At 48.8% G+C, this 72,089-nt stretch overlaps 1 protein-coding gene across 1 annotated transcript; it reads left to right on the top strand.

The window, feature by feature from the left end:
- The first annotated feature begins 18,737 nt into the window (after positions 1–18,737).
- On the top strand, positions 18,738–65,738 carry LOC119466107 (probable oxidoreductase PXDNL). The gene is given in 9 exon segments (XM_037726591.1): positions 18,738–18,905; positions 18,907–19,135; positions 36,968–37,138; positions 38,054–38,244; positions 39,438–39,752; positions 41,543–41,755; positions 43,322–43,508; positions 52,497–54,996; positions 61,950–65,738. Coding segments are annotated over 9 exon segments (3,990 nt in total). The 5' UTR covers positions 18,738–18,791; the 3' UTR covers positions 62,020–65,738.
- Positions 65,739–72,089: the final 6,351 nt, after the last annotated feature.

The raw sequence follows: 72,089 nt of genomic DNA, 5'->3' as shown, positions 1-72,089 counted from the left end.
ACAATGATCAAAGAGATATCGAACAGGTTTAAATAACTCTGCACTGTACTCACAAACGGGGCCTCGTTTCGAAGCTCTTCCTCGGCCCCATTATGATAATGCAGATAATGTTTATTGGCATACGCTTTGAAACGAGGTGGCGACAAAAAGTAACGTAGCCTGCTTGATCTAATCAGGTTTTACTACAGATATCGCGGTCTAGCATTTTGCCTATCTCTTCCTGATTTTTTTTTCTTTCTTCGTTATAACCTCTATTTCTATATTGTACAGTATACCTGTAACGACTCCATTCCTATCGATCTCTCCCATGCTTTCTTTCTTTTTTGTTTCTTTTTTTTCACCATTACTCAAACCTATCTTGCTTGTCTCGACAGCTGACCGGTTAATTCTCCCATCCGCTATGAATCCCCAGCACTTCTGGAAGTTGTAACGTTTCCGACGGGTCTTGATGGGTAAATATCTCGGTATTCCATTACGATGTGCCGAGTCATTTCCGGACTTTTGCTGAAGCAGACACATGCCCTTATCCTGTCGCGTGTTTTCTTGCTTCGGTATGTTCTTTTACATTTGAGCCAGCTCGGGACTCAAATAGCAAGGCACAGTCTTTCGTGTTACCGTACAGGTGGGTATTCCACATCCGATTTCTTTCTTTCCACCGAGCAGAACCCAGCGCCACGCATCGGCTGAAGCAGACACTGCGCTCCACTTTTGTCCCTTCACGATTACTCGACGAGCAGTCGCTCGAGACAGATCCCTTAACAGCAATGTAATAAAAAAAAAAGTAAAGACCCGAGAGCACCTGGCTACGACATTTTCGCTCGGGAATCTCCGTGGATCGAGTGTCATTGAAGCACAGTGACCATCTCAAGCCGAGCTTCCACACCAACATGAATGATTCGAATTACGAAATGCCAACTAGAGTTCAGCCTGCCAACTTTTGGGGGCTTTTAGTGTTGCTTACCCCACGAATAGGAGCAGGCGGTGTCAATAACGGCGCCAACCTCTCCTTCAATTACACATCTATAAAAAAAGAAAAAAAAAAGAACACAGATAAAAGAAGAGGACGAAGTCGTCACAGGCACATGTAATTCTTCACGAGACAGGCATAATGCCAGGTTGCAATAGATATTTAGGAACACCAAATTAGCTAACGCAGCCTACGCGACTGTCGCCGCCCCGATTAAACGCGGATGCAATTAGAGATCGTCATCAATCATCGCTGATCCATAGGTAGATTCGAGCGACAAATCGACGCTCGACACGGAGAGACGTATTACTACACTACGAGAGTTTGTGTTGCGCCGTGGAGACAGTAGACGTCAGCGTCCAGGCGTGTGCGTACGTGTGCGCGCTCCGTTGCGCTGAGTCAACGGTGACACAATACACCTCCTCCCAGTACACCGCTCATAATTGGCCCAGCAACGAAGTTGGCTGACGACGAAAACGCGAGGAGTGGGCGACGACGAGCCTAGCTCCGCACGTGCAATATACACGTTAACGCAGCCGCTAATCTCCGCCGCCAATCGTGATCGATTCGCCGATTGATCGCCGCCCGGCAGAATATCAGTGGACTGCTTCCAGAGACGGAACGACTCATCGAGTCATGCATTGCCTAGGCGGCGCCATCAAGGAAGGGGGGGGGGGGGGGGGGGGTTGTAAATTTTCTCCATACGTGAGATGATGCAGTGCGCTTAGCGTCAAGCGTGGTTGCGCTCTGGGAGATTTGTTTTCGTTCGTCGCAAGATGCAGACTGGCTTCGTTGTCTGTATATAACTTCGTATGGTTCGGTGACTAACTAAAAAAATCGCCCCCCTCGAACCACCACTTATCAGTCTTCAGGTGTTAGGGGAGAGATTAGCGACCGTCCTGTCACCGACTCGAACATTCCCAATCCAAAACGATCGTCCTTCGTTTTGATATTGCGTGCAAGCTCCTGCCGCGAGCGACAAGGCCGTCTGTACAGGCTTGCGAAAGAAACCTCCTGCACACGGCGAGAGAGTGTCGCCGAGTGTTTGTGTCTTTTTTTTTATCTTTCTTTTTTTAATCGACATGGCGGCGTTCGAGCGTGTCCGGCTGCGCGCGACATTCCGGCGTGTGTGTGTGCGACCACCCGCCAAGAGCTTGGCAACGCGTTAATGAAAGGCAAGGCTCACTGGCACGTCCCTGGAAATCCGGCAGAACGGTGATAGTCCGGCTAGTTAATATACTGACCTTAACAAATTTAACAGATCCTTGACGAATGTTCCCCGCAACGTCGGCGCATCTGGCAGTGGCCGATTTTTTCTTCCGCCCGCGTCGGCGTGTTCCCATGGCAACAGGCGAACGCGCGCGCACATGCAGGATGCAATGGGAAACTGAAGATGAAATCTGAAACAATGTTGCCATTGATATTTGTCTCTTTGTCTGACTTGTTGTTTTTCTATAAAAAGCTCACTGTTCCCTGTAGTTAGGCAATTTGGCACTGAGCTGCATTGGTAAGCGAAACTGCCAGAATATCTACGCTTCTGGACAAGTGGGAGCGCTTTGCTATATCCCGAGACGCTTCGTCCTTGCTAATTGTGGAGGACGCGTGGGTTATCTTATCATCTTATCAAAAACAGCGGGATGAACCGTACTTTAGGGTGACCATAACGGCCTTGCCGGCGTCCGGACCTCGATGACGTAGGCGTACCAAGTGTCATCTCGAGACGTACCGCATACATATTTTCTATTTATTTAATTTTGCCACTGTAGAGTATAATTATCTCCAAACAGCAGAGGTCTTGTCAGTCACTCTTATGCTTCTTAAGTTACTTTCTTGCTTCAGCTTCTCTTTTATTGCAGGTATTCTACAGCATTTATATGACGTTGACGTATGTATTTTTTCATCTATATTCCCAATTTAATAGTAATAGACAGAGCCGTGTAAATTTAGGACGACCCCCTTCTGGTTACCCCTTCTAAAATTACTTCACATATACCTGCAACCACTGTTTAATCGCTAATGTAAGAAAGTTATTAAATTTGCATCCCAAAGCTAGTGAACACAGTGAAAGTCATTTATCACCATCTGAATGTCTTGAAGGCGCCCGTACAAAAGCTTCGTAAACGAGAGCGTTCTTTTTTTTTTTTCGCATTGTTCCACCATTGAAACCTCTCGGCCGGGGCCAGGAGTCGAGTCGAACCCCCAACCTACCTCATGGTTAGCATAAGGACGATATAACCACTCAGTTGCCACGGCGGCTCAAAGAAAAGAAACAACTTGGCCACTTGCCTGTTCCTAAGCGCATGTTCTACGTGACGCCTGTGGTTAAATTGATGTCCCACATATTCCGCCTTGGCCGTGAGAGGCGCTGGCTAACACTACCAGGCCTAATATTGTACACATACACGAACACCAAGAAAGTTGAATTAAAGATGGCCGCTGCGGTAAATTGATTGGTTAGAACACCGCACGCGTAATGTGGAACATGTGGTACGCGGCTGCTGAACCTGCGGCAAGGTTTCTTTTCGCCCACCTTCTATTTCCCTTTTCCTTGATATTTGCACACTTCAATTAAATACGACAATTAATTTTCCCTATGATTCCTCTGGCTTCATTGTCTGTTGCGTCCATGTATGGTTGCCACTGACTAAAAAAGCAGAACCCCTCGAATCCCCTAGTTCTTTTTTGCTCGTGGACCAAAAAAAAAGGCCGAAGAAACGTGGCGCCTTGCACGCACTCCGAATGAGGTGCGCAGGTGAGTTGATCCATCTATCCTTTTCAACCTATGACAAACGGTGACTCCATACATGGGAGCCGACGTTCCAAGAGTCATTACTCGCGTTCCACAGAGTACGCACGGTGGCCCCTCATTCCTTCCAAAAAGAAAAAAAAAGGTCCTTGCCCGCTTGCGATGAGAAAGTGCAACGTCCTGTGGAGTCCTCCCGATATCACGGCCCCAGGGGCAACGTTAGAGGCGGCACAGATATTACGTTCTCGAATGCCTTCGTGACCGAGTGTATACTTCGGCGGCCGTGCTTGTGTTTATCGGGCCAAATGACCCCCCCCCCCCCTGAAAATCACCTCGCGTGCTTTTGCGCCAGGCAATATACCTTTCGGACACGGCGGGCTCACTAACGACACTCAACCACGCGCGGCATCCGATGTGTCGGGGTACAGTTCAGGAAGCATGCCTGTAATGTAGCCCCGACAAGCGCCAAAGAAAAATAAGTGAGAGCATGAACACTGCGGCAAAACCGAGCTCCCTATAGTGGCTTCGCTCGTAAAGAATGTAGGTATACATGATGAATAAACTTTAGTTTGACGCAGCGCTCGTCCTGTCTGGTGTTCCTTCGTGTGTTCACGTCTTTTGCACTTTAAGTCAAGTATGAATTCTTACAAACACGCTCACATTTCAGCTTTTGTAATGTAGCTATACATCGGAGCCACGAAGCAAAACGCAGAAATTCACAGTTTGAAGCAAATGTATTTGCGCGATTTTTTTTTTAGTTACCTACGGTGGTAATCGTCACATGTTATTGCGATAGCAATTATATGGACACTCAAAAGCAGATTTCTGCCGTCGGCGTCGCCGTCGCCGTCGCCGTGAGGTTCCGTATGACGTCATTTGGAGATGAAATCGTCGCCGCGCGCCGAACGCTGTATGTGCGAGTGAAAGGGCGCGAGGGGCGCGTCTTTCACGGGGAGTGAACGCACGGCGGAGAACAAACGCGCGTTCTGCGCCGTGCTCGCTTAAGGGCTGCAGAAGTAGGCGTCTCTTTTCTCCTTTACAATCACCATATATGTAGAGCAAACGCGCCTTCTTCGGACGCGCGAGAGGCCGTGGGGGAGGGGGAGGGAAGGGAGGCGACGTTTAGCTGCGGCACCAAGTGCCTATTTATATCAGAGGCTCCAGCAACAGTCACCAACGCCGCACGCATTTTGAGCTAACGCGGGCAAAACGCCGATGGCGTCGACAACAGTTCTGCGTGTTGTTGCTACCAAAGCCGCTCACCTTACTTCGTATGACATTGCTGTGTTGCTATCGCATTCATTGCTTCGCCCTTAGGGCGAAACTGTGACATTTTTCGTTAAAGAAATGTTTGACTGGTATATTTATTCAGATGAAATCGGAAATGTTGACAACTCTTCCCGGCTTCTCCACAAACGACAAATTGTCCAACGATAGAAACGCTATTGACGGGCCTAATATTGGCATCAGCTGTTTAACTAAGCGAGATGTAAAGTACCACGCATCGGACGTGATGCCAACCTCTCCTGCACACAGCTATATCAATAAATAAATAAAATATCCATCATAATCTTCAGCTTACAGTCACATTCCACAGCATTGTAGTAACCGTGCACGTACCAGAAAAAGATTTGATGTGTGTTATTGCTGCCTTTTACTTGTAGTGCGCGTCTTTTCCTTCATCCTCTTCCTCTTCGACCTTTATCCGACCCAAGTTTATCCTTGCCGTGTAGTCTCCAAAATACACACGTCCGGGTCTCTCAGCCGTCGGGTAACCCGAGACCTTTGCCACTCGCATTACGCCGCCGGTAAAAGGATGCGCGCTGCATGCATTGTTACGATCCAAATACGAGACGCGGCCCGAAACTGAACCAAGATATCCCGCTCGATGAATGCCGTTTTGTTTACTATCATTACTAGCAAGGACGCGAAGCCGCCACTAATGATAGTAATGCCGCCGAGTCGTGTCTTCCATTTTTTTTTTTTTTTTTTTTTATGCCTTCCTGCATCGAAGAGCTCCGGCGACGTCCTCCTCTCTGGCATCGCCATCGTCTTCTCATGCATTCACTTTCAGTTAGTCAAGAAAGAAAGAAAGAAAGAAAGAAAGAAAGAAAGAAAGAAAGAAAGAAAGAAAGGCGCCGCTTTCCTCGTGGTGGAATTCCCCCTCTTTCCGCGCGCCCTGTCGCATGGCACACAGTCGCTGCAGCTGGCTCGCTCCTTGGGGCGCTCCACAGCGTCGTCCGATTCCCCGCATAATCATCACGAGGACAGCGTTACGCAACGTTGCGCGGGGGGACATCATTAATGGAGGTTTAGAGAGAGAGTACAAAGAGAGGAGGGGGGGGGGGCACCATCTCAAGAACGAGGGTTAGGTTGGGGGGGCAAGACAGGTCGGGCGCGGTGCGTGCGCCCGGAATACACTTTCACCCGCCAGCGACGCACGTGCCCGTGTATTAAGGGCCGACGAGGAAGCGATACGGAGATTGAAAGAGAGAGGGAGCGAGAGGCATTGCACGTACCTACACACGGAACTTGGGAAATGCCCCCGACGGAATGCGGCAGCTGACGCCACAGCGACGGACGGACTCGCGGCGGATTTTGCTGTGCGACTCGCGAGCTAGCTCGCATCGTGCCGTGGGCCGCCCTGCCGACGCTGCTCCAGTGGTCTCCTGGCCCACCCGGATGACGTGGCGTTGCGCAATCCGCACCATTTGCGGCGCCGATAGACGAGGGAGGAGGAAGGAACGCGGGATCTTCTGCGCGCTGTGAGAAGCTTGCCGCGCGGAAGAATTAAGCGGCCCCTGGGGGAGGCCGAAGGGGTCGCGATTATCGCAGTCCCGATTGGGGCGTCGCCGGTGGATCGTCCTGCTCCGATCCGTGGGTATTATACGATCGGCTGCGCTTTTTTTTAAGACGGAGGAATGGAAGGAAGGTTCTGTGGCATGCGGGGTTTCGCAATGCGAGCGAAAGATTATAGCTGAATGCCCCGACAAATCTGTCGACGGGAATCGACGTTATTATTTTTTTTAAGTAAAATAGGCGGAGACGCTGCCTACTGATCGAAAGGGACGACGACCTCCAGCCGACGGTGATGTTGGTATTATCAGTGGCTGTCCGCAACGCCAATAACATAACGCGTAAATAGCTGTTCCGCTGACAATGCAGTGATTTTTTCTTTATCCTGGATAGTTTGTGCACGTCAAGTGGCTTCGACACTGATTATATGATGTAATGACGATGACGACTACATGGATTTAACATATGAGATACAAATACGAACTGTGAGAGGCGCCAGCCCATTGGAGAGCAAATACATCTGTTAACTTCGATGAACTGTTTAGTTGAAAATGAAAAAAACACTATTATTATTATTATTATTATTATTATTATTATTATTATTATTATTATTATTATTATTATTATTATTATTATTATTATTAACCGGCTCCGAAACTTCAACGCCGGTACGTCAGCGCGACGTCACGAATTTAATTATGTTTCCTGCTTTTTTGACAGTGTTAGCGAAGGAAAAGTGCTGCTTATTTGCTATATTGAGCCATTGGTATAGCCTTGAGAAGGCAATATAGTCCGTATTATTCACTGATAAGCAATAAACTTAATTGACAGCAGCAGAGGCTGTCAAAAACAATTACGCCTCGGAGAGGCAGTGCTGGAACTTGAGTGTGGCGTCGGCACATGCTTCTCGGTTTTGCATATTTTCTGGTTTATCAAGCCTCTGGGAACGTCAAGAGTGGACAGTTCGCTGCTACAAGAACGTGATTACTAATACTGTTTAATTTATTATTACTTTACAGTTTTCCTTTAAGCTCTAACCTCTGGACGCAATCGGTGCTTCTTCTAGGAACTGCATCGAAGCGTCAGAATTTTGTATTCAGCTGCGCATAAAGGAAGAATGCTACTAACACTCATAGGATGTCCGAGATTGTGAACCCGAAGTGCAAACTCGCCTTTTAGCACCGCGTCTGAGTGAGGGAAAACGAACAGCAGCAGTCGTGCAACGTACCTGCAAAGAAAAGAAAACAGTAAAACTATCAGTGTTTGTGAAACAAGAACGAACGCAGAACACACTCACACACAAAACAAAATAATAATAATAACGCAGAGGAGGCACTCTGCATACGCGCACCTCAACGCAGGAACGAACACCTGAGACGACGTTTGAAAAACAGAGACGCGGCCGCTCTAACGAAACAATGTCAACTCTGCGAGTGCTTATTTTGTGATGACATACTGCATCGTTTTGAGAGCACTGCTTTCAAATGTGGTATTTTTTTTTTTTTTGTACACAAACATTCGTTTCAAAGTCTAGAGGCTAAAAAAAGAAGAAAAAAAAGCAGATAAGTAATGTGAAAGGTGACAGGTTCGTAATGTTTCAAAATGCCATTTTATATATGGCATGGTCAGTTAGCAGAGTTCACGTGTGGCGCTAGAACGAGAACAGTCCGGCGAGCTCGTACATAAGACGTGCGTTTTGATCGAGCGGCCATGAGACAGATATTCCTGCTTTAAGAGAATAAAACATTCTCATCTCTGGATGTGATCTCAACATTTGGAAAACTAGCATAACGGCGATTTGTTTCCGTTTAGGTTGTCTTCAGGATGATGAAACCTTTCATTAGCATACCGATGATGATGATGATGATTTATTGGCATCCCCTTTGAAACGGGGCGGTGACAAATAGTCACCTAGCCTGCTTGATTTAATCAGGTATACTATATATGTTCTTTATCTAGCATTTTTGTATGCCTATCATTATTTTTCTTTTTCAAAAATTTACCTTGTACCGCTGCCTATGATTTTAAGAGATCAGGTCGCATCCATCTTTTCCCTGCTTTTTTTCCACCAGTACTCTAATCGTCTCTTGCTGATCTCTACGGTTGATCTGTTTATGTTTCCTTCCACTTTAAACCCAAGCGCTTCTGGGAGTTGCACGTTACCTACGGTTCTCGCTGGGTGGATCCCGTCGCATTCCGTCAGGATGTGCTGAGTGGTTTCTGGATCTTTACTGCAGCATACACATGTCTCATCTAGTTCTGAATATTTGTTCCGATATGTTTTCGTCCTTAGGCAACCGGCTCGAGCCTCAAATAGCAAGGCACTGCCTTTTGTCTTATCGTACAGATTTTCCCTTCTAATTTCTTTCTTCTCATTCTTGTAAATCTCCATCGTCATTTTTGTTTCCATTCTTTGCATCCAATTCACGGTCTCTATTTCTCTCACTTTCTTTCTGATGACTCCTGGTTGTCTATTTGCAGTTTCGATTATCCTGTACTTGGTTGCCAACTTCCTTGTCCTCTTCCTCCATTCTGTTTCCATGCTTTTCACGTAGAGATACTTGTGCACTTTAGCCGCCCATTTCTTTTCATCCATGTTCCTGAGCTTTTCTTCAAAACTAATTTTGCTCTGTGCTTCTCTGACTTCAAAAGAGGCCCAACCCATGTCACCATGCACTGCCTCATTTGTCGTATTACCGTGTGCTCCCAAAGCCAACCGGCCTACTGATCTTTGGTTAACTTCCAAACCCGCCAATATATCCGATTTTAAGCATATAATGGCATTTGCGAATGTTAGCGCTGGCACCATTACTCCTTTCCAGATTCCACGCACCACCTCATACTTATTGTGGCCCCATAGTGCTCTGTGTACCAAAGAACGACAGAAGCGCCGCCAAGCGGTCTCTTATTTTGCTCACACCGCTGCACATATATGCAACAGTATACAAGACAAATGAAACACGGCATACCTAAACGGCCCTGTATCGTACAGCAACTGCCTGCCTTTACATTCGCAGTTAATTATACTCATTTTCCAATTACCTGCTTTCTACCGCGTCACTGGAATCAGATAGCCGCCTATCCAGAGAAAATGCTGCAATTCTTATCCTCCCGTTAGCTATAAGCATCTGTAAAGGCGTGCGCATTAGGGCGGTAGCGTGACAGACGACAGCGTCGGTAACTGCGGAGTATACGACGCAGAGAGGCCATATACGCGCGAGGAGTTGGTCACGTTCGCCACACTGGATCATCACGTCGAGCACGCACGAAGTGGCGCAATCGTTACCGACGCGGCACCGTCTGCATATCAAGCGACATTCCCGACTCGATCGGCATCACTAATTCAGCCCGGCTCGGCTGAACGCGCGACTCAGTCACAACAACTATAAGGGCGTACATCACGCTCGGTTCCTAACGTGATGGCGTTGGCCGCTTGTATTGGCATCCTGCCTCTCCTTCCGCACCCCCCCCCCCCTCCTCCCTCCCTCCTAACCCTTCTTCATTTGGAAGGTCTGTTTCTGCCTTCAGATATACGTCGTAGTAGTTTTCATTTCCACGTTGTCTGGTTTGTGTGTCACGAGAAAACCACAGACTTACGGCTTTCATCATACCTAAAGAGAGAGAGAGAGAGAGGTCATAAGGGAAAGGCGGGGAGGTTAAGCAGTCTGAGCAGGCTACCCCGCACTGGGGAAGGGGGGTTGAAAGAGGAGAAAGAAGAGAGAAGTTCACATTTTGCGCAGTTATACAGACAAGCGTTCATCGCTGAGTTAGTCACAGGTAAAGCCTTTGCCGCAAGTGTACACGCTATAGTCTGTGCATTTACTATTATACGGTCGTTTGGCTGTGTGGTGCGCTTAACGAGGAACTGCTGACCTTACATAGTAAAATCCGTAGATAAGTATCTAGGTACATTACTCCAGACCTCTGGATGATGAGTGCTAGAGCTCTTTTCATTCCCCATACAGGGCGTTGGAACTTACGGCATACCGTAACAACTCCTTTTAAACATCCTGTAGTCAGCAGGGCGGTCGCAGTTAACAAACCCGTATACTTCTGACAAAGACTGTACAGTAATAAAGCTCCTAAAGGACACATCAAAAGCTACTGTTCAAACCGACATATTTTGAACGTATCGTTCATCTCATAGGGAAAAAGAGGCTTGATGTGACGCGTTCGGTATGCATATCTTAGTAAAAGAATTCTGATACACAGTATTTCGTGTATTAACTGCATTTGGAACCATTCCTTAAATACTAATTACGGGTTAGTGGTTTGAAAAGCCCGGCGTACAAAACGCGGGCACCAGAGGAACGGATTTTCAGGCGACACGATTCTGATTGGTTCGGTAGTCAAATTTATCGACCCGCTTATAGTCTCTCCTGGTGAGACGTATGGCTTCCATAAACGCAACAACTGCCATCGAAAGAGGACCGAAAGAAAGCTTGGCTTCAAAATGTTAATGATCGAATTTCGACACAGCCCGGTTGCGCCACCTACAATCGAACTCAAGGAGCACTGCATAGGTCGCGGGATCGTGAACGATAGATGATGCATACCGTGACGCTATGCATCATCGTGACATACCACGATGCATACCAAGATAGATGCGTACCGTAATGGCTTATAGGCTACGTAATGGCGCGACACCACGTAAATATTGAATGCGGATGTTATGACTACGACTGCGGCAAACGACTCGAAGTTCGAGATACGTCATGCAAGCGTTGTGACTGCGATAATTTCAATTTATTTTATTTTATTTTTGTCCTTTCTCCAACATCTTGTTCCGGAAACACCAGTGGTCAATAATACGTTTTTACGTCTCTAGCGACATCGATAACGCACCTAATACGCCTGGAAATAAGTGCCCGCTGGACAATTCCTTGCCAAGACTTGTACTTGTTATGCTTCTGGCGTACGCTGTTGGCACGATACACGGATAACTGTCTTTTCTCTTCTTCTGCTTTCTTTTCTTTTTCTGCACGCAACTAGTGCCGGACGTGCAGCATACAGCCCCACATTTCAAAGCGCTGTCAGCGTTAAAAGACGCGATTTTGTTGTTTAGCAGGGTTTATTACTAATTTCTTACGATGGACCGGTTTGATGGACGCGTGATAGCCTACCTCAGTGACACTGTAAGAGACGGTCAGGCGTAGCAATTGCTGACCTCTATCCGCAATCAAAATCCGCCTGTTTTTATGCAATCCACCACCTATACTACCACCACTTGCTTCTCTTTTCTTTTTTACAAACTGTGTGGTTCTTGCGATTAAGACACATTAAGAGCAAGAGCATTAATCATTGCATCAAAACTGAATAAAAACCTCAAATGCGCTTCAGAGTCTGCGGAAATTCGGGCAATTTCAGCTGGAGTGCATGATCGGCCATTAACGTATATAATCGAACGGTCGTTTCAGAGCGCTACAGAGGAGAGGTCGTGGAAAACCGCAACCGGAGCGCTAGGTTCCCTATAGATAAAAGAGCCCGAGAGGTGCGGGGACGCGCGCTATCACGAAGAGCGAACGCACTCAATCTGGAAAACGGAGGGACGGCGGGGGGGGGGGGGGGGGGGGGGGGGCGCACTTCTAGTCTGTCAACCGCGCTCGTCGCTCGCTCGCAGCGCTTACTCCACACGGCTCTGACCTTTATGCGCCGTGCATTCGCCGAGTTTCCGTTGAAGCGATAGACCGCACGTACCTTCGCCCGTTGCTGCGGCGTATGCGCTTGCTGCCAGCGTTTTGACAGTCGTTGTCTGATATAATGTTTGTTTGTGCGCGCTCACACCACGCTTGTTCAATCAGTTAGTACAGTCGGGACACATTTTCCAACGCACGCTACACATCATGCTGCCCGGGTCGGCTGTGCAGCTAGGTGTGTCCCTCGATGCCCACGGGAAGCGCTTCTCATCAACACCACCGTTTCCACGCGTCTTCTCGTGGTCATCAGTCTACGAATCTCGTTGATACGATTCTGAATAATTTGTTTTTGGGGATAATACGTTTTTTTCTTCTTATATATGATATTTTCTTATACACGATTATTATCGGATAATGCGATTTTCGGATGCTACGTTTGATTTTCCGGTTCCCGTGAAGATCGTATCAACGAGATTCCACTGTATATACAGCTGTGAAGCTGTATTTCAGTAAAGATTAGAAGCACTTCCAGAGTGCCCTGAAACGACCAGTCGAATATGCTATATAAAATATCAACTGGTTCGCATGTTCACTCGCTGTGGGAGTACACGATGTTAGCTGTGTATTTACGATTTGGAATAAAATAGCAGCTCAGTCCGTTTTACATCGGAGGAACCGCCTCCAGACTGTACCGCATACGTTGTGAGGCGAAAGCAGCGCCGCAAACAATTGGTTGACTCAGCCCTTAAACGAGGACCTTGATGTTTTCGTAGCAAGGTAGTGCGTTGGGCGAGTTGGTGCATCGCTAAACAAATAAGTTGTGGTGCAAGGAAAGAAGAAGGAAAACCAAGGGGAGACAGGATAGGGCGCCAATTTTAGCAACATTTTTCAAATTGTGGGCGATTTTGTGCATGTAAGGCAAGACCAGTGGTCTCTTCTTCTGCACGGCCTCAGGCCAGACAGCCTGAGGCCGTGCAGAAGAAGAGACCACTGGTCTTGCCTTACATGCACAAAATCGCCCACAATTTGAAAAAAAGTGAAGAAGCAGACAGCCTGAGGCCGTGCAGAAGAAGAGACCACTGGTCTTGCCTTACATGCACAAAATCGCCCACAATTTGAAAAAAGTGAAGAAGCAGACAGCCTGAGGCCGTGCAGAAGAAGAGACCACTGGTCTTGCCTTACATGCACAAAATCGCCCACAATTTGAAAAAAGTGAAGAAGCAGACAGCCTGAGGTCGTGCAGAAGAAGAGACCACTGGTCTTGCCTTACATGCACAAAATCGCCCACAATTTGAAAAAAGTGAAGAAGCAGACAGCCTGAGGTCGTGCAGAAGAAGAGACCACTGGTCTTGCCTTACATGCACAAAATCGCCCACAATTTGAAAAAGTGAAGAAGCAGACAGCCTGAGGTCGTGCAGAAGAAGAGACCACTGGTCTTGCCTTACATGCACAAAATCGCCCACAATTTGAAAAAAGTGAAGAAGCAGACAGCCTGAGGTCGTGCAGAAGAAGAGACCACTGGTCTTGCCTTACATGCACAAAATCGCCCACAATTTGAAAAAAGTGAAGAAGCAGACAGCCTGAGGTCGTGCAGAAGAAGAGACCACTGGTCTTGCCTTACATGCACAAAATCGCCCACAATTTGAAAAAGTGAAGAAGCAGACAGCCTGAGGCCGTGCAGAAGAAGAGACCACTGGTCTTGCCTTACATGCACAAAATCGCCCACAATTTGAAAAAAGTGAAGAAGCAGACAGCCTGAGGCCGTGCAGAAGAAGAGACCACTGGTCTTGCCTTACATGCACAAAATCGCCCACAATTTGAAAAAAGTGAAGAAGCAGACAGCCTGAGGTCGTGCAGAAGAAGAGACCACTGGTCTTGCCTTACATGCACAAAATCGCCCACAATTTGAAAAAAGTGAAGAAGCAGACAGCCTGAGGTCGTGCAGAAGAAGAGACCACTGGTCTTGCCTTACATGCACAAAATCGCCCACAATTGGAAAAAAAGTTGCTAACAGGCATGACGTTCCAGTCGTTTTCTCGGCCCCTAACAGGTTGTCTAAGCTTTGCGCCCGCATTTCATCTCAAAAGGCCAAGCTTTCATGCGGAAAGAAGCACGCCAGTAAGCCGGTACAGCGTTGCATGGTGGGCGTCGTTTACGAAATTCCGTTGAGCTGTGGGAAGTCATATATAGGCCAAACAGGCCGCTGTGTTAATGACCGCCTAAGGGAGCATTTTTTATCAATTAAAAATGGTGTGGGTTCACACCTGCAGTTCGATTGTGCCTCGCATGGCTGTGCTCCACGGTTTGATAACACGCGTGTGATAGGAAGAAGCAGAGAAGTGTTAGCCCGTGAACTGCTCGAGGCGTATCACATAAGGAGGAAAGGTTGTGTCAGCGTGCCTTCTGTTTCCCTCTACAAAAGTGAATGTTTGTTTTTAGATAGCGCAGTGAGGTAGCCTGTGACACGTGCTGCGCCTTGTCTTTGTGCGCATTTTTGGAAATGTATATATTTGGGTGATGTGCTGGGAATAAAACTAGTTAAAAGTTTGGCGCCCTACCCTGTCTCACCTTGGTTTTCCTTCTTCTTTACTTGCGCCACAACTCATTTGTTTAGTAATGTTTTCGTGCTCGAGATGTGGCAGACGTACACGATTTCGCCTTGAGAACTGACCACCGTATAGCATTTCAACGGATTTCGAAGCACCGTGGCCTATGCAGATATGAGCTCGCTGACGAGGAGGCAAATACAGATCACGATAATACCACGCAAGGTGTACACCCCATTTCCTCGACCAAACACTAATGCTTTAGTGTAGGCACTATTGCACGAAAATACTGGGGCATACTGGGCGTGGCCGAGGTACCGTCATCGCGGTCTCCACGGGTTCGACCCAGACATGTGATTGAAGTTACCATCCACCAACAAAAGATGCAACGTAAGCTTGCTGGACAGGATACTACTAAGTGTGGCGTTCACTCGTCGCTATAGACCTACACCTTATCGGCCGTGCAGACAGTCCAGACTGCCAGGAGTACGATATACCCGAGACTACAGCACACGTCTTGTACAGTCTGTTTCACACTTAGGGGAAAATTCGGAGCACCTTGCAAGGCGCTCCGAGTTTTCCCCTAAGTGTGAAACAGACTGTACATCTGCCCCGCAGTAGGCTGTGACAAGGCAATCAGTGATATATCATTTGTCCAAGTTCATCGATCGACCTTTGATTGAAGAGGCTCTACTGGGGCCCTGGCCGGACTCTTGTCGTCCGCATGGCATTCTAAAGACTGTCGTCAAATTCTTCCAAGCGAGTGCTCTGGATTTGGTCTCTGGAGTGGTCTCTGACTCCCATTTTACGTCTCCAAAGACGTGTAATAGGTCAGAACTTTAATTAGGGCCAACCTCTCCGCTTTTCTAACAATAAAAATCTCTCTCTCTCGCGCTCTCAAAATGCAAAGTCAGCGCCATAAAAACGCAATCCTAACTCGGATTCGATCATCAGTCTTCACATCTTGATCGAGAAGCTCGCCACGCTTACTACATACATGCTTGAGTTATCCTTCGTAACGGTGCAATGGAGGGACACTATGGGTGAGCGTATGCATACGCTCCATGCGTTAAGCGAGACCTGTGTATATATACACATGGCTATGCATGCCTAAAGCCGAGGTTTAGTTCGGGCTGGAATTGATGGAGACAGAACACTCGCTTGCTCGATTACTCTGAGACACCGGCGGATCTGTGAATATATCTACACACAGCTCGCCCTGCGCGTCAGCTCAATGCTAACACCATTAATCAGGATCTGTTGAGCCGGCACTCGCAATTGATTATGCGGATACACCTATCATTACACGCGTCGCCCACAGATGGGTTATTATAACCATTCTCGTATAATCTCGTGGTTCGGCTAACCGCCGCGCGACCGTGACATGCGACCCCGGCGTTGGTTCGACGCGCCCTGCCGACTGGCGAGATGAATCAGAAAATGGCGTCCGCAATTAACGTTTCCGCTCACATAGACCAGAGCGCGGTTCCGGAAACGCACCGGCTCTCCGCTGTATCGCCGTCTCTGCTACAGAATGGGGGTCTGCTAGAGAGACGAAAGGTGTTGATCGATGGGGTTTTAAATGCACCGTACCGACACCTCCTCTGTGAGAGACGCCTTAGTAAAGACTCTCACTTAATTCTTGCCACCCGGGGATGCTTTTCATCAAGTGGAGAAAACCTCAGTACAGGAGCGCTCCTCCATAGCAGTCACGTCGGTATGCGATTGAAGGGCCTCTAAAACTTATCGTAAAGACCGCTAGCCGAACGCCGCTGATTTGCGAGCATTCGCGAACGTGTAAATGTGCTACGACTGCACGCGATTATGTATAAGTGGCTACTGTCATTCTGCTGCCGAGTTAAAGGTTGAGGGCTCGATTCCCAGCGGTGGTGTGGCGTAATTAAAAACGCTCGCGTATCGTTCTTAAGGTGCAATTTAAAGAGGTCAAGGTAGGGTCGCCACTAACCCGGAGCCACGATGCAACGGCGGCTCTCGCAAATTCTCGTGTATACCCTGTCACTGGGTTCGCGTTCGAGAACCCCGGGTGGTCGAAATTAACCCGGAAGCCCCGACGTAAAACCCCAGATATCAATTAATTAAATTTTGCGCCACCGCACGTGATGCAACACCCTGGATACGCCGCCTTGCGTGTAGTGACACGTGACAGGCGGTTCGAGGCACCATCAGAGAGCTATATATGCATGTACTCCAAGCGATTACCATGACGGTCTGACGAGGGAAAGAGAGGAAGAAAGAAAAAAGAAGCGCGGATAGGTGAGAGGAAAAACAAAGTGGGAACTAAAGAACATGGACACATAGGTGACAGAAGCGCAAGGAGCTGACAACGAAGGATACACCGCGCGCGCGAGCGCGCGTTGGAAGAAACGTCGCTTTCTGGTTTCCCGCGCGATCGGCGTGTGACACGCATATCCGGCAAGTAAGTTGCCTGGGCACGCAGAGACTTTCCCAAGTGATGCACGACCTTGGACGAGCAGTTTTGCGAGGTTGATTGACTCTCGATTCGCGCGGATACGAGTATTTTCATTTCTGTCCGATTTCGTTTTCTTGCATGTTTTCACCCTTCGCGCAGCTCAGAGAGAAGAAGAAAAAAAGCGAAAAAAAAAACAGTAAAGAAAAACGAAAATGCACGTATGTAGACAGGCAGTTCGCGGGAACACCTGCCAACGACTTCATTCCTCTCTCTCTCTCTCTCTCTGATAACTGTACACGGAGCTGCGTCCCGTAAACAAGCGGTTACAAGTGGGCGTACTGTCCAATCGTGAATAAATTTTCACCTTACTTCCTTCATTTCTTTCTTGTTTTCATTATTACGGAATCGAAACATGGCAGCTGATCGAAATGTCTCCGCTCCGTCCTTTTTCGAAGCCTCTCCGTGCAAGGGCAACCCGTATGCGCTGTCCCTGCGCTTGATACTGTCGGGCAAGGAAAAGGGTTGCGCATGAGATGAAACAGCCTCGTCAAGGTTACGCGAAAACGCCACTGTACACCGAAGGTGTGACGTCCTCGCTCGCTTGCGGAGCGCACGTCACACAGACTAGAAGCTCCCGTTCAGAGACGCTCCTCGGACGTGGCAGGTTGTCCGGCGGGGTCGTCCTACAGCTGCCGACCTTCCGGAGTGCGTAGTGACGACTCACTTCGCAGCGACCAAGGATCGGCGGTTACGCGCTTTCTCGTGGGGCCCGACGTTTCGCTCCAGTTTGACACCGTGCGTAATGTTTTAGCTTTGACCCGCGAGACACACCAAGCGAACAGACTAGACTAACAGCAAATGTGTTTGTTATGTTGGTATTGTTACGCGCGGAGCGACACAAACAAAGGGACTAATTACAATGCATTTACGATAGCGGCGCAGCCAGAGACCAAGATGGGAACCAGCTCGTGCCAAGCCCGTCTTCATCTTCCTTTGCGCCGTGTCTCTTAGGCTTCTGTTGTATCGCAACATTACCATCACCACCACCATCATCATCATTACAGCCGTGGCCATCAGCATAATCACCACCTTATTATGCCAAATGATTGTAATAGTCACGATGACGACTTCCCCCTGCTGCTGGTGACAGAACCAAACTTTTGCTTGTTTGCCGTCTGTGAATCGAGGGTGAACGCCGTGCCCTGGCTGTATTATCATGGTAAACTCGCAGAAGGCTCAACTCCCGTTTCTTTCTCGACTTGAGAATGAACGTCGCTCTATACCTTTATAATATAGTACGTAAGATAGCGTGCTACATCTCTGGAACTCGTAACGTAATCAAGGACGTCCTTGATTTCACTGTGAACAAGGCTCATGCCATGGGAGCCGAAACATCTTTTCTGGATTCTTGTAGTGGTCGGTGTCCTTCTTTTTACCTTTCATCACAATGCCTCCCGACCGGACGAGCTTGCGTCGAAACCACGACTTCTGAATTCGAGTAGCCGTAAATCTTTATATGCTGCAAAATTGTCACGTGACGCTTCCTCCTATACTTCTTTTTTCCCCTTTATTCTAAAGTTCTCCGTGTTCTTTTCTCTCTCTCTCCCACGACAGGCAGCAGCACATCTGGAACATCACCGAGCCGGCGCTGTTCTCGAGCGGCGTCGCCATGCGACCGGGCCAGCCGCCGTGGTTCCTGGGCGCCATGGGCAAGACCAAGGTCGTGTCCAAGAACATTTCGGCGCTGGCGCTCATCACCGAGCAGGCCAGCAAGAACCTGGCCCGGCAAGCTGAACCTGTCTCCGCGAGACGTCACCTTCGGGCTGACCAAGGTGGACGTGCGCGGCACCCTGGCCCAGGCCCTGTGCCCGTACAAGTCCGGCAGGCTGGCGCCCCCGTGCTCGGCGCAGCGGTTCAGGACGTACGACGGCTACTGCAACAACCTGCAGAACCCGTACTGGGGGAGCGCCAACCTGCGCTACCTGAGGTTCCTGCCGCCCAGCTACGCCGACGGTGAGACAGCCTCCCTGAGCGCCTTGGTGCTCGGGCCTTTTCGAGGCGAAAGCCTTACATGTCCCATGAGTCAGTCGACCTTGAGCGAAAACGCGTCGGCGACACGAACGGATACAAAAAGGCTACGAGCCCACGACCTTTGGTGGGAGCCGAAGCCAGCGACCTTTGGTGGTAATTAAGGGGAAATTAATGAAAGTGAAGTGAAGGGGGATGACTAAGCGCATTAAGAGGATGAGTAAGCGAACTTAAGAGGAATGACTAAGCGAAGCAGACGAAGCGAATTAAGGGGGATCTGTACGTCATGTGTCCGTCTTTAATGCATCGGCACTTCGGCTTTCGCCTTCAAGTCGTCTTAGGGATAACATAAGAGACACTGTGAATTCTTTTTCCTTTCTCTTAAGCTTTATTCATTTGCATCAGCATCCTGCGTAAATTGTTCAAACGCTCCTATAGAGGGATACAAGTAAGGCACTGTTGTGTTGTTCAATAAATGAAGAGACTATATGGGAAAAGTAGGCCACGAATGGGCCAGCTATCCAAATCATCAAAACGTAAACCTCAGCGACAAAGGAATGCAGAAAAAAACAAAATAAATAAATAAATAAATAAATAAATAAATAAATAAATAAATAAATAAATAAATAAATAAATAAATAAATAAATAAATAAATAAATAAAGCCATTTAGGCAATACCAGAACAATAGAGCATCACTTAACTCTCCCATATCCTGCTATACAAGATGCATAGTCAGGGCATGCATGCATCGGCAACACAACATGCGACCGTACAGTGACAATGTGTTTTACCAGAACAGCCTCTATAGCTGTACAGGTGTATTCTCGCACCTGTATCTGACATGATAACAGCACTCCATACAGAAGACCGACGAACGCTTGGCAAGTGCGCTCAAAAGAGAAAAGAGCAACGAAAAGTTGTGGTTGATGGTGCTGCGTAATGGCCATGTAATCGCCGCTTAGCATGGGCTAAGCGGCGACCAAAACTATACACACAAAGAGGACTGCGGACATGGCGAGCAAGCTCCGGACACCCACATCATTTCCGGAGTCCTACCTGTGCGTTTCGGTTTCATTCCTGCTTGAAGCGCGATTAGCCAATACTCTATGCAAATTCCTGCGCACTGAGGTGGACGTGCATTCGTCGGAGTTACTGCTAACGTGCGGCCTTCTACTTAAAAATAAAACACAGAAAAAAAACGGTTATAGAAGCCTCGCTATCCTTGACAACGTTACACGTGGCATACAACATGCACGGCCGAGCCTCCACTAAGCAAACGTCTTCTGTAACTAAACGCACTAGGTAACGTTCCAGTTAGGAGGGAACAGGGTCACAGGAGTGATAAGCGTCGGGGACACAATGCAGACGTCTCGCGTTCTTGAGAACGGCAACAGTGCTGACAGCAACCGAGAACCGGTGCACAAGTGCGCCCATTACAATAGAGCGGATGGGAAACTGCCTTGCACTAAAGCTTACTGCCTCCTATAGAGAAAAGCGGCGCCAGCTGTCAAGGTGCCTGGGTGATGCCTCGACAAATCCGTCAGTCAGCGAGCAGTTTCATGTACACAAAGAGACCTGTCTCGCTTTAATTTGTCACCACGGTAGACCGTAGGTCACCATATGCTAAGCGTTACACTCCTTGCTAGACTCCACTACCTCTTAAATATCTACTAGCGTTGACTTCATAATGCGTACAACCGTTCTGCAAATAATCCGAGGTTTATGGCCTTTCTCCATCGTCAACAGGGAAAACTATTGCCCGCTATAATGACTTTCCTAAAATCAATGAAGCTGAGAAGACGCTTATAAACACCGTGCGTCCATTACTAATGCGCACGTGACCTCTCTCTCCCCTTTCGTCTTTTCATTCTTTCCTTCGATCCCTCATCCCCTTTCCCCCGTGAAGGGTAACCGACCGGACCTAGGTCTGGTTAACCTCCCTGCCTTTCGCTTTTCTCTCTCTCTCTCTCTCTAACATCTTTCAATCCTACGCCTCACACACGATACAACTATTCGTAGTGCAACATGCAGGTGCTGCCTCCACAAAGGCCGAGAATATGGGCCGTAACTTTAAGCTCGATACTGCAGTCTAAAGCCTTCAGATTATTCTCTCTTGCGAATGACGGCCGCATTCGCATAAATCATGCTGTACTTTTTGACTGGCAATGTGCTCCACTGGGGTAAGGCGAAACCGGCAGCAAGAAAGTGGTAAAGCTGAAAAGAAGTACAAAACGACAAAAATTGCCTGGAGCGCTGTGTCTTCGAAAGCGTATTGTACACAGTTTAATGAGACACCTCCTGCGGTGCAGAGAAGCCGACGTTGAAGCTATGCAAACAGCCAGAAGTCAGCCGGCCGTATAGCCGAAACTGTGAGCGCACGCTTCCAAACTTTACTCAGGGAATCCCAACGGCTACATAGTATCGTTCATCACTCCGATCGCCATAACCACTTTTTTTTCTCTTTATTTTAATTTACCTAAGCCTTTCTACAACAACACGCTTCTACCGCTTTCACTTTCAACTCGCACCGCCTCCCCGGTTGAGATCGGAAGATAGAACACAGGGGGGAAATACAAATCACCGCATATCTGGAGTACACACCCCCCATTCGCTGTAGTAAGCAACCATGAGCGATGTTCGTCGACGACCGCTTCGTCGTTGTGTAACATCACAATAGGAGGTCAAAGTTCGGCATCTCACTCTCCCGTCGTGCGCGCGGTCTGCATACTGCTGTATGCCGCTAAGTCAAACAAGGTCACTCCGTCGAAGGCGGCGACGATGCTCGCGATTTTTTTGCCTAGCTGTGTTTGCTTTACCAGGCGTTTGAAAACGAAGGAAATATAGCGTGAGCGATAGAAATAGAGGGAGAGAGAAAGAGAGAGAGACCTGGTAATATAGAATCCGTTACACCAAGAAGAGAGAGAGAGAAGGGAAAGGGCTTTAAACGAAGAGGGGCGGCAGCGCCGGGTTATTTTTTTCTCCCCGGTCCGGAGAGAACCAGGTCACGCAGGGCAAGAGCTATGACGAGGGACTGTCAGAACAAAAGCGGCGGCGGCGGCGAGCGCAGGTTACGGCACAAATATGCAAACGAAGAAGAATGGAGAAGAGCGAGGCAAAAAAAAAAAAAAATATCGGTACGAGAGGATACCGCGCCGGGCGTGACTTGTTTGTTCTTTTGTTCGATAAATGGCTTCGGAGATGCAGCCCGACTGTCCTGTGTGCGCGAACGTGGGGCTTAACCAAGCCGCGGGAAGTTGGCCAATCGTTCGCTTAAATCGAGGACTTCGCTACATCGCGATAGTGTGCGCTTGAATAGCTTAGCTGGCACAGAAGAGGGAAAAAAATTAATTAGATGTATCGATATATATATGCAAGCTAGGGGGAAAGACGGGGTTAAAGATTGGTGCTTTTGGAAACAAGTGACCGTATGCTAAACGTGACTGCTCATAAAAAAAATACATCCTACAAGATAAACTCAATGGGAGTCCATATTTTACGAGATAAGTGGAATGAATATTTTTATTTTTATTTTTCTACCACGACAGGGTAACGTGGCTAGCTAACGCCCTTCGGGAACCGAACTCGTGACCTCGGGCTCAGCGGTGAACGCCATATATCAGCCAATTGCTGTACTGCCACTGCAAAAACGGCCGATACCACGCAAACTGTGGCCCGAGCGTTTTCGACCAATGCCGCTGTAAAGACGGACGCTGTACTTGCGCTCGAACGATGCGAAGGGAAGACCAGTGTCATTGTCTCGGAGTGGTATGTACTCGATAAACACTTCATAAATGCACGGGTGAACGCTTACGAGATGATACGCGCCCTTCTGATTGCAGTGTTTACCTAAGCAGTTCTCCAGAAGGTGCACCTCTAATGACAAAACTTCCATGAGAGTTCTGTAGAGTGTACACCGCACTGTGGACACTTGTGCGCAATCGCTGTAAGAACAAAGGTGGTGCTGGTCGCTGGTTTTGCGAGAGTAATTAGTGTCCCGTATGTAACTCGACGCTTGAGACTTATCGTTCTACCCGATGCAGTGTGTTCACTCAGCTCTAGCACAGAGCAAGTGCCCTTCAAAAAAATGAAAGATGGATCATGAACAACACTTTCTATAGGTCGCTTTTGATGTATCTGCAAAAAACTGGACTGCGTGCTTACATTTAAATTCATCCTGAAGTTGTGCCGCGTGGCAGCGCAAGTGAGTAAAAAAAAAAGCAAGCTGTACTTTATTGAAGAACTTTCTAAAAGGGACTCAAATAGATTAGATGCAGCTGTTACTCCTGCAAAAAGCAGTTTCCTGCTCTGCCTTGCTTTCTTGGTTCTCTCCTTGGTAAATTCCTAACCGTCTAAAAGCAGCGGCGTAATGAATGGAAGGGAAGCTCGGACCGCCAATTGTATACGGCAGGCTTCAAGCCATTGGGAAATAAAAGGATACGGGTGGAAAATAAACAAGACTTCGAATTAAAGAAAAGAAACAATATTAAAAAAGGAGAAAACTTGAGGTATCGTGTCGCCAGTTTTCAGTTGAGACGCGTAGCAGATATATTAAAGGATTCAAATGAAGGTGTGACGCAGTTGGCTACAAAAACCTCGTCGTCCGGCTCTCCGCTCATCGGTGGTCGTTATTTGAATACTAAAGGTAAATGCGCGCTTACGGATCTGCACTTGGGTCTCAGGTACTTGACAATGGTTCCATTAAACGGCTGTGCGCTTAAAGACCACAAGAGGGCAGCGGACAACGTAACCAAGGGGAGGGCAGCTAAACGTAATCGTGTAAAAAAAAAAAGTAAAAATGAGAGTTCAATTCAGGATAAACTTTGTATATTTAGTTAGGAAAAAGAGGAAATAATAAAAACGAAAGCTTTTTTTTTTAGCCGCTGGTGGTATCCAAACCCACACCTAACCTCATGACTTGTGCCAGCTATACCATACAGCTACGATCTACTCTATACCACATGCTCTACATACCGGACTGCTACCGCGGTAGCCATCCTCCCGTCCTAGATGTTTACTGTATGTGCCCTAAACGTCGCCCTGGGAGTGTTAACCAGCGCCACCCACGGCCACAGAATCCTTCCAACTGCAGCCGCTCGTGTAGCACGTGGTGTTCAGGGCAGGCAACTGACCAATAAACACTCGTATGCTAACTCAAATCATCAAGAGGCTGCCCTAGTCGAGACTCCCGCCACCGGCGATCTGCGAGCAAAATAACGGCTTCTCGTGCTGTGCACTAAAAGCAAGGTATAGTCTAATGCTCCGACTTCATTTACTGACACACACGCACATGCACGCACGCACATACACACACAAACACCCACACACGCTCGCCATGCAGACGCAATATGCGCACACCCACATCACAAGATACAAACACGTGCAGACACGACAACCATCATCGTTTGCGAGGAGCTTACGCCTTATTTTCTTCTCCGCCCCGCTTTGATTTTGCGCCGGAAACACGTTACACGAATTCAGCAACAGCTACACCCGTGTAACAACGCTATAGTTACTGTCGTGCATATAGCCTCTTACGACGAATGACGATTGAGACGCATCGGGCAGGGTCCCGCGTTTCCGGACGCACTGCACGAAAACAAAGCGTTGCCGCCTTGGTTGGACGCTCGCATATCGGACGTGTTTAGGCCGTCAGTCGGCAGTGGCCAGTTCATAAATAATTCATACCCTGAGATAGCGCCGGCTCACAATGTGCGTCACCGAGAAATGCGGGGTGTATTACCAACGGTATACATTGTTTCGTCGTGGCCTGCGAAAGGGAGAAAGCTTCAGCCGAAAACGTACAGCCTGCAGAAGCGCCTCTCACTCTTCACAATCTCTCTCTCTCTCTCTCTCTCTCTGCAGAAGAGCGGTGACAGGAAAACGTTTGTCCGGTATCAACTCTGAAACATTGTGCCAGTCGAAGCGTCGACGTCCACAGATTATTTTTCTTGCTTCTTCCGGCTTTCGGCGATTTTTTCGTCGACGGGAAGCGAGAATAGTGGCACGAAAGAACGCCGCTCAGTATTTATTAAACGCACCGTAACTGCGTGCAGAAATTAAAAGAAAAATAAATAAAGTAAGCGCGTTTAACTCACGCTTTCGAGATAATATATCGCGAAGAATGTGGAATTTATAAAGCGTCAGTGCTACACCGCCTCGGCGGAGGGCCACATAATACTTTGGCCACCTCGTTTAATGTGCACCGAAAGATATCGATACACGACCGTTCTTACGTTCCACCACCATCGCAATCATTGTATTTAACGGCTACTATAATCATCGTTCCCATGTTGTTATTCTTCATTCACGCTATTCCACACTACAATTACGACATATCTCTTTTTGCCAGCTGTTGCGTGAACGTCGATGCAGAATTTGCAGATTGTGTATGTGAGTGCAACACATCATAACCACCATCATAATACTTCATTTTCGCTGCAGGGCCATTTCTCAGACGCCAAAGGCCATTTCTCAGACGCCAAAGCAGTCGAATGTTCACCACTAAATTATCTTATCGTGTAAAGTATACCTATAGCATCGTCGTACTCTAAGAACACGTAGGATTGCTTATGCCGCATACTGTGCCTTGCATTCAAAGTAACGCATCCTAACGTACACAAGTCATTGTAGTATAGTGCACATATTGTTTGCTCGGTACACTACCCCAGATACACGAACATATGCACAGCCGACAATTCCGGTGCGGATGACATCACATCTCTTTGCGTGCGTTCGCCATCTTCCTGTTGCGTAGGCGGCCGCTTGCTTTTTATCCCGCGAATGACGTTCCTTAGCACACACGGCCAGTGCACTGTTGTGACAAGCACTCGTTCATTTCCTGCATTTACCCCCCCCCCCCCCCCTCCCGCACAGCGCGTTGTTGTGACTAGACCAACACCACACTAGCTATATCGCGATATAAGGCCTTCCGCCCGCGAAGCGCATAACCACATACATTCCGACGGCAAAGCCATAAACCGATGAGAACGGACGGAACCTCCTAATTACTTTTTTTTTCCTCATAGAAGCATGCATACAACAATGCAAATACCAAGAATGCGCACGAACGCCGAGAGACAATGCGAACGCGATTCTTCGAGAAACACAGTCGTATAGCAATGTCGATGAAAGGGACCTCGAGACATCATTCGCGGAGGCGTGCTGTTTCGTTGTTTCGCCATTCTTTCGCGAGCGGCCTGGCCGATACGGGGGAGCATCTATCTATACTGCACAGATGGCGTTGTTTTTCACTGGTTACCTCAGGCAAACAACTCGAAAGCATGCGAAAGAATGGGTTAGGTATAGAGATACGAAGGGACTCCCAGGAGCAAACCGCTTGGACGCAGAACCTGTATAGACGGGACTTACAGACATGCTAACGCTGTTGCAAACTTGAATTTGAGCGCAATATTTACGAATAAGCTTCGCTGAGGCAAACACGGACACAGGACACCAAGCACACTGTGTCCTAGTGTCCTAGGTTGTATTCCATATACACGGGCACAGGACGCAACCTTGGCACACCTCTGTCTGCTGCCTTATGTCTATGTGTACCTCAGTGTAGTTTTGTCATTTTGCGCGCACATATGTATGTATCTTTAACCAATGAGCCCGGTGTTGAATTTTCTTCGCAGTTAAAACGCAAAGCGTATTGGCAATATATATATATATATATATATATATATATATATATATATATATTAGTTGCAATGTTTACCTATGCCGTTGGCGATTGCAGGCGGCGCGCCTATTCCTCTCATCAGTAACAATCGGTCTATTACAATGGGGAACAGGGAAACGTCGCTAATTTTGCGTTGCCTTGTTTAAGCGCAATGCGGCGCGTAATTTCACATTATCGATAGTTCACTATCGATAATACAATTTATAAAGCGCTAGATAGTACAGTCGATATCAACAGTACGCGATCGATGGTACAGTTTTGCTTCATAAAGAGGAGGACCTCGAGGTTCTCAATATTTAGAAGAAGGGGCGCGCTAATTATCACGCATGCACAAAGATAGACCAGACGAGCGCCTGCTTCTCAAACTATGGCCCAGCAAGCAATACTTTCCGGCCGTTTCTGTTTACGTGCGTGCATTTGTTACGTGTCAGTTTGTTCGGTCGTTCAAATCCCGGCGCGTTTCAAAGACTAAGTAAGTCTTTCTTCTCGGCGTGTACTTTCCTGTTCCACCGGCACGCAAGCGCCGACGTGGTTTTCGAACCCCCAGCGCAGTGCGCTCACGTTCAAACGTGCGTCTGTGTGCCGACAGGACTGAGGCGCTCGGCGACCCGCGAAGTCAACGCGTCAACCGCGCCAAAGAATTGAACGAGGACGGGAAAAATGAACTTCGCGACAGGCGGGCAGGGGGCCTCGTCATCGCCCGTGAACGCGTGAGAATATTGGGGGACAACACGTCTCGGACGCGGACGACAGGGATCGAGACCTATAGCTTGTCTCTCAGCTGCGCCGTTAGACAGGATGCGCGAAATTTTATTGGAAAACGGTTTCGACGACGCGATCGATGACGCATGTGGGGTATCTAATTAGCTAAACTTGGCCATGAAACATACTAGAACGATTTTTAATGAGAAGTAACAGCTTCCCCGTAGACCTGTTCAGATGTGATTGCTCAGATAGGCTTTAATGGTTAGCTCTGTTGGTTAACGCTATGTAGCGCTATAGGGTGTCGGGACAGTTGCACTGTCACTATAGGATCGGCTCGCGTTACGAACTGCAGCATTGAAACTCCCTGCGAGGTCACGTGACGCGCAGTGGCATCAAGAATAGGCCCACCAGGTTGATTATGATGCCTGCGGGATGGGCCCATTTCCAGTAAACTGGAAATTTACCCTGTTCCGTTTAACACGCGCGAGCAAGCACGCCATACGGCGTTCCGGCAGGCCACTAATGGGCAGAAAAATTTGCTTCATTTCGCTTATTCATTAGCAAATTTTGCACAGAAATGCCTGCTACAGTACAGTATACATTGCAGTACAGTGCAGTGCGTGCGTACAATACCTGCGTGCGGACAGTACCTGCATACAGTACCTACGTACAGTACCTGCGTACAGTACCTGCGTACAGTACCTGCCTACAGTACCGCTGACGCCAGCGGGATAAGCCCAGTTTACTGAGCCAGACAGCCGTTAGTGCCAAAGTTAAAATGAAATTCTAGAGTTTTACTCGCCAAAGTGACGAATTAGCTGATTGTGAGCCGCACCGTTTAGTGGGAGACACCGGATAAGTTTTGTCCACCTGGGATTCTTTAACGCGCAACCTATATGCACGGTGCACGTTTGCTTTCCGCCCCCTTCGAAATGCGGCCGGGGTCGAACCCGTGTCCTCGAGCTCCGCAGCGCAACGCAATAACCAGTGGGCTACCGCGGCGGGTAGCCGTTCATGCGAATCGAGGTCAACAGGCAAAGAAACGCTCGCTTTAAAAAGGCCACGGTATGTATGCAGCTATTCCTATCGCCCGATTCTGTGTGCCGTTCTTATCAGCGATAACAATAGATAACGAGGCCGCAGCTCCGCACTAGACAATGACAAAGCGCGACGAGGAATGGCATTGGAATAGAATAGTCGCGTTGCCTCGCCCCAGCATTGTTTCGGTTTTGTCTCAACTCCTGACAGGGCGTAGACACATCACCGTTTCCAAAGTTTCTCGTGGCGTATGTCAGTTGGTTTTGCAGTAATCCGTCGGTATTTCAGTGCCCGTACCAGGGATCGAATCCACGAAACTTTTTTTCGTTCGTAATAACGCTTGTTTTCCGATTGGTCAGCCGCCGTTGGTAATGATACGCTCTCTGTCACTACTGGCTGGTTTTCTGTTCTTGCCCGCTTCACTGACGTAACAGCGTTTCGACAATGTGGGCCCAGATTCCAATTTGATGCGGAGATCTTCAAACGCAGGCTTATTTTATCCTGCACCACTGTAAGCAACGACAAGCTAAGTACACAGGTTTTTTGTATCTTGCTCCACGTTACGATCCACCGCTAAATTCCACCAAGGCAACGGATACCTAATGGAATACAGATACAAACATTAATAGAGTGAACTCTGGCGCAATATATATATATATATATATATATATATATATATATATATATATATACAGAGTCTACTGCAGCCGCAAATGCCGTTTCAGCCGGGTGGGAGAGGGGGGGGGAGGTCCACCTAGTGGAGACGTCCATTTCGCCTGCAGCTGAAGTTCTTATTGACTGGGCTGGGGTACACGTCAGAAGGAGACAGGCGCCTTCAACCAGTCAGCACTTCATCACCAGACGAAATGGACATGTCCACTAGGTGTACACAATAGCCCCCAAGAGCGAGAATGATGGGTGGTACATGGCTTCGGATAGACTACGTCCCTCTGGCTTCGAACGGCTTTGTGACTTTGTAAATTGATCGCTGTGGACAATATATTGCGTTATAAACGCGAATATTCGCAATGTTTAAGCACGTGCGCCGAGACTCGTTGCCCTGCTTTCTTTAGACAAACTGCGATCGCTGGAAGATTTGTAAAAATGAAATGTAAACAAATAGCGCCACAAGAACGTCACAAGCACGAAGATTGGATGAATCCGTGTACACAACTAGTACAAACTTTTCTTCCACTGGCAGCCGAGCGATCGCAGCGCGAAAGTTCCCCCTGGTGATTTTTGTAAGAAGCGCTATGCGCACCGGTATGCATGCATACGCCGATGACCGCGTAGGATCACCACATCTACAAACGACTTACGGCTTCCGCATCGCCAAAGAAATTATATTCAGATGAGCCTTCTTACCTTTCTCATTCGACAACTTAACCATACGGCAACTCGCTGCCACTTGCCCGAAGCTATCATTCCGTGGGTGTAGTTTTAATTGCTTCCTGCTGCGGCGGCAACGTTAAGGTCACCCTCACTCTCTCCCTGTCACAGCATCGTCTTATGAGACGACGAACAATGAAGGCCTGTAAAACTAGTTAGTGACCCTGAGTTACGGCAGTTAACAGGCGAGAACAAAGCACGGGTGCGCTTCGTTAATTAACCAGCAGTGAGAACTGGACACCGAGGTGCGCGGGCCACCCGGGAGACAGCCAGCTAGTTCCTTAGTTGCCGCGCCGTGCTCGCGCGGCAACGGACGCCTCGACCCGTGACACGAGCGTTGTTATAAGCCGTCCGGACTCGCGGTCACGTCGAGGCGAGACAGCAGTTAGAGATATTACGCGCGCAGAAATCGAGCTCGCCCTCCTCCCACCCCCCAACACCGTCTGTCCGGCCGGATAGCCAAGCTATCCAACGCGGATTGCCGTCGGCCGTGAGGATGAACGCGGGGCCGGTCGCGAGAGATGTAAATGAACGGCCTTGCCCGCAGCTCGTCCCGCGGAGGCCCTCGATCACGTGGGCCACGCAACGGGTTCGCCGCCGCGTCTCACTCCACGGCACTTCCTGCGTGCACGCCTGGACCCACGAGCGACCAGTGCTCATTGTGACGGTCAGTTTTCTGTTTGTCTATGAGGAAGGAAGGAGACTACGGCAGTGAACGCCGCGATGAAGTCGAAGAAAGTCGGGCCCAGCGCGCGATCATGTCGCAGTTTGGTTTTAGGCCTCATTCACGTGAACAGGCGATCGAGAAAAACTGAATGACTGCTTTCACTTGACTGACAGTCAGTGACAGTCATTGACTGACTGACTGACTGACTGACTGACTGACTGACTGACTGACTTGACTTGACTTGACTTGACTGACTGACTGACCAAAAACAGGCGCTTTTTCGACTAAAGCGACCGTTTGCGGCCATATTATATACGACCAGACGCTCTGCGACCGAAACTTAATCGCGCGACCTCGGCGAGTCTCCAGCGTGTATTAGGACTCTTGTCTCCCGATCCGGCGGCGTTCAGCGCGCGCTCTTCCGGAACTACAGCGGGTGCGACGGTAGTGTGCGGCTGCTGTACTCGCATGTTGCAACGAGGAATAGATATGTATACACGGCAACAAACGACCATGGTTGCACGAGCACATCGGGAGAAGATGTGCCCACAGGTATTGGCAGGGCACACGTACAAGTATGCAAGTATGCATCGATTAAAACCTACCGGAAACCAAAGTTACCGGGCCGAGTCCGCCGAGAGAACCCATGAGCGCAGCCCCGTGGAAAAAGGGAAAAAAAAAAAAAGCTTTTTTGACCCTTGGTGCAGCGGAGGTTGGGAGGTCACGTGTTAAGCCTACTTTTGGAGGCACGGGAGAGCCGAAACGCGAAGAGGACGGGTTCACGAAGAGTTCGCTTGCGAAGGCTGGCTCTGTGACATCATGCACCCTCGTAAATTCTCTCTTTCTTCTATGACTTTAATGACAGCGGTTCTGGGCGCCACCCGGATATATATCGGTGCTCCCGCCGGTTTCGTGAGTTCCGGGGTGCTGTTTCGGATAATCCCGTCATGCTGTCGAATTCCGACATGTTTGCGTTTTTGAGCCAGTCAGAGACAACTTGGCGGTTTTTTCAGCTCCCAAAATTAACACCACCATCCCTTACACGACCACCGTGTCTACACCAGCAGTCTACACCAGCGGTGTACTGTTGGTGTAGACAAGCCGCAAGTTTGTAAACGAACGGACATAGCAGAGGCAAGAAGAGCAAAAGACGTCAAGAACTTGCCATTCTTCGGCATTCTAACAACATTCGCAAAGTTACTTCACGCCACTATAGAGGGGGAGGAGGAACTATAACCTTGCACTGTTCCAATAGAACGGAAGCCGCACGCCAGCAAATTAAAATTGAAATGAAATTGTGTGTTTTATGAAAGGTCGCAGCGAAGGAAAGCTCAGAAATAACTTCGACCATCCCCCATGGGGTTTCGAAACATGCAGCTAAATTGCCGAAATCTAAGTACCCGAGCATTTTGTGTTCTGTATTCCCCAATTGCACAGAACCTAGCTTGGAAGACTGTCGGCGATCCTCGCGTCCACTTCGTGCATGCGATCACGCACAACCATCCTCATCGCGCAAGTTGTGAGCCACGTTCACCAGGTTAATTACTTCCTCAATTGTCGAAACTAGGAGTATTTTGTTACATTTCCGCTCCATATCTCGCTACGCAGTCATATCTTCTTATCAGGCTTCTTCACTATCGTCCAAGTTGTAGCCCGATGGATTTGTATATACTGCCACAACACGTTGATTACAAAAGAGATTAACTAAGTAGACCATAAAAAGAATATACCTTGTGAATCAGTGCCGCGCGTCTGTAATCAACGCACTCGACCTTGCGTGGCGACTTTTTCGGTGTCGTGACCATGGGCATCGATACCAGTTACATACCACAGGCCCTTTTCAGCATATATCTGCTACACGCACTTGCAAGAAGCCCACATTGCAGCCAGCCCCCGTGTGCCGCTTGAAATGCAAATACCTGTGAGAATCGCGGGGACAAGGTCGCTCAATTCGTGGCCCTTTTCGCTTTTCTCTTCTTCGCAATACCTCGCGCAACGAAGTCGTGCGAATGCCGTCGAGTCACCACGAGCCAACGCAAGTCGATGCGCATCTTGACCCGCTTTCTGGGACGCATTCGTGCGCACCCGGTCCAACGCTTTCGAGATTAAATTAATAATAGAAAAAACTAAGAAACCGGGAACAGAAGACAAATCGCGCGTGAAATCAAATTCCAGTCGAAAGTGAAACACAAACAGGCCTTGACCCCCGAAGGGCCTTCATTCCTCTTGCGTCCGAGAGGCTGACCTGCTGACCCAAAGGAGAGCCGAAAAATGTAAAAAGAAATCGGCTAACTTCAGCGCTTCCTGCCTCTATTAGCTCACAAGAATATACGTCATGCGACCGCAGCTGTCTCTCACGGCAATAAGTCGCCATCTTGTTTGCTTCCTCCATCTCTCACGGCAAGAAGTCGCCATCTTCTTAAACAGAAATTCATCGCGATGCAGACGACGTCATATTAGTCGGTTACTGTATACGCCCTGATTACGCCACTGAGATACATGAACAGACAGAACCGCTAAGATCAAAGGTGAGCCGAATACCCCGCATGGAAGCGAATGAATGGATGAATGAATGCTTTCTATTTTCTTGAAAGGGCGAGAGGTAGGCGAGGACTAAAGGCATACTTGCCTGACAGAGGTCGCCACCCCCATATACAATTCGAACAACGGATATCAAGCTTAATTTATAACATCTTGCTGTTGTACTGCACGAATCCTCTCTGATGAGTTTTGTTGCGACTTCAATCACCGTGTGGCGGCATAGGGGATATCTCGTTTTTCATGGTTGCATGCTGAGAGAAATGCTGAAGATGACGAGGCGACTTTACAACGCGACACGGCGACGCAGTAACGGAAAGGAGGGGGAACGTACACGGTAGACCCAGTTAGAAATCTTTACCTGTCGTCTTTAATGGCGACGGACACCGTGAGAAACAATGAGAAGCCGAGGCGGCAGGACGGGCCCCCGCTCGAGAACCACCCGCTGAGCCGGCGTAATACAAATTAAGCCCACGTGCACTCGGTTCGAAAGGAAAACAAAAACAACAACAACAACAAAAGAATGGGTCGTCGTTCAATCGGGTCAGGCGTATTGTCAAAGATAGATGACTGTGCTGCCGTGGGGATGAGCTCTGGACGACACGACGGGACATGTAGTAAGAAGGAGCGATATAGGCTTTTTCGGCTTCCTCACTTACCCTTTCCCGCTCCACTAGCAAACCATCCATACGATATATATATATGCATAAGCTATATCCATAAGGTATATACGGTACGTATGCGCTTTGACGCACGTAGCGGCATCGTTTTTCCGCACCGGGTTACGCGGCCAAGGTGGCCGTTACGCACCTCCGATCGCAACGCCGAGGAGGCTGTTTTTTTCCTACCTCGCTTTCCGGCCACGCTCCGCGTATAATGAATGTCCTCCCGGCGACGTCAGAAACGTACCCGAGAACACGTGTTGTCGCTCTCGCGTGTATGAATCCTAGACAGTTAAAGTTATCTGGCGATGCTTTCTCGTAGTCATGTTTTCTTTCTTTCTTTTTTGAACAATAATACATGGAACCCGTATGCTGGCTATGACGTCTTTCAGAAGCGAAAGATCCTATAGGATCGGGACCACAAACGCAACCGGCACCGAATATGATTCTAGCGATGCTTCAGTTCATGAAGCCTGCCGGCTTGAGCAACTGTCTCGAGTGCCAAGCGTTGGCATGTGTGCGCGACAAAATTCGCTCTCTCCCTCGTTACCCTTCTTGTATCTTCGTGCCCTTTCCTACTTGTAGGGTAGCAAACCGGACGCTCGTCTATAGTTGGCATCCTTACCTTCCTCCTTATACCGATCTCTCTCGCGCTGGTGATTCTCCCGTCTAGAAGGCGCTTCAATTGCCGACACGTGGTGCATGGATTGCGGGAGGAAGCAAACACAGCGTGACGAAGCAACTATGCTCTACCAATGATCCTTCTTTTGTGCTCATCAAAACCGAAATTCAGGCGAGCTGGTATGTAAATTCATCTCACCAGAACAGCAGGAAGCCAGATGAGGAAGACGAAGAAAGAAGGACAGAACGAAAGAAAGAAATAGGAAACATGTTTATGTTCTTGTATTCGGACACTCATCAGCACCTTGAGCTACGGCGAAAGAAGAAGAAGGTGGTGATGGTGATCATGATAAGGGACCGAACTTACAAAGCTTCTCATTCGTAAGAGACGTTTGTCATTGGCCAGTCGCCTTCACTAATATGTGTTAGCACCACAACAATAGGCTGGCACGTGCTCTCGAAAACAATTTAGACGTAAGGACATTTTCGTGTGAATACGGGCCTAGAATGTCACACTCGACACTGTCTTAAGCCGTATTGCGAAGTGCGAAACTTTCGCAGAGTCCACGACGACGAACGGGACAAACGCAGAAACCACTTTCGGTGCTCGCGACGTGAGCGCTGCGAGAGTATCGAATGTGGAGAGAGAGAGAAAAAAAATAAAGTTTATAATGGTCCCACAGACAAGAAATTGGCTGCCTTATTATATGTCAAACATTTTCTATCACCGAACCTGTTGGTTTCGATGGTCTCTCTTGCGTGTACATTTCGTCTTCTACCGAGACCCGAAGGCGGCGACATACAATTCGTGACTTTACTAAGGTCCCGAAGCGGCGACGTACTTACGACCTTTAACAAGGTATCCAGTTTTCTGATATCCATGTGATGTCTTAGTCCTCGGGGAATATCGATATCTAAATATAGCACGAGTAATCGAGCAAAGAATGTCTCTTGAGCCATGGTTTCGACAAGGGGACTCGTCTATGTCAGAGGTTAAAGTGTGACTGCAGAATGTGAAGCTTAATTTCTTCGAAGTTGTGACCTGATAGGTTCAAATGCTCAGCCACTGTATTTAGCAAGTACCTTGGTCGTGTCTGTAACGTGTCCTCCTAATCTATAACGTACGTTTGTACATTGGCTGTCCTGTTCCATCGATGTATTGTTTGTGGCAGAACGAACATTATAGGGTGTAAGTGGCGCTTGAACTAATGATGGTAAAGATGGACTTAATTTCGTGCACACCACTTGCAGTGTTATTAATTTTTATCACATATTTAAGGTGTCCATAGGTCGCACGCCTGCAGCAACAATACGCTAAAGGTTTTGCTTGCGCAACATCTCCTAGCTGAAGATACGTCCCTTGTTGGAGCACTGGTGGTCAGTTCTCGTGATGGGATGTCGTGTTTCTATTATGTCGTTCTTTCAGTACTTGGGCGTATTAAGTACAAATGTTACCGGCCACCTAATACAAACACCAAGCAACACACCATTTATAACGTATGAACCATCGCGCACAATGTTTCCACTGTATAACGTTTATAAACTTAAGCGTCCTTAAGCCACAATCAGCAGCTAGAGGAGACGCCACTGTTGAGGGCTCCGGATTAATTTGGCCACCTGGGGTTTTATGACTTGCACCCAAATCACGGTACACTATAGTGTTTTTGCATTTCGCTTCCACCGAAATAGGGCCGCCTGTGCGGTCGCCAATCGAACCCACGACCTCGTCATCAGCAGCACAACACCGTAGCCACTGAGCTGACGCGGCGGATGTAGCATATACTCTGAATTTACACATTATGTATTCTGACTGTGCTTCTGACATTGTATCTTTCAAGCAATATCCCCGCATATACCGCCCGAGCAGCTTGCGTCTGACGAAACGAGAAACAGAAATAAACACCTACAGTCGAAGCTCCGTTATAAGAAATTCACATCTAAAACAAGGATTCTTCGTTATATGTGGTATTCGTTATATCCGTACGTATTTAAATGTTGATTCAGTCGAACCCGGATGTCTTGGACCCACATATAACGAATTATTGTGTATATGGAACAGTTGTAAAATCCGCTTCAAAATTTTCGCATAAAAGTTTTACTTTATAAATCGAATTACCTATATATCGAACTTTTTTGTGATCCCCATCAGTTTCGATATACCCGGGTTCGACTGTATTGGCAAGGAACGTTTTATACTCACTTCGTTATATCGGATAATTCTTTATAATATTTTCGTTACATCGAGGGTAGATGTATATAACAGCTTTTATCTCGGTATCTGCGTGTGTTCCAACAAGCTGTTTGCACACGTGATACGGCTACATATCTCAGTGTCTTGAGGCTTGAGCGGCCGTTCCTGGAAGTGAATTCTTCGTTTCCGATGTGTTCGCAAAAACTCCAGAGCTCGCGCTTCCCTGCGCTCTTGCCATGTGTTCAATCTAGCCTCAGGTAACTTTTGAAAAAAACTTTCTTGAGTTGTTGCCTTCTCTTGTTTACTCTCTCATCCTCTCGCAGGCATCAGCTCCCTTCGCGTCGACTCGCGCGGCCGGCAGCTGCCCAGCGCGCGCACCGTCAGTGCGTCCATGTTCCTGGATCAGGACCGGCCTCACGACCATGCCTCCATGATGACCATCGCCTGGGGCAAGTTCGTCTTCCACGACATGTCGCACACGGCTCAGAGCGCCGGTACGTATACGCGTACAGTATGCGAGTCACTTTCGCATCAACTGTCCTAGCAATGGACACATTGTACTATACTGTACCCAGGTGTTCACTAGCATTGTACTGTACCTATTGTGTGTGTGTGTGTGTGTGTTCTACACTTCATTCTTTCTTTGTTATCCGTTATTTTACGATTAAATATAATAGAAATCGTTTTGTTTTATTGCAATATGGCACGTTTGTTTACCTCTAATTGCGCAATCAGGAACTTATCATAACATGTGAATTTTAGTGTATTTTCGTAACCCACTCGATCGCTTCTCCTACGACATCTGCCCTGAGTATACTATGAATAAATAAATAAATAAATAAATAAATAAATAAATAAATAAATAAATAAATAAATAAATAAATAAATAAATAAATAAATAAATAAATAAATAAATAAATAAATAAATAAATAAATGCAAGTGAAATATCAGCGTAAAATACTGACGTTTGGAGTGAGAATTCCACTCCACGCTCTGCAGTTCCGGTTACAAACCTACCGGTGTTAAATATTTTTTAATTATAGGAACAAACGAAGAAAAAGTATCTGATCCTCGTGCAGTTGGTTATAAGCGATCAATATAAGGGACGAAAACTATTCACGGAAAGACAACTTGCCGCAGGTGGGAGTCGAACCGACATCATCAGCATTGCGCGCGCGCAGTGCGAAAACGTGTGAGTGAAATGTGCGGGCAAAATGTGTGGGTGAAAGTGGACTGTTGCCACTTTCATTTCCATTTTTCCTATTCCTTTTACATTTCAATTAAAATCACATCACAGTTAATTTCTCCCTTGCCTTCTCTGGCTTCATTGTCTGTTGGCTTCGTATACGTGCAGTCATAGACATTCGAGCGTGCGGCAGGCTCAACGGTCCCTTGTAAAATACCGCAGGTTTCGAAGGGTCACGCATCAAGTGCTGCGACGTGGCCGAGGGCTTCGAACACCCGGAGTGCTTGCCCATCGACGTGCCGGCCCAGGACCCGTACTACGGCCGCTTCGGCCAGCGCTGCCTCGAGTACGTGCGCTCCAGCGCCGCCCCTCGGGAGACGTGCGGACTGGGACCACGTGAGCAGAACAACCAGGTATACGCACTGTGTGCACTAGTCGAACCCGGATAAATCGAACTCGAAGGAGGATCGCGAAATAGTTCGATATATCAACAATTCGATATATGAAAGAAACTTTTTACAAAAACTTTTCAAGGGGATCTTACAGCTGTTCGTTATATACGATAATTCGTTATATTCGGGTACGATGTATCGAGGTTCAACTGTATAGCCTTTCACACGAGATAGCTTTTTTTTTTTTTTGCCTCACGCGGAAGCTTTAGCTCGAGGCTAGCTTCGGTTTTCATGTTCGAACATGTGCGAAACGCCAGAAATGCGTGCACTAGGCAATCGCTCAAACAATGCGAATTACATTTGTCGCATTTAAGAGAGGAACCTCCCGTTCCCTGATGGGCACCTGCAGTGAAATGTACACACGCGTTTATTGTCATTCCAATTACATCCCCATGCGGCCACCACGGCTTGGAATCGAATCGACGACCTTGTGTTCAGTAGCAGATCGCCATAGCCCCGAAGCCACGGGGCACTATGTGTATCTCCTCTGTACTGATAAGCATTGCGCCTAATACCACTCTCCGCCTACCATCATTGACGCCTAACAAGAGAAAATATTTAATGCGGCACACCGTCACACTGTGCGGCAATCACATTGCTGGCGCTTTAGCTTCGACTGCCGGCCGAGGTTGTGGCAATGCACTGCACTGGTTTGTAGAAGGATGCCATGGCGCCACCAACCACAAGTCATCGGCTGCAAAGCCGAGTGATTGTCCTCTTGCGAGAGGGAACAAAAATCGCGCGTGCTCTTACACTGAACGTGTTCCCTTTAACAGCGGACCACAGTGTACAAGCATGTACAAAATGGACGAGTCTTACACAATGTGCGACACGCACGTATCTTTCGGCAAGTGGAGCCAATGCTGCTGGAGCCGAATCCTTAAAGGGTTTTGCTCGTAAGAACTTTTTCCTGATTGGCCAGCGGCTTTCACTTATGATATACTTGCTGTCGCTATTGGACTGTTCTTGCTCTTACGAACTTTACTAGCGTAAGAACCTTTCGTTAATAGGGGCCCTGAATTCTATCCAGATCGAAACGCGGTCGCCGCACGCAGCTGAAACATTGCGGGGTCTCCTCTAAATTAGCTCCGTCTGCATTTCGTCGTCCTCGTCTCGTTGTCTCCCGTTTATTAATAATGGCGCCGCGACCGCAGGTGACGTCATTCCTGGACGGCTCTACCATCTACGGCTCGTCCGAGGCCGAGGCCAAGTTCCTGCGCGCCTTCGAGGCGGGCCAGCTGCTCAGCCAGCGGACGCAGGGAGGCGAGGAGCTCCCTCCGGCCGACCTGTCCACGCTCGACTGCCGGCGCGGTTCGCAGGACCCGCCCTGCTTCTCGAGCGGGGACCCGCGCATCAACTCCGACCTGGGTCTGGCCATGATGCACACGGTGTGGCTCAGGGAGCACAACCGGGTGGCGCGAAGCCTGCAGGGTCTGAACCCGCAGTGGGACGACGAGAGAACCTTCCAGGTGAGAGACGGCACACGAATAGACGCCATGGCATATTCAGCGTCCCTGTGCTACGAGTTGTCGTTTGATCGGGCCTCGCTCTGTCAGTCTGCTGTATAGCCTCCTGGCGGTGGGGTATTCTGCAAGCGTCCACCTAGTGGACATGTCCATTTCGTCTGCTGCTGCTGAAGTTCCGATTGGCTGGGCTGGGGTACTCGTCAAAAGGAGACAGGCTCTCCAGCCAATCAGCACTTCAGCAGCAGCAGACGAAATGGACTTGTCCACTAGGTGGACACTTAGCAAATGCTCCCCCCCCCCCCCCTCCCCATCAGATGGTTAGAGCGACCACCCCGAAAATATGTTGTTGCCGGGTTCGACCCCCGACCAGGACGAACTTTCCGTCACTTGTGAAGCTTTGGCGTTTTTTTTTTTCTTTTCGTTTTTTTTTTCGGAGATAGCCGTGTGAGTTTTCCTTTGTATACCTTCGTGTTACAGCCTTCACGAGCTTCATCTACCTTGCGTGCTTCCTCAGTACTCGTCTGCAATATCTTGCTTATATACATTGAAATAAAAAAAAAGGAATACAAAGGGGTTCTTTTTCAAACAGCCGTAGTTAAGCAAGTAAATATATGAAACAAAAATAAAGTTCAGAAAAGCGACCGCGAAGAGTCTTTGCACATATTTTGTGTTTCCGTGATCACCTTTGTTGCCGTGTCACCGTGATTTTCCGTGGCTCTTGTGGGCGCGGTTGCGAGTGCCGTGTTCGCGAGGGGAACGCGGCCCTAACGAGGGACGTCATTTTTACTACCGAATGAACACTCTTATTTAGAGACTGCTCAGGGAGATATGGTTTTTGTGTAATTGTGTTTGCATATTTGTGACCTTTAAATTTGGTGTCGGTATATTCTTTTGCGCATTCTTTGCTTCAAACCTCTGCATTCGTTTGGTACTTATCTGTCCATTAAGAAAAAGTGGAGTAGCGCGAGCGCCGTCTACAGGCGCCAACATCTCATTGAATGCGATTATAATAATAAAGAAAGAGCTCAGAAGAGTAATTAAACGACGTCCCGATTTCATTCGATATACAAACGAGCATGCGGGTATAAAAGGCGAGAACAGGCTACGCTATATAGACTATACAGAATGAGTCTTTGGACGAAGCACGTGAGGCCCCGATTTAGGTCGAGATGTCAGACGCGCGGATGAGAAGTATAAGTAGACAAGGTAACGTGCGCATACAGATACAAAACGTGAAAGCAGGTTGTAGTATTGTAGACAGCGCACACAGGTGAGAACGACACATGATGAGACAGCACATGCATGCAGACACAAAATGTTAAAGCCTGTGTGCATGACGCTATACTCAATTCAGCGCCGCGTCACAGAGCCCTCTCATGAAATTGATGCGGAATCTGTAAGCGATACGTGAACAAAACGGGATAAGTGGAGGTGAGTATTCGCAGACGCAGGCGGCACCTACCATTCCAAAACGATTCAAACGCAGTGAAGTAATTCCGTGTTTCCTCCGTTTTACCGTCACAGAATTCACGCGGAATGATATGAAATACGTGAAATTGTCGTACTGCATGTCGTGCGTATTATTTGCGTAGCCTTCCAAATATTGACGCAGCTGCACCGTCCCGAGCGCCACTTTTCGAAACACGTGGTGTAAATAGAGCGCGCGCGGAAACCTATTGACAAGGCAGCTTCGCTGGAGACTGCTAAAAGCCCGAAAGTTCTGCGACTTCGCCTCGCTTGCACCAGCCAATCCCGCCTTGTGCCTAATCACTGTGCCCTCCGCGATATTGCAGGAAGCTCGCCGCATCGTGGGCGCCGAGATGCAGTTCATCACGTACAACGAATTCCTGCCGGCGCTGCTGGGACCGGAAGTGGTCGAGCGGTTCGGGCTGCGCCTCGAGAACCAGGGCTACTTCCGGGGATACGACGCACGCCGCCTGCCCGGAGTTACCAACGTCATGGCGGCCGCCGGTGTCTGGGCTCTGGCCTCCGCTGCACCCGCGCAGGTACGGCGCGAGCTCGTTTCGGAAAGCCTGCCGAGGACGTTTGACGGTAACCTCGTTTTAACGAATTCGGCGGATATAACGAAATTACGTACTTTTCAATGGTCGTGCGCGGTTTAACGGGAGTTTCACGTTGAATAACGAAGCCAAAAACTAAGAAGTGTAAGCGATGCAACGCTCGTGTAACAAAACGAAACAATTTCATTTGCGTCCTGTTTGTCTGTTTGTTTATATTCGGGCATAACAGGTACGAGGTTACATGAGACCATGTTCGACATGCTAGTCATTAAGGTTTGTTCCAACATTCATCAGCATTAGAGAAGAATACGCTGCAGTGACAGCAACAAAACTTCGGGCGCAAGTAATGGAAGGAAAATGGAAATCGTCTATGCGACTCGACAGTTGGCGCCACCTAACGTCGACAAGATATAAGCTAAGAAAAGCACATACTATCGCTGTATTAAACTTTTTTGCGTGTGGAAACCTACGAAAAACACCACGTAGCTTACATTAAGCGCCTAAGAAAGCGCGACTACGTTTTCTTGGTCGCAGGCGACCTTCCCGTGCAGTTTCCGAGCACTCTGCTCAGCCGCCATCTTGATTAGACAGCGAAGTAGCCGGCATTGTTTTTGACTTCGATGCTGTCTTCGCGAAACTGTCTTTCGCGCCGGCTTCTTCAGAAGTGGAACAAGACTTAAGATGTCCGCTGTCCACTTAGTTGTCTACTTAACAATCTCCGGCGAGTATTGGAACAAAGTCTATTTCAGAAATCCTTCACTGCCAGTGCAATGACCCCTGCTAGCGGAAGCGGAGTGCGAGTACTGATGAAAGGTATAGAGCGCACCCAATGTAGTTTCTCGTATGCACTCTCTTAGCATTTCTTATAGGCCCTCTGCTAGCACGTCCCACTCAAAATATAGTGTTATCATCTTCATCGTCACCATTGTCTACTATATGTTCACTGCAGGATGAAGGCTTCTTCCATCTGTCGCCAAGCCCACTGCTTTTGCTTAAAGGTGTCACCAAGACAATATAATGGCAACACCTTGCTACATTGTAATAAAACCCGACGCTTTAAAAACACACGCCAAAGGAGGAAAAAATGTCAATGTACAACCTGTGGCAACAATAGTAAAGGCCAGCCAGCCGTTGCCGAGAACGGCTTAATGGCTTTTACTTTTCTTGCGGTCAGGATGTATGTTCGGGAAGATTACGTCTCTGCCGATTTCTTTACGCCAGCGGCTAATTACAACGTATCTGCCATAGAAACAACAGTTCCGATCACTATGTCTGAGCTTAGAGCCATGAGATGCCACCAGCTTCCGTCTACGTCTCCGGCATTTCGTAAACGTGTGTCCCAAGGTTCCTTCAGCGGTGCTTATAGTGTATTGAGACCTCTGCAATCAACCATATGGTTGTAAGTCAGCGTCGCGCGTGCGTTCCCCGTTGTGTCCTCTGTTGCCGCGTGGTTATAGTTCCGGTGAAAAAAGATTTAAAAAAAAAGAATAGTGGTCCGGAACACGGCAGTGTCGAAGCTGCCACTGACAATCCCTACTCACTGCGGCGCAGGTGGAACTGTTCGACCCGGGCCGGTTCCAGCGGCTGGGCAGCCTGCCGGAGACGGCGTTCCGGCCCCAGGAGCTGTACACGCGGCTCAAGCAGATCGCCGCCGGCGCCCTCATGCAGCACGCCCAGAAGATGGACAACTTCGTCTCGAGACACGTGACCCAGGACATGTTCGCCTCCTCAAACAGAGGTGAGCCACCGCGCGAAACACACGGCGCAACTCGTCACACGACGTCACGAAGGCGCGTCGTCAAAGCCGCCGAATTATGTCTTCGCATTTGTCGTTCACTGGCTATCCGCACAAACCTCCGCAATTATAGCCGAGGCTGGTTAATGAAATTCGGGCGAAATATTTATTTCGCCGTCGCAAATGGCATCCCAGAAGTCGTGAAATAATTGTGCGAGAACTGTCCGTTCCCATCGAAGGTTCTTGTCTGTCTGCTATATGTAGTGTTCGCGTTCTTCGCCCAACGCGAACAGCACGCCGTCCCCTATTCATGGGTCCCTTTGTATCGGCAGTGAAAGTCCGACCACCGACAAAACGGGTGAAAGATTCAAAGAAAGCTATCCCTTTTAATACACAAGGAAAGAGCGGTTTGCGTCGAGGAACGTCTGTCTAGGCGTGGAAACACGCTATCGTCAAACGCTGCTGCAGTAGCGGCGCAGCACGGCCACACACTGCTGACACAAGCGATTCAGACGTTGCAAAGCGGCGGGGGATCGCGAGTCAACGTTTCGCTGGAACAGCTAGAGAGAAGGAACCGCGGTGAGTGGGCTGAACGTTCGGAACAGCGCGTAATAGTCAGTCTGGTCCGGATGCGCCGGCACGACTGAGGAGAGACGTCACGGAAGACAGCTTCCGGGTCTTCAGCGGTGGCCCGCGGGTCGTCAGTGTGCAGCCACCGCCGAAGACCACTTGCAGCGTGCCGATGCGAAATCTTGTCGAGCACTGCTGCGTAGACGTCTGTATGTATGTATGTACACGGCCGGGGCACGGATGCTGGAGACGCAAGGAGAGTGAACACGACAGCGTAAGAACCATCGCGCATGCGCCCGGCGGCGTTCATCCGCGCACGCGGTTCGGAATATGCCGGCTTTTCCTTGCGTTTTACTCCGGCCCGTGTATGATGGTTTCGAGGGCCTCAAGAAAGCAGGAAAGAAAGATGCACGACGTCGCCGGAGCGGGAGTGGTTATTTCTGTTGCAGGTTGCCTGACCTCTCTGCCACCGCACTGCGTTTGCGGTTGATGCGCACGCCGTTCGTTCTTCGATTTAGTTTTTTTTTTTTTTTCGCTCAGTTCGTGCACGTGTTTAACAACAACAACAAGAACGACAACAATCGCAACGCAGTTTACGTTTTCCCGGTTAACAACGTCACGAAACAGCAACACGAGAAGGAGCGCTCGAAAGCGCAGCGGGCCCAGACGCAGACCTCGGGACCACAAATTGCGTCGGTGACTTCCTCCAGGCCACTTTTGCAACGTCGCCAGACGCACGTGAATGCCGTCTACCCTCTCACTCTCTCTTCGCCTTCTCCCAGGCCTTTGCCGCCATTAGCGACAGCAGCTAGCAAACGGGAGCTTGGCGAAACACAGTCCTCTTGCTGGTCATATTACCATTACCTGAGGAGCATTGCGTGAGCCATCTGTGCCCCCCGTATACACCAACGTGTATGTATCATCACAACGCCTTCAAAAAATACGTTTTTATATCCCCTCTAGTACACAGTTGCGTGTACGTCAGGCGGATATCACTGTGGTAGAAATTTAGCATTCAAATCGAAGTTCACATCTAATGGCGAAGAACGCCGAACGCCGCGCACACTACCTTCCTATCCGAAACCGTCTCCGTCGTCTCAACAATAAAGAACCACAAGTATCACGAACATATTCCACGTCGAATTAACGCAAGAAGAGGTCGTCGTTGTCCGCAATAAATGGTCTGAACCGAAGCGGCAAACCACGTACATAACTGCAGCTTAGAAAGCCTCGAGCAATGGATCACCGCCTCGCGCCGACATCTGCGGACAAAGCCCTCGGCATGACGCAATGGCGCAACCAGACATCGAAGACTTTGCCCCGGGCCCGGGCGGGAGTCATAAGCCACCTTGAACCATTAAGGACCCCCCGCGGCTCCCTACAGACCAGCTCGTTAATGAACCTTCGCCGTCAATCCCCGAGAGCTCGATTAACCCCGTGACTCGCACGTCTGGGCGCAGGGAACGCCTCTCTCTCTCTCTCTCATGCTCGCTTTCACATCCACTTTCGTCAGGGCGTACCGCGATGAGGCAACAAACCAGCGGTGAAACAAGCCGGAAGGGGGGGGGGGGGGGTGAAAAGAAAGCGAGACGGCGCCGAATCGAGTTTTCCTCTCCGGGCGCACGTCGTGCGTGTCATCGTTTCTCGATCATCGATCTCTCTCCCTCGTTCGGCGGGACGCGGGGGCAACCCACGTCTTCATTTGCTCCCCTCTCTCTCTTCTGCTCCACGAACGCCGCAATCTCCGGCGCCTACACCGGCGCCGCCACGCAGTCTGGAATTCCAGGCGACGTCGCACGACCCCTTGCGCAACTCGCACGACGCGGCGCGCCGCTGGAACCCCTGCTGGTAGGCTAGTACCGGCAGACCAGCTGCCGACCGCGGGACGTCACAACAGTACGGCAATGCTTGCCGCCACAGCCTATGGGGGGGCGAAAACAGTTACGACTGGCTCTAAAAGCCTGGGTTTTCTCTTAAGGCAATGCAAGTATTCGTAGGTGAATGCAATTACACGTACAACCAACGTTTATAAATACTTCGCGGTGAGGCTCTTTGCTGGCGCTCTGGTCACAGGTTCCGGCTGAAGCTATGCCAATATACTGCGGAGAGAGATATTTAAAAGGAAGGTAGTGATGTTAACCAGTCAATATTCCGGTTGGCGCCCCTACACTGGGGGAATTCAGAAGGAGAAGAGAAATAAGGGAGAGGGGGGGGGCTGGAGAGACGAGCACAGACAGCACGACACTGTGAAAGTCGCTCGCACAAGCTAGACGTTCTCAGAAAGCGGAAAAGTGCCTTCACTGCCTTCTGAGCCCATGATCGGGGGGTATCGACGGTGTTCTAGTATTGTCTGTTCACCCGGAAGACGATCATCTATCTAGTTTCCTGAATGCGTTGGACATAGATTGTCTTTGCGCTTCAAACTAAGGACAGTTTACTGGGGATATGCAGAAAAATGGCAGCGCCACAAACCACAAGTTATCTGCTGCAAAGCCGGACGATTGTGCGCGTGACAGGAGGAAAGAAAATTCGCACGTGCTTTACACCAAATCGTTCCCTGTAACAACGGACCGCACTGAATGTGTAGGCAGTAGTCACGTGACTTATCGTTCAAAGCGATGAACGGCGAAAAAAGAAGAGCAGGGTCTGCATAATCGTCTGCCAGTTTTGCCTGTAGTATACGCCGATTTGTTTGGAAACTTGCAGCTTGCCTATACGCTTTTGCGATGTCATGCATCGCTGGTGGCAACATTTCGTGGCGAAGTGTTCAAACTAATATGGCCTTATTCTGTTGTCTGCGACATATTCCGGCGCGCGTAGCACAGCAGCAGGAAGTAATAGGCGTCGCCGCCAAAGCCTCAGTGACATGCAAGACTGATATCCTGCGGTTGCAATCAGCGCATTTCCACAAGACAAGCTCATTTGTCATAACGCGGGACCAATAAGAGACCTCGTGGCTCTCAACTTTTCAGCACAATACAATGCAATGCAATACAGTTTCATTTCCATCAATGCAACAAGATAGAGGAGGTCGGAGAGAAATACCGAAAGCGCTTGACGAGGTTTCCACCCCCTTTACAGTAGGCAGGAGCAGGTATCTCGCTCTGATGTTATCATCTAAAGTTGCGCATCGCGAATAAGAAGCAAAACATCAGTTTCGCTTCAGTGCGCTTACGTATTACGTCTGGCTATGCTCTCATACCATACAGTACGTATATGCATTTAGCCAGTACTTGTCACTGTATAGATGAAGTCGCCAGCGATCTGCTTTTAGAGACTAGAAGAAGGGGTCGCCCAGCTGAGTTTCACCTTTACCGTATCGTCCCGAACGATCAACCAGCCCCGGACACGACGCTTGCGTTATGGGGGAGATCGAGCGACCGCAGCTGTGAAGGCGCGTTCACACTGGCGCTCTCGTCGGGCGCGACAAAATGTTCATTGCCGCCCGCGAACTCTCGCGAGATGCGCTGTCCGTGCACGGAAGCTGGCAGGGTCACTTCTCGCGGGTTTGTTTCGAATCCATGGTTAGTGAAAGAGTATTTGGTATGATTCGATTTGTAATGTCTTTATTAGAAAAAAAGAAAAGAAGCAGCCCCGATTGCCGTAAGCATTAGAGGCGTGTGTGAATGACCCCCATGGGGACGACCTTTGGAACAAACAAAGGCCCCTATGAGCGCCTTTGGTTGTTCTCGTCGGTGCGGGCGGTTCCCAAGGGGACGATGGCCTGGTTCATCTTCATGACAGACGAATTCGGCAAGCTTCGCCCACAGTTAGGAACATCTTCGCGATTGATGTGGAGAGGTCGAATCCAATCATCCAATGTGGCTGGCTGGATGTCTCGAGGTATTTCGTTCAGGATGCGCCTTGCGGATTGCCTCGTACGTGCAGGACAACCCCACATCTCATGTCTTGTTGCGGCTTGACGCTGGTATGTTGCGCCTATCCTTTCGTTTGGCTCGTCACCAAAAAAGAGATGTCTCTTGTGGGGTGACATCATCGTATTGATATGTACGTGCGTAGGCCCAAAAAATTATGCAGGTCTCACGCACTGTGGGAAATGGGAAGCAAAGCCTTCGATAGCCGGCAAGGCGGAAATTCCGCATTCTGATTGGCTTGCTACAAGCGACTGCGTTTTAATTTTTTAATTTATTTCCAGCGACGAAAATCCGTCTCGGACTGATCGGCGCCAACGAGGGCTCTTTTCCGCTCGCGCGACGCTAAGTTTCCGGTCGCCGACGAGACCGCTGCCCATAAAATCTACGTGGCGCGACCGGAAATAGGCCTACTAGTGTGAACGGGGCTTCAGTGCCGCCTCGCTTGATCTCGAGACTGCGACGCATACGCACCGTTGCTTCTGGTTTTGATAGCGTACTACTACAGGGTCGCGTGACACCCGCGACAGAAGACGCGAGACGGCGACGCCATCCGTTAGTCATTATATATACTGGCGACCCCAGTGACGTTCAGTGCGTGCGTGCGTGCGTGTGTGTGCGTGCGTACACGCGCGTGTCTTTTAGACGTGGCAGTCGCGCGCACGTCGGTGTATGTCAAGTCAGTACCACGCGGGCGGCAGCCAAGAAACAGGTAGCTCGATCGCGCACTTCCACCTACTCAGTGAATTGTGACGCAACGCAGGGAACGGCCCATGGATACGACGAGTGTACGCGCGCCATAGCTGCCTGGAAGACAAACGGTTCTGGCTTGCAGTGCAAGACTTGCCCTATAGCGCGCGGGAAGACGACTCCGTCAGCTGTATGCAGTGACGAGCGTGTAGTTCGCGACGCGGATTGCGAATGCAACCTGCGTGTTCTGCGGTTCGCGACGCCACCCCCGAGACGCGCCTCAGTTTCCTCATCGTCCTTTGAGGGACAGTCAGTGCGCGATCGTCTCGCTCGGGCGTAGCGGAATTTCCGAGAAAACCAAAATCAGGTTTGTGTGGCGCAAGGGGAAGGGGGGGGGGGGGGGGGGGGGGAGTAAGCGGGCTATGCGCGTTGAGCGTGGCTGAGCTAACATGCACGCGTTTGCTCCTTCGCTTTGCCTTCCTCACTGGCACCTCGCTACGATTTCTCCGTCGTCGTGGGGTATAAGTTCGTAACCTCGGTTTCCTTTGCAACCGACGACTCTCTGTGTTATAGCGCTCTTCCGTAACCAACTCTATAGCGATCGCCTTCTCTCGTGGCAGTGTATCCGCTAATCGCAGCACATGTGCGTATCACTCGTCGGGAACAACCCCGCCGGAGGAAATTCAGTTGTGCATCCGCACTTGTCTCATATTCTTACCCGTATATAGTTTGTCGCGTGGGTCAAAGCGACGGAACTAATCCACGAGAACAGTTCCTGCAACATGCAGTCGCCGCCGTTAAAACACACACACAAAAAAATCGTCATATCAATGGCACTTCAGAATGGGCAGCAGGGATGAGCTTCTTCAAATAACGAAGGAAAGAACGAAATAAAGAAAAAACGAAAGAAAGAAGCAAACAAACAATCTACGATTCTTTAGGACTGTCAATTGGAAGTTCCGCCTATGCTGACGGCTTATACTTTTTTTCTTTTTTGTATGTTGAACGTACGACCTTTGCTATGCTTCGTTTTTCGTTTTTTTTTTTTCTTCTTCCTGTACTTATACTATAAATAGAAAAGGCAGTGCCGTCTCTGTCATAGTCACGTGGTTGTTCTGAAGGCCTCGCTTAAATTTCATGTTTTTCACTCCCGATAGGAGCCATGTATCTATACTGAAAGGTAGAAACGGCAGATTTGCACGTTCACTGTTTTCTCATTTTCTTATCTTCAGTGCTCCGGGTCCAACTCCGTTGCTGACTGTCCCGTCGTAACGAAGAAAAATGTAGTACAGAAACAACCAGGTGAAAGCGACGCTAAGCGAGAAAATTCCCGAGAGTCCCCAGAGGCGATAGAAGTCGTAGACCCCCCCTTTCCAGTGGGCGTATAGAGGCGAACGTGCTATACAAAGCTGCTGGAGAAATTCTGAAGCTCCTCGCAAGAGAAAGTCCTCCAGGGCTGCCTAAGAGAAGCATTGGAACTATGATGCATAACGAGCTTCGTCGTATATCTCCCTCTAACAGAAGCATTCGTGCTTTAAAGGGACACTACAGAGCACTAAATCAGGTTATAGATATGAAGTATTCTTTCAAAACTAAGTTTTCCTTAATTTCGCGGTACCCAAGTCGATTACAAGGAGATACAATGAGAGGTCGAAGATCCATTTCTTCCAATTTCGCGCCAAAACGTAAGCGCCGGTGCGTCAGCGCGACGTCACGTACTTCAAATTATTATTATTTTTTTGCGTATTTTTTGCCGTTGTGGCTCGTCCAATGTCCTCGACTCTCGACGCTCGACGCAAGTCGAAGAACACACACAGTCATAATGCACGGGCCATTCATTCATTCATTCATTCATTCATTCATTCATTCATTCATTCATTCATTCATTCATTCATTCATCCGTTTACTCGTCTCTTCATTTTAAAATTACTTATCTTTTATCTTATCTTAAATATTACTACAGTGAAACGTGGCGCTATCGCCTACGGGAGCTGGAATCGTGGTGGTTCACCCAGCGTGGCAATGACGGGCAGCAAATTGATTTTGCATAATTAAACTACGTTCTTTTCGCTTCGAGTGGCCTTGTCACTTTCCAAAGTGATCGCCTCCAACCCCATATTGCGTATAAACGCAACCAGTCGCAATGGTTACGCATGTGCGCAGAGACTAATTGATTTGCTGCGTTTAGAAAACTATGAATGCTCGGTAACAAAAAAAAAAAAAAGCGTATAAGTAGTGTTACCAGAATGATTGTATAGCCACAAGCAGGTAGATGTATACTAACAATCATATCCAGACATCGCCAGAGTCCCTTCTATGATAAATGTTGTGGGGAACTCCGCGCTGGTGACAAGCTTCGTTTCTCGTTCCCTCAGCTGATAAAGAAATCTCGCTGAGTTGTAAATGCCCGAACTAACACAAGTTTTGGCGTTTCCGATTGCAGATGAAAACCTGGGTAAATCGTGATCTGATAGTACGCTTACCAGCGCAACCCACGTCATTATTTGTGCTCGACGCAGATCCTGTGCCCTTTCCCTTTACTTCTCCCTCTTTGCTCTTGGTGTGTCTTTATAAGCAAGTGCAATAAAGGACGCAAGCAGTTTTTCGCCCTTCTCCATGTCGGCCTGGTCAATGCTTCGCACACGCCCATGGCGCACGGAACGTTACACGGTGTCAGAAGGTTTTCATGCAGTGCATGTTATAGCCTTTATGGCCACCAGTTTTCGAGTAATGTATTGCTTGAAACTCACACCAGGTGGTCATTTCCTCATGTTAGAGCGTCCGCCTCGGCTCGAGGATGGCGTGGCATCGATACCGGCTGCTTCCGCGGCCAACTCATCTTCTCCCCTCACCTCCCCCCTCCCCTCTCCGGTTAGCGAGACATACAAGTACTACTATTTTACGCTACGAAAATAAAACGTGCGTTGAGCCCCAAAACAACCAGCTTTTTGCTTACCTCCACAAGATACTGTTTGTGCGCATGTCTGTCGGCGAGTACCGCAGCGTACCTAAGCATTGTCACGTGACACGCGCGCTCAACCGCGCGAGACATTTTTTTTTTTTTTTTAGGTGAGCAGCAAGTCGTTGTTGGAACACGCCCAGCAAGATAATTCAGCTAAACTTGTGCGCGGCGTACACCAACACCTGTTGCCGCGAAGTGCCAGAAACGCGACAGAGATGTTTCTGTGTGTGACCTGTTTTCTTAAAACGCGCGACATCGTTCACTTCGCCGGGTGCGCGCTAAAATAGCCTTGCATGAAAAAACTCGGAGAGGGGGGAGGCATTTAATTTAGCTGGGTTTCCCGTGCTATATTCGCATTACAGGGAATGATAACGACTACGAAGACGATCTGAAATATCATACAAATGAATGAGCGAAATTAGAATGCATAAGCTTGATAGTTAAACGGTAAACTTTGAGAACGCGCTTACTAGAAAGTACTACACTAAAAACAGAGACAAGCATACAGCTTTACAGGACAAAGCTGTAGGACAAGTTGTTCTTTCATGTCAGCGCGTTTTCAAAAATAACATGAACCAACTGTAGCCCAATTTGCTCACTCTGCTGATTGGACCTTAATATACCCTTCGATGACTGTAACAGACAACCGGTATCATCAATCTTAGTATCAGAGCGAATACCAAGCGAATAATGACATATTCCCGGGTGGCTGTGAATATGTGAAGGTTGGTAAAACGAGTTAAGTGGTACAATAGGCACAGGGCACTCTTTGTTGTATGCATTTGAGATATGGGCTTTCGCTGACCCGATCGAATTAGTTCGTCTACTGACGATGTGTGCGCAGTGCTTGACGCCCGTTGATGTCTTGCGCCAACTTTTTTTTTCTCATTTTTCCAGAGTCCGGCATAGACTTGACCTCCGTTGCGATCCAGCAGGGCCGGGACCACGGCCTCGCAGGCTACACCCGCTGGCGCCAGTTCTGCGGCCTGCGGACCATCGACGACTTCGACGGCCTGTCGCGAGTCATGAGCTCGGACGCCGCGTTCCGATTGAGCCAGCTGTACCCCACCGTGCACGACGTCGACCTGCTGCCAGCTGCCCTGGCCGAGACTCCCGTCGAAGGCGGCCTCGTCGGTCCCACGCTCGCCTGCATCTACGCCCACCAGTTCCGGCACCTGCGCGTCTCGGACAGGTTCTGGTTCGAGAACGCCAACCAGCCGTCGTCCTTTACCGAGGACCAGCTGCGCGAACTGCGAAAGACAAGCCTCGCTCGCGTCCTCTGCGACAACGTGTTCCTCAGGTCCGGCGGAGGAGTGGTGCAGCCGCGGACCATGAGGGTTCCGGACCCGTGGCTCAACAACCTCATGTCGTGCGAGGACAGGCTCCTGACGAACGTCGACCTGGACGCCTGGCAGGAGGGGTCGAGGCTGCTCAACGTACCCGACTCGGTTCTTCAGGATGCGCTCGCCGATCTGGCGGCGTCCCAGGGAGGCCAGTTCGGCAGGTTCAACAGCCGCGGTGGTTTCATGAGGGCCACGGCGGGTTCCAGGAGCATACACAACCAGTCCGAGGCTCTGGAGCTGGCTACGAGGCGCCTGCTCAAGGCAATGAAAAAGGGCGAGAGCAGGCAAGACGTCATTCCGGCACTCAGGCAGGTCGACCTGTCCAAGTTCGCCACAGAGTTCGAGGAACCGGCCGCCTGCGAGGAAGAGACCCTGGGTCCCTGCGACCAAAGGACGCCATTCAGGACACTTTCCGGCCGCTGTAACAACCTCAGGCGGCCTAACCTGGGCAAAGTGGGAAACAGCTTCAGAAGAGTCCTGCCAGGCTTGTACGAAGACGGCGTGTCTGCGCCGCGTTCGCGTAGTGTCACCGGAACACCACTTCCCAGTCCCCGACTGGTCTCTTTCACTGTTCACGGAGACTCCAGCCGCCCTCACCAGCGGTACACCATGATGCTCATGCAGTTGGGACAGTTCATCGACCACGACATCGCGCACACGCCGCTTGCCGAAGGCCCCAACGGCGAGACGCTGCGTTGCCGAGCGTGCGACTCGCCGCGTCGCATCAACAAGGAGTGCTTCCCCATTCCCATCCCGACCAACGACCCGCACTTCCCTAGCGTCAGTCGGAAGAATCCCAACATCCCCCAGTGCCTGCCCTTCACTAGGTCCATGTCAGGGCAGAGGACTCTCGGAAGCAGGGAACAGATAAACCAGGTCACGGGGTACATGGATCTGTCGACCGTATACGGCTCGGACGACTGCGCCAGGGAAGAGCTCAGAATCTTCCGCGGTGGTCTGCTGAACATGAGCGCACACCCCGCCGGACCGCAGTTCAAGCCACTGCTGTCCGAAGTGGACGGCGCTGCGGACTGCATCTCGTCCAACGGCCGCTGCTTCATAGCTGGAGACACGCGCGTCAGCGAGCAGCCCGGACTCACCTCAATGCACACCATCATGTCGAGGGAACACAACCGCGTGGCCCGCGCACTTCAGAGCCTGAACCCTCACTGGAACGACGACCGCCTCTTCGAAGAAGCGAGACGCATCGTCGGCGCCATGTACCAGCGGATCGTCTACTCCGAGTTCATACCGCGGACACTGGGCTGGGAGTCCGTGAGCCACTGGGGCTTGCACCTCCTCGACGAAGGATACTACAGTGGATACGACCCCAACTGCGACGTCGGATCGTTCAACGAATTCGCGACGGCTGCGTTCCGCTTCGGCCACACGCTACTGCCCCCGGTGCTGAAGCTGGTAGGACCCGCGTACGACGAGCTGGGAGGCCTCAAGCTCACCGACGCGTTCTTCAACAGCCAGACCCTGTACCGTAGGGACAGGTTGGACCAGCTGCTGCGAGGCCTTCTCTCGACGCCAATGGAGAACTTCGACAACCACGTGACCGAAATGGTCACCAACCACCTTTTCGAGTCCAAGACCGTGCCCTTCTCCGGTCTCGACCTGGTCGCCATCAATCTACAGCGAGGTCGTGACCATGGTCTGAGGACGTACAACGACTACCGCGCCTTCTGCGGGCTGACGCGCGCCCGTTCCTGGTCCGACCTGGAGGGCCACATTCCGCGCAACACACTCCGGGCCATCGCCGGAGTCTACCGCGATGTGGAGGACGTCGACGTGTTCACGGGCGGACTGTCGGAGTTCCCGCTGGCCGGGGCCGTGGTTGGCCCGACGTTCAGCTGCCTGCTGGGATTCCAGTTCCAGCGGCTTCGGCGCTGCGACCGCTTCTGGCACGAGAACGGCGACACGGTGGTGCGGTTCACGCCCGACCAGCTGGCACAGATCAGGAAGGCCTCGCTGGCCAAAATCATCTGCCAGAACTCGGACACGACGCGGTTCATCACCAGGAAGGTGCTAGACGTCTACGACCCCTTCCTGTGAGTACACTTCTTTACGTTAAGAGAGAGAAAGCAAGATTAGGAAAGGTAGGGAGGTGAACCAGACGAGCGTCCGGTTTGCTACCCTACACCTGGGGGGTAAGGGAAAGAGAGTGTGCACTGAGTGCATGTGGGAGGATGCACAGGAGCACAATAAGCGCTCTCTCAAACCGGTGTACTTCAAGAACTGTACTAGTGGACGAATCACTTTTTGTGCCAGTGACGGATGTGGCCACGGTCTGAGTATCTTCGACACGGATGTTTATGTTAAGACTATTACATTGTGTCCGAAAGTGGAGAGGGGATCCCTAATTTTCTTCCAGACTGCGTCAGAGTATGTAGCCTATAGAAGAGCATTGCAGAATTACACACGTTGAACTCCTGTTCTTCGTAAATGTCAACCTGTATAGTTCGGCTTCCAACGTTCACTTCCCATTTGCACTCTGCAGTCGCATATGTGTTATCTAGTTCCGTTCCTGTGGTATCATCCCCCAAGGAACGAAGCGGCTGCGCAAGGCGTCAATGCTTTGTAAACAACCGCTCTGTTAAAGTCGATTCAGCGGTCGGCTTCCGTCTCATGAACCTAAAGGCTCAAGCAAGACAGATGAAGCGGGTGGAAAAGGAAGACAGGTTGAATAAATATAGATTTTCGCCAGTTTTCTAGTCTGAAACTGTTACCCTGCTTCCCTATGAAAGAGATAGAATACAGGAGTTGAGTATAATCGCATGGCACTACAGAAGAGAATCATCGTGCCCACAATCGAGCACACGAGTCTTTTGCCTTCAGATACGGAAGAAGCACTGTGCGCCATTGCGGATAGGAGCTGGAGAGGGCTCGAGATATACGACCAAAGAATGCATGAAAGACACCGCGTCTTGCAACAAATAATTCAACAGAGTGGATAAACAAAAGGCGCGCTTGTTTCATTGAATTTAGAGGCCGCCGCAAGCAGCTCACGCCCAAGCGCCCAGCTGCGGCAGAGAAGCGCCCCGGTGATTCTTCACGCCTTTTTCACTTTCTGCGCGCGGCAGCCCGTAGACCAGCTACACAAAGGAGAGAAACGAAAACAAACCAAAACAAAAACAATCCGTGCGATCCAATGCCGCTCTTCACCAAAAATCGTATAATACACGCTTTTCTGTGCTTTCGATGCGCCGTATCTTCTAGTCGCGAGCATTCTTCTCCGTACGAGCGACTGAACTCGGAAAAAAAAGGGCAAAATTCTCGCTCGAGGAACCCGCCACGCATTGCGGGCAGACTCGCTTAGCGGGCCGCGCGCCACGCCACTACTGACCGGAAAGACGAGTGTGAAATGTCGGACACGCGCGTCGCATTGCTGGAAATGCGCGAACAAGCAGCAGCAGCAGGCAGCAACGATGCGAGTCCCCACGTGCAGATTTTACGGATACCTAGACTCGACTCGCCGGTGGGCCGAGGTCGCCATGGGAGGGCGCGACCTTTGCTCTTGCGTGGCGCGTTTACGTGCGCTTCACTCAGGCGCGGTTCGAACGCTCGACGCCGACCGACCGTCGAGGATACGGAAATATGCAAGCATGCGCCAGAAAGGTCGCGGCTGCCCCTCCGATTCACGTCTCTCTGCTTTTACTTGTTCTTTTTTTTTTCTTATAAGCTTTGTTAAACGCATCCTGATGTATCGTTGGTCGAAGCCACGTTTCTTTTTTTCTCTCAAACACTCTCTTACCGTCACTTTTTTTTTTTTTTAGGTGATGTGAGAACCTGACTCGAAAGAATCCACTCGCTGCCTGTGAGGGTGCAATGCGATGAGAGCGAAAAAAAAAATAACAGAAGAAAAAAAATCCTGAGATGCCTCGGAAGGCCGAATCGAATGCAACCTCAATTCTGCCGACGCTGTCGCGCGAGCTCGCTCTCTCGTATGCAGGAAGTAAGGAATGAGAATAAAAAAAGAAAAAGATTTCGATTTTTCGGTTAATCTGATACGGCATCTGGCTCTTTCGCATGATCACCGAATGTCGAGGATTACAGCACCCTGCCTTGTTAAGAACGAATAATTTCCGCTGCAACAGCAACTTCCTAAGTTATATCCTTGGAAAAACAGAAAGTTACTCGTAGATTGTGGAGTTTAACGTCCTGAAACTGCGCGGTGAGTTATGAGAGACGTCACAGTGGAATGCTGCGGATTCATTTCGACCACCTGGGGTTCGTTAACATGCCCCTAAATCTAACTACACCAGACTTTTCGCACTTCGTCTCCTATCGGAATGTGGCATTTCGTCTCCGTGTCGGGATTCAAGCCACAACCTTGTGCTCAGTATAACGACGCCACAGCTAGTATAAGCAACCGGGGAGGGTAGACAGGCTGCACCTCTTCGGTACCCAGGGCCCTTTCTCTGGATTAGCGAGTGGCTCGCCGACACCCCAACCTCGAAGAGTAAATTCGCTTCAGCATAGGTGCGAGCGTTGGAACTGGCGTTGTAAAACAATGCGGGCGCATTCACACCGACGATTGATAGACGTCGCGCGACCGATCGCGTCTGGCGACCAATGTTCACACCGATGTTCACACCGGCAGACGCGACCTGCGAGTCGCCACACCGAAATGTCTCGCGACTGATGCCGTTCGCGCCTTCTCGCATCTTCATCACCACGTAAAATAAGCGTCACGTTATGCGGACGTCCGGCTCCTGTGCCGCCGATTGGTTCAGTAGGTTTGCGACAACAGTCGCCGTGAGTGACCACTCGAACAGCCAGCGACTGACCCAAATCAGTCGCTTACCAATCAAAGCGACCATTTGCGATCGGTCCCGCGACCTCCGCGAGTCGCAGATGTGTATGACCCCTGCGTGTTACTCTGATTTTGGTCATCAAGTGACCCTGGAGTTTTCTCTCGTCCCGCCGGAGGAAGACTCTCGTGCGCTCACCAGGGCAAAAGCAGCGACGCCTTCGCACAGTGTTTAGCGTGGACGGTCCACAGCTGTCGCGGAGACAATCAACTAGTGGCTGCAGCATAGGAGAACTGCCGCAGAACAGAGAGACAATAAAATTGTACCAGAAATCATCGAAAATGATTGTCCAAGTAAACGAGTACCATATTCGAACCGCAGGTATCTTATGCGAACCGCAGCCAGATGGTCGTCAGCGTGCCACGAAGAAAGGACTCGCTAAAGATGAAGCGCCAACAGTGACAGCACACTAAGAAGGAACAAAGGCAGGACAAGGCGTTTTAAAGGACTCGCCATCCGGGCACAAACGCCTAATGAGCCTTACATAGCCTACGCTCAGAATACCTTGGCCCCTTTGCAGCAAGTTGCCATTACGGACAAGGTCACCGATATTCTAAAGAGAATTGCTAACAACGCTGTTCTATTGCTGGTGTATTGCTGTTCAATAACTGCGCTACAGTCACTGACATTATTGCGAAGTGCCGACCAGTCTGAGGAAGCAAAATGTCGCCGAGTCTAGCAGAAATTTCTTTGGCTTCGTCTTGCGAGTACCTAACACTACCTCCTCTTCTTTATTTGGCCACAGAGCTCGGCAACTCTGTGGGCTGAACAACTGTCTCGTGACTTCAGCTGTTCCTTCCTCGTTACCATATTATCCGCGCAAGGGGTGGACCTGAAAACTCACTCCAAAGAGGGCTTCACCGCGCTGCGCTGGGGCACTGCAGCAAAGCTTACTACTTGGCTGCACATCCTTTGCGCTACTCGTGTCTAAGGAAGACTAATGAGGACTGCACTACGCGTTGTTCCCCAGGAGAATGTCAGAGAAAATGCTCATTCAGGCGCCTGTACTCTTTTAGTGGCATTTAATTCAGTAGAGATACCAGCAGTCATAGAGACATTGCGTAATCAAGGAGTACAGGAGGCATACGTGAATATCTTAGCAAACATCTACAAGGGTTCCACAGCTACCTTGGTTCTCCACAAGAAAAGTAGAAAGTTACCTATCAAGAAAGGGGTCAGGCAAGGAGACACAATCTCTCCAATGCTATTCACTCCATGCTTAGAAGAAGTATTCAAGCTCTTAGATTGGGGAGGCTTAGGAGTGAGGATCAACGGCGAATATCTCAGCAACCTTCGATTTGCAGATGACATTGTCCTATTCAGCAACAATGGAGACGAATTACAACAAATTATTGAGGACCTTAATCGAGAAAGTGTAAGAATTGGGTTGAAGATGAATATGCAGAAGACAAAGGTAATGTTCAATAGCCTGGCAAGGGAACAAGAATTCAGGATCACCAGTCAGCCTCTAGAGTTTGTAAAGGAGTACGTTTATCTAGGTCAATTACTCACAGGGAGCCCTGATCACGAGAAAGAAATTTACAGAAGAATAAAATTGGGTTGGAGTGCATACGGCAGGCATTACCAAATCCTGACCTGGAGCTTACCACTGTCGTTGAAGAGAAAAGTGTACAATCATTGCATTCTACCGGTGCTAACATATGGGGCAGAAACTTGGAGGTTAACAAAGAAGCTCGAGAACAAGTTAAGGACCGCACAAAGAGCGATGGAACGAAAAATCTTAGGACTAACGTTAAGAGACAAGAAGAGAGCGGTGTGGATCAGCGAACAAACGGGGATAGCCGATATTCTAGTTGACATTAAGCGGAAGAAATGGAGCTGGGCAGGCCATGTAATGCGTAGGATGGATAACCGGTGGACCATTAGGGTTACAGAATGGATACCAAGAGAAGGGAAGCGCAGTCGAGGTCGGCAGAAAACCAGATGGGATGATGAAGTTAGAAAATTTGCAGGCGCAAGTTGGAATACGCGAGCGCAAGACAGGGGTAATTGGAGATCGCAGGGAGAGGCCTTCGTCCTGCAGTGGACATAAAATATAAGTTGATTATGATGATGTTGATGATGATGATGATGATGATGATGACTCTTTTAGTGCATATAAGGAGATGCAGTTTGGTGTTTTCAGTACCTTAAAGGTGTCACATAGGTTGATGTTAAATACTTCACCAGGCTCCACAAATCCCACGGCAAGAGCATGCCTACACTGACGACAACAGTTAAAAGAGAGAGAGAGAGAAAATGATTTAATGAAAGGCAGGCAGGTTAACCAGTTAAAAAAAAAGTTGTTAAACAAATTGCGACGTTGATTAGGCTAAATTTGTAAATTATATTACAGTTCTAAAATGTCAAAAGTTTTAGCGTCATCACGAATGGAGCCATGGGCTGGTTAGAAGGTGTTCATGATGATCATGGTGCAGGAAGACGGATAGAACAACGTCAAAATACACGGTGCCAGCGCTATCTGACGTAGAAGCGTTTAACGGAAACGCAGTGAAGATATATACATTGTAATATACAAGGAGAAACGCTTGTGGCCGAAAAATAAAAATATTCAGTTGATTACAATCGAATCAGGATATATCGAATCCACATATAAGGAATTACCGTCTATAACGAACAGCAGTGAAATCCCCTTTTTTTGCATAAAATGTTTTTGTTTTATATATCGAAATAATTATATATCGAACGTTCTTGTGATCCCCTTCAGATTCAATATAGCCGGGTTCGACTGTACTCCGAAATCCTAGCAAACCGCCATAAAAAGTGTCTTCGCCCTCCATTGCCCTCTTTAATACCCAGCTCTCTCACAAACAGCCCTCTTGCAGCCCTCTTACAAACGCTCTTAGATAAGAGCGTTTAAAAAAATAGTTCGCCACACTAAACTAACTTGATGTTGACCTGCGATGTAACTTTGATTACTCGGCTGCCCTACGCACCAAACGTATGGTTTAGCCGCGGATCACAACTATGCGGAACTATAACCCTCACTGAACCAGTTCGCCGTGAACGCAGACTGGCAGAAAGTGAGGAGTTCCTTACAGCTTCTGCCGGCGACCTCTACCTGCTTACAGGGGAGCGCACACGTTCAAGCGCCGGACAAAGCACTTCAAATTGCACGGTCGCCGCCCGTTGTTTTCCGGGGTCCGGGGTCAGAAAATCTGCGCGCGAATTAGGGAGGCTGTGACGCCACTACGGGAGCGCCACCTTCCGCCAGAAACAAGTGCCGGCATGGGTGGATAATGTTTCGTTTCTTTTCTCGTACGGGGTCACGCGAGTGGCGCAATCATCGCTCGCGGTGTCAGTCCTTTACTCTCCCGCAGCCTGCGCTGAAGTACTGCAGTCTCGAGCGCGCCAGCGTGTCCGGCCTCACGGTGTTGCGGTCCGTGAGGCCGCCACGTGATTGCGGTGCAGACCACGTGCGCGGCCATTTCTGCTCACGCTGGCTTCGGGCGGGGTAGAGCGGACTTTGTGGCCGAGCACTGAAGCAAATTAATCGTGCCCTAAAAGGAAGGACACATGAAAGTCTGCAAGGAACTCGGTTACAGACAGCTGGTGCCGAACGAGCAATCGCAAGTTAATCTTGCTAACTACTCATCGCTTGAACTACGTCCTTTTTTTTCTCTCTCTCTCTCACTATTGTAACTCATCCTCCCCCACGGTTCTGCTACGTGCGTGCGTGCGTGTTTGTGCGTGTGTATGTGTGTGTGTGAGAGAGAGAGAGATAGACATTTTTAAAGCATCATCATTATCAGCCTATTTATACCCACTGCAGGAAAAAGGCCTTTCCCAGCGATCTTCAACTACCCGTATCTTCCGCCAACAGACCCCCATCTTATGCCTGCAAATTTCCTAATTTCATCGCACCACCTATAGTTCTCTGCCGTCCTCGACTGGGCTTTTTTTTTTTTTCTCTAGGCACCCGTTCTATCATTCTGATAGACCACCACTTATCTGCCTAATGCATTACATGGCCTACCCACGTCTAGAATTCTGGTATATTCAGCTGAGCTGAATACTAGCTGGCAATGTGTCATTACTATTTAGTTAGCTATCTGGACATGGCGTATGACTTTGCAGTGTTACCATAGGTACTACATAAATACTACCCGAAATTGTGCGTTTTGTTCTAACCACTGTCCTTTCCTCCTTTTATTTTTTTTTCTTCGCAGCAACCCGAGGGTTTCCTGTGGTAGCATACAAGACGTCGACCTCAACTTTTGGAGGGATAACATTGTGTAGAAACAGCCTATAGAGCAACGAGAAGACTGTTCGTGTGAGAGTAGCGACGACCGCTACGCGGCGCTCGAGCTGCCATCGCACGCGGAAGCGATGAGCTCCAGCTGGAGAAAGACTGAACGTGATAGTGACGTCACGTGCCGTCACGTGACGGAAGTGTCCCACCAAACGGCATTCAACGCGGGAGCTCTCCGAGAGACCACAGCTGCGAAACTCTGCGTTTTTTTTTTCTTTTTTTTTTTTTCTTTTCCGAAAGTGTCTACCGATGTGTGCTTCGGTTAAAATTGAACAGTAATGTATTTAGAGAGTTTTAGAGAACTTTCGATTTGCCCGTATGACTTATTACCCTTCACGGAATACCGGGCTGCCGAAGGTGCAGACGAGAGTATTGTAGTGAGATGGCGCCGTGTTAGTGGCGCAATCTCCAGAGGGACACTGAGCTATTACTGTTAGTGACCTACCATGTTCTACATAACTGCCATTGTAAAGCGTTAGTGGCTACCTATTCGTCAACAATTCATTTCTATGTTCCTTCACAGACAACACCACGGAACAAAAGAAATAATCAATTAGTTAACGACTTTTAGAACATCTTGCAGTTGGACAAAGTGCCACAAGGTGTCACTATACCAGTGTTGCCACTGCCGTCCACGTCCCCGATAGCACGGTATATAGTAAAGGGTGATACGTCTTCGGTCAAGCTATATAGTTCACCTTAACTAGCAACATTAGGAATAAGACGGACCGTGAACGCCGCCTTACGGGCACGAACAATGTGATCACGAGGAAGTGTTGACAACCATTTTTGTTTCTCAAACGGAGGGGGAGGAGCTTACAGCATGCTTACGCCATATTTAACTCCATTTTTACACTTCTCGTACTACCTGATAATGTTGGTTGACTCGTCCATGTGGAGTTCGTTCACTTTGCCCATGTCTAAACGGAGTCAAAATACATCCATTGAGGTATTACGAGAATTATCGGATATTGTAGCTAATTAGGAAAGAGTGGTCACTCCCGACCCTATTCTTCGTAGAGCGAAAAGAAGATGCTGTGCAGCCTACCCTCGTACGTCACGCGTTTGTCGCAAACCTCTGGCATTTCCATTACACTATGGTGCTTTTAATATTGTCGCGATAACAATATTCTCGTAACAATACACACAATAGAAGTGCTGTCAGAACGACTCGTTGCATAAAAAAAAACGCTTTCTTTTTTTTTTCTGTTTGCTGTCGCGTATGCAACGGATGTTTACAAGTCAACGGAACGGGCAGGTCGCCAAGGAAAAAAACCGTAGTTTCGCAGCCACGTCTCGCTCGTAGGACTCAGCTGTTCATTTCACACGTAGGCGCCATCATCACGCTTAGATGCGCATTACTAAACGTAATTCAGCACGCCTATAGGATAGCTTCTATCACGCTACTCACTTCGTCGAAATCACACATATCGCCATCATTTCACCAAGATTACCATCATTAGTGAAGCGAAAAAAAAATAGTATGTATACACCCTAGAAACTGCTTTTGAAGACTACGCGCGGCATTTTTTTATATAACTTAGACGCCACCATGGCATACTTCTTCTGACTGCGTAGGTTCGACGATAAAAAACTGGACCTATATATATAGTAATAATACATGACGGTTGTTGAATGGAAAGATACTGGTCTTTTGTCATGTCCCACGATTGTCTCTCGGACAGTTTTTCTGCTACATCAGCAACTGTTACCTGATTCAGCTTTTGTTCATTCTTGTCTAACGTTGCCATGTGACACGTGTTATCAAGCACAAATTAAATGAGGAGAAGAAGAGTTTCAAGCAAGAAAAGCAAAATTATGACTGCTCTTGTATCATGATTACTTTGTATCAAGCCACCCGATTCATGGCGTATCGCTCGTAATGCGATGCGCCTTCACCACATATTATCAACCAACAAACTAACCTCGTATCAAAGAATGAATATCAACATCAAGCTTGAAGTAGCCGCGATATCAGAACGACCGATTTGGAGGAGGACATGTTTACTGCTTAAGAATACATGATGAACACCAAATTATTAAAGCAAGTGCAGTGTTTCTTTCCATTGTTCTTTCGCAAAACGATGTTAAACACATGTGCTGGATTCACTGTGTCAAACTGTGACACAACATTCGTCTATCCGATGTTTGAGAGGTACCGTAGTTTCAAGACTATACCCATAAGCTATAGTCCGCATGATGTTGTTTCAGCTGAGTGTAGAAAGGAAGCGTTTCAATTGGACAGTGCGCATCTAGCAAACATTAAGCTGGATATTTAAAACCTATTGAGTGCTAAACTGAGCTCACGTCTAACCAGACATTGCGGCGACCACAAGCGGTATCAGCGTAGCTGTGCGAATGCGTTGTGGAATGAGTTGGGCGCAGGCTATCGGTGTCTCTTTCTCTTTTCTGTATAGGGACAATATTCCCGAGTGATAGTTTAAATCCAGAGAGCAAATAACGCATGTCTCCAGGCGCAGAACCAGCCAACTCCAAAGGGATGCCCTGAATATTACATAGCTGTGGACAGTCCTCACTGCCGTGATATCCGACATCTAAGCTAGTAAATTCCGCTGACTGCAGTCAAGAAAATGCAGCAACCGTTCTGCAAAGGATTGTCGATTCGGCGATATGCCCGACGAATGATATTGCAATACGGAAGAACTCTGTGCATGAAAGGTACCGATTATTTACGCTACAGATGTGAGCGCATGAAAGTAGAGTATGCTCTTGAATGTAGAATATCTCAGGATTGTGCAATTCCTCCTTAGTAACTCTGGAATATTAAGAATGGTGTTTATAATTATCATGATGATGATTATGTTAAGTGCCAGTGGTCAAAGGTACTCATTAGTTACACTACAGATGTGTGCGCATGAATGTACAGTGTGCTCTTGAATGTAGAGTATCTCAAGATTGTGCAATTCCTGCTTAGTTTATAACTCTGGCATATTAAGTGTATGATGATGACGATAAGTGCCAGTGGTCGCGCAGCACTATATCAGCCCGTTTACTACACCGTGCCTGCACGCGCACTTGCTAGGCGCTTGGCTAATTACTTAACTCGACACAATTATGAGCTCACAGTCCCCGCCAAGAACATCACGTGGGGCGAAGCATTCTTAATGCCACCTAGAGTTGTTTCGTTTAAGGGATCGTCCGGCAATTTTTTTACAGTGCGTTATTGACACACAGAGTGGTGTTTTTTTTTTTTCAACACACAGTTAGGTGTGCCAGTCCACAATAGTTTTCGAAATTTCGCTAGCAGTCTGTGCGTGACGCCACAGGCGTCCTCTCAATACGTTTCAACTATAACGTCAGATTCTTCTTTCGCGTTCTGAATTTTTGCTCGGACTCGCTATGTGACAATCTGTGACAAGACATGCACATACAGAACAATACCGCACAATACCTACGACGTCATATTGCGCCGCCCGAGCTGGATTATTTCAAGTTTCGTATTCAATATAACAAAAATTGACAAGATCTTGGTAGTCTGCTATTCCTGAACATAAAAGAAAACTGTGTGTAGGTTGTTTTAGAGGTAGGATAGCATGATTTCCTTCAGATCTCGAAATCACATGATACCGCCCGATGATCCCTTCGAGCACCGCGTCTTACTTGTGACAAATGCCGCGACAAATACATTCCTCTTGTCTGTCGTATCGTCATATTTGTAAATAAACTTTTGTTCATAGTTCCTGAACCTTCGTCTGCGTGTCAATCATTTTGGCTGCCTCTGCAGTTTCTTTCTGTCGGCTGTAACGTGGCAAGCACCCGCATGTGAACGCATCTCTTCAGTGCATTTGTGAAGCTAGAACATTGGAATCAGTGGAATCTTTGAGAGAAAACAGCCAGCAGAGAGCATGGTGGTCAGTAATGACGGTGAAGGGTCGGCCGCAGAGGTAAGGGCGAAATTTGGCGATGGCCCAAACAAGAGTGAGACACTCCATCTCTGTGATCGAATGGTTTCGCTCAGCAGAGGAAAGAAGGCGACTAGGCATAAGCAACAACGCAGTCCTGGCCATGCTGGCGTTGGCCTAGAAGTGCGCCGATTCCGTGGCCACTGGCATCTGTACGGATTTCTGTGGCAGCAGAGTCGTCGAAGGGAGCCAACACTGGTGAGGATGTCAGTAGTCCAATCAGCTGTGAGAAGGCGGACGCTTGTTCAGGACCCCAAGAAAAAGTCGCGTCTTTTTTAAGAAGGCAGGTGAGGGGCCGTGCTATTTCTGCAAAATGTTTCACAAACCGCAGAAAATAAGAACACAGGCCAAAAAAGGAACAGCAGTCCTGAGCAGATCGAGGTGTGGGAAAGTTGGCGACGGCGCTAACTTTGGCAGGGTCAGGCCGTATACCTGTAGCATCGACAAGATTCCCAAGCCCAGTGATCTCGCGGCGGCCGAAGCGGAGAACGTAGGCGATAAAAATTACTTCATCGAGATAGCAGAGAAAAGCAGACCACTTGAAACCTCGAAAGAAGGAGTCCATCATTCTTTCGAATGTTGCTGGGGCAGTGCACAAGCCAAATGGCGTACGTTTGAACTGGTAGAGCCCATCGGGTGTTATACAGGCTGATTTGCCAATAACCGGACCGCAGGTCTATAGAAGAAAAGTACTGTGCGCCATGCAAAGAGTCGAGGGCGTCGTCAAATCGCGGCAAAGTGTACACGTCCTTCTTAGTAACCTTGTTTGTATGCCGATAGTCGGCGCATAACCGCCAGGTGTCTTTTTTTCTGACGAGCACCACAGGGAACGCCCAAGGACTCGCAGATGGTTCGATGACGCCCTTTGTAAGCATTTTCCTGACTTCCGTTTGAATTGCACGCCGTTCAGTCGCAGACACTCGGTAAGGACGCCTATGGATGGGGCTGGTATTCCCGGTGTCAATGCGATGAGTCACAACTTTTGTCTGGCTGAGATGGAGCGAAGCAAAATCAGAAACGTCTCTGTAAGCGGCTAGCAAGCGACGAAGGTCGTCAGACTGAGCAACCAAAAGTTCTGGGGCAATCATTGCGTCAAAATGTGCGTCAAATGAAGTGCTGATGTCAGGGCTTCCAGAAGACTGGGGAGCATCGATAGTAAAGGCCAGAGGGTAGTGTGCGTCTGAAGGCGCTATGCTTCCCAGCGTGATACCTTCGGGAAGAAACTGTAGTGTGCGTCCAAAGTTCAGAATAGGGATACATGCCCGGTTCGCAGAAAGAGTCACAACGGAGTGAGGGAGAGCTGCAAGCCTTGTTAAAAGAGCGTCTAGGGAAGCAGAGATGACGTAGTCGCCGTCATAAACAGCGGGATCTGAGGTCAGTGTCACATACGTCGCGGTGGCTGGTCGAAGGCGAGCAAACTCGGCGACACATAAACGCGGCGGTGACTCGGTGGAGAGATCGGGCACAGAAGGCAGTTTCAACTGTAGAAGGCCAGAAGAGCAGTCGAGGGCAGAACGGGTACTCAGGAAGTCATGGCTGAGGATGACTTCATGTGGACACTGGTGCAGAACGGCGAATAGAACTGAGGTCTGGTGGGTAGTGAAGCTCGCACGCGAAGTGCACATCCCAACGACGCAAGATGTACCGCCGTCGGCTACACGAACCACAAGCGACGCCGTGGGCGTCAGAACCTTGCGGAGACGACGAGAAAGGCCAGCGCTCATAACCGATAATTGCGCCCCCGTGTCTAAGAACGCCGAAAAAGGTTACGCCGTCAAAATTTATGTCTAAAAGGTTTTGTCGAGTGGCCAGGGTCAGCAGAGGATTTCCGGGTCGGTTGGCCAATACAGCATCGCCTCCGGTAGCTGCACCGGTCAGTTTTCCGAAAAGGGAAGGCGAGGGTATGGCGACGGTGAGCGACGTGCAATCGGTGAGCGAGAACGCCGGTTCTGCGGGAACGGCAAGAGGCGGTCGTAGCGTGGAGTCGAAGCAGCAACATCACAGTGCGGCGGGTCATTGAGGGCATGAAAGGCGAGGACCGGCTGTCTTCTCGGCGGTTAGTGTACGCGGGACGAGGAGACGAAAGCCGACGATAGCGACAATGGCGGGAAATATGACCTATTCCATTACAGTTAAAGCATATTGGCTTGTCGTCACGTGTGCTCCACTGCTTTGGGTCGCGGTATTCGAGGTAGGTCGATTGAGGGCGGAGAGGTCGAAAGAAATTGCCGACCGTAGGATCACTTACAGAACAGATGGGACGGATGCCTGCGTTCGCCAACTCTTCGCGTGCGACAACTTGAATCAGAGATACTGCCGGGCGGGACTCGTCGTAAGAACGTGCCTCAGGAACCAATGGAGACACGCAGCCTCCATCTCGCCCCGGACAAGACGCTGCAAGTTCTGGGGCACCAGGCGGCTAGACGTCGTCACACGATCAGCTAGCCGTAGTATTAAGGAGCCGAACGAATTGTTGTGAGACACGACGGCTCTTTGCTTCTTCAAAGCGTCGGCACTCTCTTATAATGTACGTCGACGGTCGAGCAGACCTTGTATACGAGTAAATTAAAGGCGTCGTCGCTGACTTTGTCAGCTTCGGGCATCTTGTAGTCAAGCCGTCGACAGAGTGCTGACACATCTTGAATGTACACAACGTACGGTTCAGTAGATGTTTGGGCCCGGCACGAAAGTTCCTTCTTGGCGGCTCGCTGGCGCCTAACTGGCTTCCCAAATTGTTCCTGCAGTTTTTGCTTGCACGTGTCCCAACTGGTCAATTCCTCCTCGTGTGTTTGGAACGAAACACGGGCCGTTCTCTTGAGGTAATAAATGATGTCACCCAGCATTATAGTCGGGTTCCCTGGGTTGTTCTTGCTGGCTCGTTCGTATTAGATTAGCCAATCTTCGACGTCCATGTTGTAACTTGTCAGTGTCCAAGAAGGTGCCAGGGTCTCGGAGTTGGGTCAAGACAATCGGTGATGTGGTAGCCGAAGCCGAAACAGCGGGCCTCTGAGTCGACATGGTGGAATGGGCCACGAGGTGTCCGCTGCAAAGTTCCGTGATGTGCTCGTGATGTACCCCGCACCTCCACCAAGATGTTACGAGGAGATTTACAGAAGACGGGGTTTACTTACACTATGTACAAGGAGACTAAAAGTGGGGCAGCAACAACAAAAATGGCGGACCATAGACCTCACTCCTACCTCCTCTTGTCTGTTTTACGCTTCAGCATCATCTTTATCCGCCAGACAACTGGCTCATAACAATATTTATATTCAGCTCCCACATCCGCAAACAGCCTTACCAATTAGTTTAGTAATAACAGAGAAATGTACTAAAATGATAAACTTCGCAGCTGAGATTATTTACTGTAGTTACCGACCGCTTCAGCAACTCGTATATCAAAAAACCATCAGTTATTCCACGTCACATATCCCTCACCAAAATCCTCATAGGATTATCTCGCGTTTTTATTGACCTCTTGTCGCCATCAGCAGATTTTTTGTTGAGATGTAGTTGCACGTCGTGTACAATTTCTGTAACGGCATTGTACACATAAACGGGCCTCGGAAACCTCCTGTGCTCAGAAGAGGCCAACGGTCGTCTGAGTTACAATTCATGTTCTGCTGACAAACAAAATTGTCTGCACAGCCTCTTCGACTACAGTGTGCGCCTACAAGCGCAGAGAGCCGTCCTGTAACACAAGCGCCACTAATAGTTCCTTGAACAATGCCTTGAAAGGTCTGAAAACCACGTGCGGGGCCAAGTTCCAAATGATCATTAGGAAGATTTAGAATTGCGTACTCAACGATATTAGCGTATACGCGAAGCGTAGGGTTACCGACAGTGCGTCTGCGCAGAAAGCCAGCCCTGCTTGGTTTATTTTTTTATGGTGCGTGCGAGAAAGAGAGGCGGTTAATTGGCTAGCCGAGGCTAATTGCCTGACGCCATGCTCTATTCAAATACTTTTTTCTTTCGCTCTATACGTGGTACACCCTCTGCTGACGAAAATCGGTTTGCTATGTCGCGCTTTGCGCCCAGAATAATGCGAAACAGTAACTTTCTAAGAGAGAAACTACCCCGTGTGGCAGAATGTAATGCCCCCAATCGGCACCTTTCAGGTCTCATAAATTTAAAATAAAAATCTGGACGCTACTCTCGCTAACTACTCCTCATCTGTGTCTCTTCCTCTGTCACGATCACCTTCGCTGATCAATAACTCTCACATATTCCCTAAACAAATGTTCGCCTTTGTTTTTGGCAAACAATACCGCACCTCTTTCGGCAGAAGGTGAAGAACTGATTACTTGTTCCAGTTATGATGAAGAACAAGAAAAATAAGAGCAGACTTGTACGACCTTGCAGATTCACAACCCAATTTCCAGTGAAGCTGTTTCTTTCAAGTAGTCGCAAAAAGAGTCACTCGCCTTTAATTTATTCACACACTTAACTGCTGCGTTTGACTGTTGCGTTTGAAGCCACGCGCACATTTTATACATGCAAGCTTCCAGCACTTGCCACGGATTTCTTAATTTTTTACAAAAGCAGGAATTCATCCACACACAATTAATTCACTTGGCCAGAACATCGGCCGTAGTCATAATGTCTACCCCCACCAATCCATTTTTGTCAAGTTTTAACTGTTTCATTCACAGCTCTTCCAGGACAGCGCCATGGATTCTGCGTTGTTCGTAAAGCACACTTATGATGCTCCTTATGGCTTGAATATGTATTTCTTGCAAAAGCCGTAGTCAGTCCGCCCACGTTGAACTTTGTTTACACAACCGATACGATGTACCCTATATTTGCGAAATATAAACAAGCTGCCTTGCTCAGGTTATCGAGGACACCGGAGAAACAAAGGACAATACGTTGTACGGCGCACAATAATAGGAAAAAAAGAAACATTTGTTCAGTAATTATTTGCAACGCTTCTGATTAGGCCAGGAACGTGACAATTTTGCTACACATTTCACTTACCATGGCCCCCGCTTCGAGAAATATAAACCTGGTGTAACCTACAGTCATGTTGGGACATCAGGAAGTGTAGTTCGTAGCCGCCGCATGGCACTACCTAACACTTGATTACGAAATGTTTTACGAAGCCTGTATTTCATCCACAAGCATTTAACTTAGCACAGAGATTTGTCGCATCATTCGACTAATTGTCGCTAAATTTTATCTCGATGGCATTTGTATTTCTGCCTGATCATTAGGCTAAATTTTGCACCGCTCGTAAAACACCCTCACAGCGCTCCAAAGCACTTGAATGCGCAATTTATTGCCAAGGCCACAATTAACCCACGTACTTTCAATGTTACCTACGCATCACCCATTACGTTGCCCTTACTGTACGCAAATGTGAAGAAGCTGCCTCGTTTATTTCGCCGAATTGGTTTTACGTGCCAAAACCACGATTTGGTTATGAGGCACGCCGTAGTGGGGGAGACTCCGGATTCATTTTCACCACCAGGGGATTTTTAACGTGCCATTAATGCACGGGACACAGGCGTTTTTGCATTTCGCGTACAATCCTCGTATCACGCACGGAAATAGCGAGAAAGCTAGGGTTCAATAATAATTTCCAATGCTTCTGTTGAAGCCATAAACGCGAAATGTTCGACATACAGTACACTCACTATGCCCCCTGTTTTCACTGAAACTGAAGTTGGTGTGTTGTGCAGTTGCAGACGTCGGTGCGTTGCGCAAACATCCCGTATAACGGCAGGGAGTCACTCTGGCACGCTTGTTTTCTTTCTTTTTTTTTTTTTCAATGGGGTTTTACATGCCAAAACCAAGATCTGATTACCCACACTTCTATAAACACATAAAAGTACTTGAAATTGTTTCATAAAACGTTGTTAACAGCTTTGCGGTCGAGTGGGGCATAATTAAGTAGCATGTCACACAACTGCATAACATCATATACAGCGGACTATCGTCAATCGGAAACTTAAAGGGCCAGGTAAATAAGTTCCGTTTATCGGGATTTTCACCCACCGAGAGATTAAGCTCAAGGCCACACAAGATGCTCTTTGAAAAGGGGCAGATACTTTAATGTCACCAGCAGATAATAAGTGCAGCAGATCTGATTACAAAGCTTCCTTTATTAAGAAGTTTCTAGTTGCTTGCCGCCG

This window comes from Dermacentor silvarum, chromosome 10 (assembly GCF_013339745.2).
Source record: "Dermacentor silvarum isolate Dsil-2018 chromosome 10, BIME_Dsil_1.4, whole genome shotgun sequence".
In the NCBI taxonomy this organism is placed as follows: Eukaryota; Metazoa; Arthropoda; class Arachnida; order Ixodida; family Ixodidae; genus Dermacentor; species Dermacentor silvarum.
The sequence above is the reverse complement of the archived record's forward strand: the minus strand, read 5'-3'. Positions and strand labels throughout refer to the sequence as shown.